This window comes from Lucilia cuprina, chromosome 4, assembly GCF_022045245.1.
Source record: "Lucilia cuprina isolate Lc7/37 chromosome 4, ASM2204524v1, whole genome shotgun sequence".
Lineage (NCBI taxonomy): Eukaryota > Metazoa > Arthropoda > Insecta > Diptera > Calliphoridae > Lucilia > Lucilia cuprina.
Genome location: NC_060952.1, coordinates 25,146,578 through 25,218,666, shown reverse-complemented (window position 1 = coordinate 25,218,666; position 72,089 = coordinate 25,146,578). Strand labels below are relative to the sequence as shown.

Sequence of the window (72,089 nt, the reverse complement as noted above, 5' to 3'; positions counted from 1 at the left end):
GAGTGATATGTCTACCAAAAATTTGGAAGAAGGATAAACCGCAGCTCCTTGTTGTTATCCCTGTGAATATTGTGAGTCAAACTGATTCACCTTATATATAATAAATATAAAATAAATATAAAATTTAGTTTAGAGAAATAAATATAAAATTTAGTTTAGAGTAAATAGCGACAGACAGTAATAATTAATAGATTAATCCTATAAGTCATTCAATTCATAGTCATTAATCGGAAATTTACAAATCTGATAACAAATACAAAGTTTCTAATTATTTAACTCTGATAAACACAACATATTATTCTTGAATACATCTATCGACAAACCCTTAGAGCTAACTACTTAACTTTAATCATAATTAATTGCATTTTTAGAAACCCTTCACTTTTAATCGACAAATAATATCTTCTGTCAATTAAAAACAGTTCTTCACGATATTTTATTGCGTTTTACAAAAACTCTGTCACTTAAAGTGTGCGAAATAAATAGTGATGGAAAAAAATAACAACAACATGAAATAAATCAAATTAATTTTAATGATTTTGTAATTTAAACGTGCGATGTGATGAGCCACAACGCAATCTTTTTATCAATTGTAATAAACTTTATTTTTACGAATTCCAATTGAGTAGAGGTTTTCCAATGAAAAAATAAAAAAAAAAACCTTTTGAAAAGTGTGTTAAAGATGAGCATTAAGTAATAATGTTACTGGGTAGGCTGGTTCGCTGGCATCTTCTTTTTCAAAAACTTTAACTTTAAAGCAGAAAACCTGATGTTTGATTTAAAAAGTGTTTCGTTTTTCTTTTTTCACACAAACCAAAAATTATTTATGAGATTTTGTGTAAATTTACTTTTAGTTTTAAGAGGATTGGATGAATAGATGATTTTCCTGTAAAAATGTTTTTTTTATTTTTTGTATTTTTAATAATTGCAGCGTGACGGATTTCACATCACGAAATATGTATCTCAGTATTATACATTTTGTAAATATGTAGAAACATGACATTTTTAAATGACATGAAATTGTTGTTAACACAATAAAGTATTTTTTCGGGCGTTATAAAATATTAAAGGATTTAATAAGGATGTGAGAACGTGATTTGAATGCAGTAACTGACTATGTGAAAATTTTATAAAAAAAAAATATTTAGTTCAAATCACGCCTATAGATATTTTAATATATTACATTACATTATACTAAAGTAAATAACTATATGAATTATTTTTTGATAATCATATATGTATGTATATTAAGCTGCACACTGGGAGTTATTTAATCAAAAAATATTTATAACAACTAGTTGTAGGGCATTCTTTTCTACTTTTCATTATAATTTATTCTTGTTTTTTTTCATAATTATTTTAAATCTGTGCAATAAAATTAACCACATTTTATTTTCTATTGAATCCACTTAAATATAATAGTTCATAAAGCTTCTAGTTGCCATGACATTTCGTTTATAACAAAAAAATATATATTTATTTGACAGCATTTGTAGTTGTCGGAAATATTCAACTTTGACACATTAGTTTGACACAAGAAGTGACAATGTTTCAATAGAAACTGTAAGAAATGTCAACATCGTTAAAAGTTTGCCATAGCAACACCTTAAAAATCTTTTTTAACGATGATGAATAGATTGGGCTTAACTTTGATGGGTTTGAAAAACATATCTAACAAAAGGCTTCAATAAAGAAATACCATTATAATTTTAAACTAGTTGATATTAAATTAAAAAAAGTCTAGTTTGAAAAAAACTAATAACTTTATAGTTAAAGTTGTAATTTATTGTTAGAGCTGCTGTAGTGGGTTGTTGGGTACGTCAACCCTAGAGGGACAGAGAAACAAGTTATCGTAAGATGTTCAAAAAAATCAAGTTTTTCTTTAAATTTCCCTCTGTATATTGAAATTAAAATATATATTAAGTCACAAAATAAAATTGTATTTAAGATTTTTCGCATGCAATCATGTGTTTTTTTTTTAAGATTTGTGCATTTATTGCCTTTTTGTTTAGTGAATATGTTTAATATTCGTTTTACCCCTCCTTAAGTAGTAATGGGAATTTTATTATTTTACAACAACAAATAAAATCGTCTTGAATAACAAACTTTTGTAAGATATTTGCACGTTACGTTAAGGAGTCAATATAAAAAGTTATAGACAAGACTTGGAAATTTGCATTCCGTCCACCCTTGTCCAATCGAACGTTATTAGGCTTATGATAATACAACTTAAAGTTTTCAAACCTACATTAGGTTATTTTGTAATACCTGAGGTCTTAACTACAATCAACCTAAGCTAATTTGATAAGATCTAATATTAAAACATTTCGATCATTAATGGGTCTCGTATTAATGGGTTGTATTTGAGTATTTGCCGTTGTTTTCCAGCAGTTCGACGGGACAGTCCCGAACTGACCACTTAGCCTACCGTTTGTGGTGGCCCCTAGCCACCTGACTAACCAGGTGACCGACCATTTTAACATGGGCTTGTCCTACGAGGAAGTCAATCGTTACTCTACATCCTACAAAAAAACAGTAAAGAGACGATTGCCTCCGCTCTCGCTTACAAAGGGGGCACTAAAGTGACGACTGTCTTCATTTTTGATTACAAAGGGTACATCCGTGACGAATGACCCAAAACATACGAATTACGATCATCCAGGTGGTTAGCTATTAGTGGAAATTACTATATTTTTCGTATGCTTTCACTTTTTGTCGAACTGCTGGGTTAAGAGGCTGGAGACCTACCATAACTAAAGCCTTTTTTGACATCATATACACAAACACTATACTGTTCATTCGACAACAGAACCTAAATAAAAATGTATTTGGTAGACCGAAGTACGATCTCCACGACATGCACACTGATTGAACATACATATTTAATATCCAAAACAAAACTAAATCCTGTGCGCATTACATCATGTGGTACCGCATAGGTTAGGTTTTCTGGTTTTTAGAGTTGTTCTCTGGTTTTCACTTTGTTAAAAAGTATACATGATGTTGTCCCGTTAGAGTATTTCTTTGAATATTGACCTTCAAAATCTAAAACTAGGAAATACAATTTTTGACCCAGATCATTAATTTTGAGAAAGGATATCTTAGAATAAACTAAACATCACTACCCTTTTTTTCATTATACAAATAGGGCCAAACCAATCGTCCCGATTGTGAATGTTGAAAATCCATACAAAGTTCGCATTTGAAAAAATTAACTTTAAATATTCCAAATTTCGATATCGAAATAAAAGTTTATACCAGTGTAGAATATCATAATATAGTCGTCCTTGATCGACTATATTTTCTTAGTAGATAATAACTCCATAGCGTATTAATATTTCGACCCTTTAGGATTGTCTCTAACCATTTCTAGTTAACAATAAAAATAGTTTGTTTAATACATAATGTGGGAAGTGTTTTAGTTGTAGCATTTTGTTAAGGCTGATTTTCATCATGACGTTATATGATGATAATGCTACAAGTAGTTATACTCTGACTTAGAAAAAAAAGATGCCTCAAGAGGAGTTGGGATTAGTTTCTTCTACACTCTTGAAAGCAGCCCTGTATAACCATTTTTTCTTTCGTGTTATCAAGTCATCGTAAATGTAGTATTGCCATTCAATATTGTAATTGTCGTGTAGTGGAGTTGCTGGCGGAGTTTATTTTATTTCTTGTTTTGCCTTTAAGCTAACAAACAAGCAAACATACATACATATATTCAAATACATATTTATATTATATAGTATACATGTTAGTTTATTTAGTGAAAATTTCTATTTTTTAAATGCTATAGATTTTAGTTTTCAGGGGGAAAACCAAAAACGCAAACAAAAAAATCTTAAATGTAATAGCATTTTAACGCGCTAGGGTTAATGGGTTTTTAGGCTTCGTTTAAATTTTAACTTGTCTTCTATTTTTTTTAAACAAAAGTTTAATAAATTTTGTTTGTATACCAACTAAAAATGAAATAAAAAGATTAAAAAACTAGCAATATTTTGTAGTAAAAATCTATTCATATACGACAACTCCTTGTGAACTGACTGGCAATGTGTTTACGGAAGATATGTAAGACCTTGCGTGGGAATATCATCAATTGTTTAATTTGGGAAAATTTGTAGTTTTTTAAAGTTTTTGAGCCTGGTACTGAAGTACCAGTTAAAAAAAAAAATAATGAAGTTGTTAATGATGATCATCGTCATCATAGACGCTGTATTGGAGTTAGTGGTGTAGTTAATAGTTTATTTTACAGCTAAATATTGATTTATTAGCTAACGTTATGCCATTATCTAAACAAACCATCTTTTATTAAATTTTTCATTTTGTTCAAAACAATTTACCTCCATCAATATATAGGGAAATTTTGAAATTTTTGAAAGGGTTTCATTCAGTAGACAATTTTTTCCTTTTTATTTTTTGGTAAAAAGGATTTTTTTAAGATTTAATATATTTTGTAATTGAAGTTTAAATTTATTACTTTGATTCATATTGTTTGAATTGTTAGAAAATAAATCAATATATTTAATAAATGAAATCCAAATTTTGTAAGAAATTTTAAATTTAAAATAAATATTTATTTTAACAAAACAGAATTATGGAAGAATGGAAGATTTGAAAATGAGAGAAATGTTGTTAGTGTTAGTCTGTATACCGGATGTTGTGGGTTTGATTCCTTAGACACTAGTTAAGAAGGGCACAACAGGCACCATAGAGGCCAGGTGTATTTCTTCCAACTCACAATGATATTTATTTGATAGTATCAAACAATTTTAAAAATTAACTAATTCATTATCATGTACTTTATTTAGTGAAAATGAGCGGTATTTATTAAATAGCGTGGCTTGTTCTATTATCATGAAATTATTTTTATTTTATATTTTGAATAAATCATGTCCATGCGTAAGTATTTTCATGTTCATTTTATTTTTATATGAAAACAGACGAAATTGAAAATTGGGCGTGGCATATATTACAAAATAGTTAGAAATATTTAACTTTTAAACAGAGTTTTATTCAACAATATCCTCCACGAAATATAAAAATACGGCCCTTAACACTTAGATATTTAAAACATGTAAAAATATATAGTTATTCGGGGGTCGTTATGGGACAATCCTAATAAATATTGGCAGAAGTATTTACGGTCACATTTATATTAAAAAAAGTACAATTTGATCGTGATATGTACTTGTGTTTATTGATTTTTAAATAATTTTCAGAAAGAATTTTGTATGGGGTCAAATAAAGTACGATCATTAGAAAAATCACCAGCAATATTCACACTTGCACAAAACTTAGTGATAATTTTGATAGAGATACTAGAACATTTAACATAATTATGGACTCTTGTATGTAAGCTTTGTACTGTTGTATGTAAGCTTTTATTCATTTTTCAATATTCTTAGTCCTTGCTTCAAAAGAAGCGATTGTGTCATCATATTGTCTTGAAAATTACTACATGTAATTTGATTACAAGGTTTACATGTACGGATAGACCGACGCATATAGCTAAATATTTAAGGTGGGTATATTCATCAACACAAACCCAATACACTCTCCCCTTATTACCATATAGTGGTGTTCTAAAAATTTTGAGGGTTTAAAGCCGTGGGCAAGACAACTAAATTTTGCCAAATCAAGAGGAGGTATCGGAGGTTTTAAAATTCGCTATAGTCTAAAAACATATTTTAAGAAAAATAATAAGAAAAAATAAAAGAAAAAACATACAGCTTTCACTCACTTTTTCATCCATGATTATTCCCACTTAAGTAGAAAAAAAAAACAATAAAAAATTTCATAATCTTCAAAATATCAATGTATTTATATCTTACAAATCAAAAAAATCTGCGTAAATTAAATAAATAAATAGAAAAACCACAAATATTCACAATCTAAAAAGTGGCGACTGAATGAAATAAGTGAAAAAAAAATTATTTTGAAAATATAATTTTTTCAAGAAGCTCAATTAAATTCCAAAGTGGCTGCAATAACAATAATACCGACAATGATGAGGATGATGATGGTGATGCAATACCACAACATATAAAATAAGAAACAAAAGTGGCACACCGACCAGCTGAATCCACAAAACATTAGTTTAGAAACATGTGTGCACCAATGCATGGATAATTTCTTGAAACGATGAAGCTCACCATCACTAGCTAGTAAATTAACTTAAAAAAATACACATACAAACTAATGCTAAGCATCTGAGGAATAATAATCCTGTCTCTGCTTACAGCCAAATAATTTCTATTTTTGGTTATAAATGCGTTTGTATTTTATAGTTCTTTTTTCTAATCAGCCATACACACGTGCAAAAGCTTGAAAACCACAATTTCCAAAAAAAGAAGAAAAAAATCCTAAAACTATTAAATCTAATATGTGGGTAGCAGTAGTCATGCTGTATGAACGTATGTACATATTTTGATGTTGCATTTAACAATCACATGTAATCAAATGTTTGGTCAATGAAAACAAAATTTTAGAAAATTACTTAATAAATAACATTTAATATTAATGCATTTAATAATAATTATTATGTAATAAAGTATAAGATTTTAGTTGCGGTTATAATAAATACCCTATACCTTTATATTATTTTGTGCTAATGTCTGTAACCAAACGATATTCTAATAACCCCAGCAAAAACTTTAATTGTCATGCTAAAATTTACTTAGACACTAGTATTTGATGTCATTATTTTAACATAGTGATGTAATTGGAGGCAAGTTATACCACTATCACTTACAAATAGGGAGTTAAAGAAGTACTTGCAATTTAGCTTACAAATAAGTTGTTAAGTGAGTTATTTTGTTTTTCAACAATATCAATAGATTGTTTAAAAAAATATACTTAAAAAAACTTATTTTGTAAGCAAACATTATTAGAAAAATTTATTTTTCATGTACATTTTTACAAATATCCCAGCAAAAACTTTCATTAAAAGGTAAGTGATTAAAATACTAGATCTACTTACACAATACCATTTAAAGTCATTATGTTCTTATCACAATCGAAAACGTAAATTGCTTCTATATTTCCACGGATAATTTGACTAATTAATTAAAAAGTATTTATAAAAACACATTATAAATAAGACGTTACAGCACTACTTCTGTGTAATCAGGAAGATACGTAGTAGTAATTGAAAAGTATGTTATTAGGTAATTGGTTACAATTTGAAGTAATTACTAATTTTTTGATGGGACGTTAACAGTGATAACAGAAAATAAAAGGTATTTTATAAAAAGGTGGGCGTAACAATTGGCATGATATCCATTCAAAAGCTAATATAGTCCATAATTATTTCTAAAGATAAATCCACTATTTTTAAATATCACTTAAATTTAACTCAATTTATTTTCAAAAGTTTTTAATAAATATTTAAATCTTGTGGTTAAATTTATAATATTAAATTTAATTAAAAAATCCCAACAATTAACTTTTTAACTGAAAATCAAAAACATAAATTTCAACATATCAAATAAACCAATTAATTTACAAAAAATATATTTAATTCCTTTTAAAGGGTTAAACAGCAATTCACAAAAAATACAATTACTCAACCACAAAATAAAACACAAACAAATTTTAATTTACTAATTCAATGTATGCACCCAACTGTACGAATATTACAGTAGAGATGGGATGATGAAGTCTTGCGTTGATGATGAGACTTTTTCTTGCTTAAGCTGCAACATTCCAGCTGCTCATCCTTAGCAGCCTGACATTATAACAATAATAAAAATAAACATTAAAAAAAGAAGAAATCTTTCTTGTTTAACTTTTTATGGCACGTTTTTATGCTTTGTTTTTTTTTTTAATTAAAAAAAAAATACTAGCTGCTGCTTGTCTTCTCTTAGTTGTCATGTAATTTTTATTATTTATGTTTTTTATTTATTAAATTTTCTATTCATGATATTTTCTGTGTTTTCTTATTGCAAATTTGTATTTATAAGATTTCTTCTATTTCATTTTTAGCAACATCTCCTGCTTTATGATTAAGTGAATGTTGATTTTTTTGTTGGCTAGCTGCTTGACTTACTAACAGACATGTTGTACAACTGCCTGCTTATCTGTTAGACTTTGTATGATTCGGCTCATTTTGTTGTCATACTATACACATAGTTTTGTGTAATATTTACTTTCTGGAGATATGCAGACTATATGCGTTTTTTTGTAGCTTTTTTTAATTTAATTAAATTAATTATGTTGTAATCAGATATAATAATTGTTGAAATGTTTCAACTTGTTTATGTCAATATAGACCTATCCTCATAAAAGTTAGTAAAGATTTTTAATCTCATACAAAACTTGTTTATATCGAATTTTATTATTGTACTCGCATTTCTGAATCAGTTGAAGTTATTTTATGAAGGGCAAATTATATATAAAAACTTGGAATGGATCTCAGTTCACTAATATCGTTTGAAAATTCTTCACTATAATTTGTAAAAAAATAAATTCAATTTGACTCATATAAAACTTATCTATGTCGAATTTCGTCGTTATACTCGCATTTTTTTTAAAAAGTTATGACTGTTAATACTGTTTTTTGGGAGGGGTATTGCCCATTTTCAATACCAAACAAACCTTGACTATAAGAAATATTTGTGGAAAACTTCAATTCTCTAGCCCTTTCCGTTCGGACTCTATCGTGCTTTCAACAGACAAACAGACGGACAGACATTGCTAGATCGTCTTAGAATTTAATAAGGAACATTTAATTGAGAATACACCAAACCAATAATAATCTAAAGGATAGTTATATTAAAAAAACTTCCTTTTGAAACGTTATACGAAAATCTTAAATTGAGAATATAACTAAAATTCCTTAAATTTAAAAAAAAATTTAATCACTTTAATTTTCCGTCTGTGTAATTAAACGGCATTGAAAAAGCAACAAAAAATTCCTTAACATATTAAAAATTCATTACACCCACCATTTATTTGCAAAAAAAAAAAATTCAACAAGTTCGTGTCTTAACTCTTTCATTTTTATCATGTTTATGTCACAGGCAAAGTTAATTCAATTTGCATAAATCATGTTTGTGTCTTAAATCTTTTGTAGTATTTCGTAAATTTTAATTTTAGCCAAATTAAACACTTATTGTTAAACACTTTGTAATAAATAAAAAATTTCAATAATTTTTTTCATAACCTTAGGCTTAATGCACAGCAACAAAAAAAAACTTCACAAAAATCTATAGAACACAAAAAAATAATGTTTGTACACAATAAAATTTATTTCTCAAATAAATTGCAATATTAATAAAATTTATTTTCTTAAATTCTTTTACAGATTCATCATGATTTACAAACGACACCGTCGTTATGACAAACAGGTTAGTAAAATCTTAAAAATATATGTTATAAGTAGTAAATTTATCTAGAAAAAACACTCCTTAAAAAATTTAAAATGTTGATGTTACCCAACAAACTAGTAAAACAAAGAAAAAAACTATTGGAAAATCTTTTAATTAAAACATAAAATAACAACAGCAGAAAAGACAAAAAAATACCTTAAAGGAAAAAATGAAGAAGACTCTAAGAAACGGGTAGTATGATTTTAAAAACCATTTAAATAACATAAAAATTCACAAAGGAAAAAAGTTAAATGACCCTTGTGATCTTTAACTGACTGTCAAGCTAGAGGCAAGCAGTTAACAGCTTTGAAAAAACACATTTTCCAAATATCGAAGTTATGTTGTTAACGTGACATCAGACATTAGACACAATAAAGACGCAAATTAATGTTACATAAACGTAATGCACTACTAAGTATTTGATACTTTTATACGATTTAATGTAAACGTATACAAATCTATTCATAAATATATACTTAAATACTCTTAGTTATATTGCATTAAAATTGCGCATAAATTTTAATATACTTTTACAATTAAGTAAAAAAATCCCAAGTTTTCTAGTTAAATCTGCAAGAGGATCTAAACACAAATACCGACTGCATCCTGGTTTCATGCAAAGATGAGTGAAAACTCGATTAAGAAGGTTATTTAAAATTACTTTAAATGATATTTAACGAATTAGAAAAAAACTAGCTTTAAAGGTTAACCAGTGCCACTGTGATACAATCCATAAAATAATTGTTGTAAAAGAAAATTATTGTTATTTCTAACTCTAAACATAAAACTTAGCACCAGAGCCAGTCACTTCAAAATACAGTATCTAAAAAAATGTTTAACAAATAATTTATTAATATATTTTGTGTTGTGTATTGTTGTTTACTTACTAACATAACTGCACTTTAAACTAACAATTTCTAGACTTGTAGAGAATCTTTAGATTCTTTATGACTAAACATTAATAATTTATTACTTTGCAAATTTGTTGAGTATAATATGAAAATGTGTAATACAAATGAAAGGCTTTACTTTATGATGAGACGATACACCCGAGAAAAAATGACAGTGGTAAATGATGAACTTAATGGAGAAAAACTGCTTTGTTAGTTTTTCATTTCGTGAACCTGTGTCCTTTTTAAAGGACTTTAAAGTTTTAAGAAGTACATTTTAAAAAAATTATTTTAAAATACTTCTACTGATCAAACAATGCTAAATTTGATGTCAAGCTAACAAAAAGAGTTGTAAAATATTTTGTGTTGTTCTTAGTTTAATCTGTCAGAATCAAAAGATGTATAAAAAATCTTTCAATATTTTTTTGAATGAATAATATTAAAAACTTTATTAGATTTTTAAGGATAAGAAGATAAAAGACATTTTTGAAAGATTTTCATCCCAACGATATAAAATATAAAAATAATACAAAAAGGAAGAATCACGAAATGAAAAACTGAAAACGTAGAAAGTTATGCTTATAGACCTATAATTGTAAAGACTACTTCTGTTATAGCCTTCTCAATGGTTCTCTCCTAATTCGTCAATCTCCTATCAGTCTAACATCTATTCTGATTGCACATGATTTTTTCTGATTCTGATGCATATGCATTCCTTTTCCGACACTTCAATATTTACATGTTTACTATGATATTCATTACTAATCATCACTTTTTATTTCCTTGAGTGTAAACTTTTAATCAGATAAACATTTTTGTCTTCTGATGATGTTAAGAAAACTAGTAAAAAATAACTCAGAAAATTTGTTGTATTGTACTCAAAAAAAAAATAAAAATAAATAAAAAATGCAACAAAAATAATGTTTTGCAATCATTGCCACCACCATCATCAGCATCAGCGGCTGCACCACCGCCTCTTTAGAAATAAAAATTCTCATCGAAATGATTGTTGCAGTTTCGCTCATTAGCATTTATTATTGTAATAATGCTCGAGCATTACATGTGAATTACCAAATATTTTTATATGAACTACGAGTAGATACAGTAGATACAAGTAATAGATTGTTGTTGTTAATGCTTTTTTGTCTTTTGTTTTTTATTATAAACAATTCACATTTAATTCACACACACACATGTATAAATATGTACATACTTATATTTACACTTAAACAAAGTGTTACGAAAAGTCGTTTTTTCTGAATGCATTTTTTTCTTAGTTTTCTTTATTCACCCGTACAAGTATTTTGATGCTATTGTATTTATTTTGTTTTATTGCACTAACATACAAGTAGACATCATATAATTTTTTTTATTATACCCCCTCCACCAACATCAGTGGTGATAGAGGTAATATATAACTTTGTCATTCTTTTTAGTATTTAAATAAAAAAAAAATATACTTTATACTATAACATGTATTAAGGAACGAGTAATGCGTAAAAAAGTGTGTCCATCTAAAGGTAGAGTTACGTTCAAGTGCAGGACGCATGTATATACATATAACTCATTACTGCAAGACTGACATAATCCAAATTATGCGTTTTTGGAAATAAGGGCTACAAAACATGAGTCATATTAAATTCATTCATATTGACTTATCAAAGCTAAATTTATCAAATATGTTTATTATTTTCGGTGTGAAATTGATTTCTCGTTCTAAATGTAAAAAAACTCATGTTTTTTAGTATTTTAAGTCGATCCATGAATTACCTTACCATGAGAACCTACCTAATGTCCACTAGAATATTGATCTTAATCGATCAGGGCAAATGATTCTAAGCCGATGGGTATAATTTAAACAGGCTGTATCAAATTTGAAATAAATTTTCTAAAGACCTCAGATCTTTGATATGTCAGTTATCAATAATTCTATCTAAAATGCTTTCGAGAAGTTTTAAATCAACAAAATTGGTTCATAAAAAACGGAAATATGAGCAAGCTCTAAAAAAATTGAAAAGACAAAAATTGAAAAGACAAGCTCTAAAAAATTTGAAAAATTAATATTTTTATATGAAGACGCATGAAAACAACGACAACGTTCAGATTGTGGTGGCTTGTAAGTACGTTATGTTTGCTTCCTAATAACTCAGTAAAAAAAGAACTTCTAAAGAAGCGAAAAATAAGTAGAATTTACTTTATGTAAGTACTGAAAAGGACTTGAAGAATTTATGGTTTTAACACAGGCTTGTCATGGGAGGGATGTCTTTTTTATTTGATTCCAAATTCACTACATCTGAAATCATTTTCAGGAAGTAATTTTTATGTTATTTTTTTGAAACTTATTAGGAAGTAAAATTGTAGTTTTATATAAGTAATAAAATTAATGTAACTCAAATAATATTAACATAAATCAATAAGTTACACGCATTTATCAATTAAATTCAAAATAAAATTGGTTTAATTCAAAAAATTTCAGTACACAAAAAAATACCTTCAATTAAAAAAAATGTATTATTTTCGCTTCTTTAGAGTCAATAAACATCACTTCCACAGAATGTAAAAAAATTCAGTTTTTTTAAGTGGTGATAAATGTTATTCTTTTGGAAGTACTTCGTTTTATTTTTCCTGTTAAGAAACACTTACCCGCTGGAAATAACAACAACGTTTAGATTTGTTTTTGTTGTTTTAAATTTATTTCTTTGTATTTATGAAAGTAATGCGAATTTTTTGGAAAAAATAAGGAAACAAATTTTAAATTTTAAACTATGATGAAGGGTATATAAGATTCGGCACAGCTGAATGCAGCACTCTTACATATTTAATGTGCATTTATTACGTGTAACTTGAAGCGTAGAATGCAAAAAAAAAATATGAAAAGGATATAATACTTTGAAGTGAGGACGCGTAGTGTAGACCTCTAACTTAAGATACTTATATACATTTATGCTCATAAAACTTTTTTAATTTCAAGAACCAATTTTAGAATTAGTCTAATTGAAATATGACTAAGAATGTTTACATTTAAGGAAATATAAAATAATTTGCATATGACATTATAAATTATTTAAAATATACTATTTATGACCTATAAAAAACAAAATAGAATACTCTATTAAACAAATATGCACACTATTGTTAGAGGTTGCCAAAGAAAAACAAAAGACTTTAGACACAAACAGCCAATATAAATATATACAAAAAGGGAAGAAATATTTCTAAAATGCAGGTGTGCTTACAAAATAAATCACTACAAGTTTTGCTGTACATTTAAAAGACAAACAAATGAAACTTTTAAATAACTAAATAAATATAAAATTATTTAAATTAAAGAAATATTGACAATACTACAAAGTAATAATTTTGTAGGTTGTAACAAACATATGCATATAGTATTTTGTAATATCCAAATTTTTAAAAATTTTTTTAAACAGAAGGTGAAATATATTATGAGAAAAAGGTATCTTATATCTATAATATATACCAGAATAAATCATTTAATTAGGTATTTTTTTAACTTGTATATAGAAACTATAGAAATCCTTCAGAAAATAAAAAAAAAACAAATCAATTGAAAATTATTTGGAGGCACTACCGCCAACACAACTAACAAAATAAAAAAAAACAAAACAAATCTAAAATATATAAAAATCTTTGTTTCTTTTTCTAAACTAATGATGAGTTTGAGGTTTTTTTTTCCAATAAACATGGCTGTGGTTTTAGTATTCATTGTTTTTTATTTTTTTAACTAAATGTCAGTTGTAGCTTTTAGTTCCATACAAAATCAATTTGATTTTGTGGATGTTGAGAAACTTTTATTAAAATAACTAAAGAAAAAAACTCAAATATTATATGTAATTTATAATTGATTTTAAGAAATCATTAAACAATATGTCTACATACAATTAAATAAAATTAAGTGAACAACAAACAAGCTAACAACAAAAATTGTACAAATGAACAAACAACAAGCGAAGCAATAAAAGAAAAATTAATAAGTTATGTAAACCTTGACATACGAATACAGAATTGATGATGATGAAGTTCATCATTTAAAAGCATTAGAAGAAATCTTTAAATCACACAGTAAACAGTAATGTTATTTAATATACACACATAAAAAACTTCTTTGTATGATATTAAGAAACAATTATAGATTGACACTTATTGGTGTTGTTTTTAGTTAGTTGAGTAGAGGGTGTATGAAGCACGATTATGTTAAGAAATCTATTGAATGTTGCTAAATAAAATAACTTATAATTAGTTAATTGTATACAAATATTATTAGACTTAATTGGTCAACTATTAATTGTATAGTTTTTATTTTTTTTCTAAATTACAATGAATGATCGATAGTATAAACATTAGAATTAAAAGTGAAGTGGGTGGTATAAGTTTAAAGTAAACAAAATAGCAAAGCAAATCATATGAAACAAAAGACTTAAGAAATATGCGTGATTTAACAAATTTTGTTTGGTTTTAAAAGGTTATATAAAAATGCATAATGGATAATTCTGGAAATATTTGTTAATGACACTAAAAGCTAATGGATCGATTATTACACAGACTCTTACTCTTACACTTTAGGTTCGTAATTTATACAATATAATTTTGCTATTTGCTCATATACTTAAGCCCATCTGTCTGCATGTATGTTTCTTGAAATAAATTTTCGTTTAATTCGTTTTGCCTCGAATGGTCAGCAACTATTATCTCTTGCTTAATTTTTTCACTCCCGTGTCAAAAATATTTATAAAATTAAATTCGTTCGCGATCAAATTGAATTCGATCGCTATCCGTAACCTGCTGGAAAATGAAATATTTAAATCGCTCAAATTAATTTTGTTCTCGAACGAATTTAATTCGAACTTTACCTGCAACCTGCGACTTCCTTCTTGAACTTCGAAACATAAAAGTGTGTTGGTCCCTGAGGTTATGTAGACTCTCATTCTATGAGGAACCAAGAGTACTATTTTGTTAATTTATGTTTGTATTAATATAGAATCTTTAAGTATTACTATTAAGTCCAATTTATTTGGTATTTATTAAAAAATAAAATCCCATAGTTTTATTTAACAAAATAAAACTAATTTTTCTTTTAACAAAAGAACTTTATTCTTAGTATAAATGAACTTTATTGAATTGTTTAAAATTGCACAACTAACTTTATTGTATCAGATCTAATAAATGTTACAGTAACATCTTCCAAACATGTTGACTACTAAATTTAATTTAAAATCGTGAATGACAAACCAAAATTTTTTTCCTCTTCTTCAAATAATAAAAAAGGGAAACAAATTTACATGACAAGTTTTATACTTTTGGCCTTAACCAGTCAAAAGATCGTGGATGATTTTCAAAAAAAAAAAAAATATTCATATACATATATAATAAAGGAATAACAAAAACTCATTATGGGTACGGTTGAATAAAATACAAACATAAAAACAAACACTAGAATGTCTAAATGTTTCATACACATAAAACTGTCAACATAAAATTTGATGGAATAAAATTTTATTTCTATTATTTTGGCTAAATTGAATTTATGTTTATAGAAATATTCTAAGATAAAATAAATCTACACAAACACAGAAAAATAACATTGTTTTAAAGATTTATAGGAAATTATTAAAAATAACAAAAATTTCCAAATAATAATAATTGGAAAATTTGTCAAAGTGTCAATTGTTTATATTTTGTAAATCAATTAATTAAAATAACTCTAATATTTTTATCAAATATTATAATTTTTTTGGCAACGTAATCAAGGTTAATTATGTTTAATGTATACAATTATTATTTATTATGATTTTGTATTGGTTTGTAAGTTTTATAAAATATATATGGTCTTTAAAAAAATAATAATGCGATTACTAAAAATATATTTAAGCTAAAAAGCACAATGACCTTTTAATGTTTAAGTGTATTTGATATAGTAAAAATAAAAATATGTCAAGTATTACTTATACCCTGTACAGCGTTACCAGAAAAAATTTTAAAGAATCTGTACTTTTAACCCATAATCGAAAAAATTGTCACTACGTTTTTCCCCATAGCAAATACTGTCTAATGACTAACCTATTTTGGCCTCCGGTAGGTAAGTGGTTAGTGTTCTAGTCCGATAGAGGACTAGGTATATTTCTTCTGATTTGATGTATACATGTATATTCTCCTTTAAAACTAACTAACCTATTATACATAATAGCATATTACCCTGTCAATGTGGTAGTACGTTGAATAATGAACTTGAAAGTTGATAAATTCAAATATAGATTAGTTTACTGACTGAAGAAGCCGGCTTAAAATGCCTTTGTTTTATATTGATATTAAAACAATACTAGGTGCTTCGCTACTCAATCAAAATACAAATCGTAATACGAAATCCAAAAAGCCTTAAGTTACAAAAAAAAATCATAATCGACTTTTAGATTGATTATGGTGCAGAGTATCAAAATACATGTTCCTGCTAAATTTTACACTCCTACAATTAAAATCAACGTCCCTATCAAAGAAATTCTAAAAGGTGATGTTCTAAAATTGCCTTAAAATTTTTTGGCATTAAATGAAACAGTTTTAGAATTTAAAAAAAATCCAATTTCCTAAAATCTTTTTGAAAACAAAGAAGACTTATGCCTTTCATGTTTCGGTCTATGTAAACAACAAAAACCTATTTAAATTTACATGAAAACTTACTTTTTTAATGTAACTTGGGCCCTTTTGGGTTTCAGAAAAAACAAATTCTCAAGGGCGTAAGTTTCATTTTTTTGCTTCTCCTGAAAAATTTGTGACATGGGGCTTTTTGGATTTCATATGAAAAAATAAAAAAATTCCAAAATGTAAAATATTATTCATGTTTAGATTCTATATGTCAAAAGGTATCACTTGAAAAATACAATTGGAAGGATGAAATAGTGGAATAAATTCTACGTTTTTGGAAAGTTGTAATAAAGTACCATTTTGCCCAATTTCGTCTAGGAATACACTTATTCAAAAATTAAGTCTACAAAATATTCCATGTTTAAATCTAAACAGATATAACTCATATGACTCAAAACTTCATTAATTTGTTCGGGAATTTAATCCTATAGTTTGTGGGAGTAAATAAATTACTTTTCATATTTTATAAAAAATCTCTCAATGATTTTGAATAAAATTAAATTACTCGTTCTTTCCCTTTTTTGACATTTTTTTTCCAACGAAAATAAATATTACAGAGAAATATTACATATCAAATATGAATACGTCAATAAATAAAAAAAGTTTTCTGAATGTGCTAAAAAAATATAGTTTTCTCCATTTTACAGGATTGAATTTTAAAAAAGTACGAAACGGGTGTCTCATACTTTTGAAAGATGTGTCCAAAAATATTTAAAAAAAATTTATTACGTTTATTGGTTAAAAAGTTATAAGGGCCCCAAGAAGGTGCCAAAATCACCTTTGTTAAACATTTTCACCCCTTAAAAGTGTGAATTTCGAAAAAGTACCAGACACGCATCTGCTCTTTTTAAGAGTAGATGTAGTTGCAATTAATACTTTTCTTGTATTACTAATATTGTGTAAGAGAATCAAGAAAACTTGTTTTAACCGTTTTTACCCCCAAATATACAAATATCCATAAATCCCTACTTAAATTTCATGATTCTAGGATTAGCCGTTTGGTCTGTGCGATGATGAATCAGTCAGTCAATAATGCTACACTTTTAAATATATATAGAAGATAAGTTTTAATCCATTTTTACCATTTTACCTCCATTAAAGTTTTTGGACCGAAAATTTGATCCTGCACAAACCTTAAAGTATACCAATCGGCTCAGAATTACCACTATATTCTGTCATCCATATGTGTGTCACGCAAGAATTTCATAAATTGTTAAACAATTTACGAAACTTAAAGGTTTTTTATAATAAAAAAAATTCCATAATATTCGTGTATATTCCATAATAACCCGTGGAGCACTTTTTTGAAGGAAACGTAGCGTATTTATGTACTAAATACGATATTTTTCCCTTAATTAGCTCCAAATTACGAAATTTTTGAGACCTATTTCAAAATATTCGAAGATATTTTATTTTTCATAAATGATACTGTAGTCAGGATTTTCAATCGTGTTCAGTACACTAATACGCATCGATTGAGAGATATTCCTACATTAAAATCTTAAAAAGGCTGTTCCTCGGGACACTCTGTTCCTCGGGAAACTCTACGGGACTTATGTATATATGTCAGCTAGTTTTGTATTAAAATTGCCACGCCTACCCAATCGACTCTGATCACTTTGTAACACACAAATTTGTATTTTTCTAAGTGCTTTAAAACAACAGTTTTGACTTTTAACATTCAAAGATTGTTATTAAGAAATTATTGTTTTAAATGAGCTTATTCAATGAAATATTATTGAAACATAAGGCAAAACATTATTGGAAAATTATATATATATTTTTTTAATTTTAATTAAAAAGTACGAAAATAACACTCTATAAATTTTCTGTGGGGATATTAACATTTCGAATATCTTTTGCCAAACTATTTTATTTTTATCAATGAAAAACAAACTATTATTTTTCATGTTTCCTCTGTCATTTGTATGAATCATAATTTTTTGATAGACATTTTAATTAAAATCATTAATAATTTTCATAATAAATTATAAAACAAAATAATAATAATTTCTCATACGAATGCACACGCAACAATTTAAAAAATTTAATAAGACAAATAAACACATTTTCGTTGTACCTTTAGAAGAAATAAACTAAAATAAACATCTTAAGAAGTATCTAAATATATATCTTTAATAAAAAGTGAATTGAAGGTCATATTTTATTTAAACAAATACATAAATCATTATTATTTCCACTACATCATATAGATTTTTATGTTTATGGCGTTTCATTTTCAATTTTGTACTGAAGTTGAATGTGGTGTGAAACAAACATTTAAAACATCATCACGTTTACAGAAACCATTAACAGTTCGAGCAATAATGTATTTATATTTATATTTTTGTTTTGTTTTTTTTTTTACCAGATTTTAAATTGTTTTATATCTCCTTACCTCTATAAAAACAAAAAGATGTTCTCGTAATCATAAAGTCATTAATACTTACTTTAAAACAAACAAAAAATACTAACAAAATTTGTTATAACTTGTTAAAATCATATTTTAAATATTATTGTTGCAAATATATATTTTAAAAACCATCAATGAATGAGTAAAGTTAAAGTTGTTTTGCGAGTATTTCTTTTAAGTTCTCAGCATGTTTTCATTATCTGTAGGTTTTTATTCTTTATTAAACTTTTTGTTGGCACAAAATAATATTTTCCTTAAAAAAAATTAAATGTATCACAAGACCTTGGTGGAGTTTCACAGGTGAATGCTTAAGCACATTTACAGGTGTTACAATTCCATACAATTGAGAATGTTTTAGCAGATTCTAGTCGAATTTGTTTTGATTACATGAAGTGATTGCATTTACGTACATATATATTGTTTGTTTTTATGGTATTTTCAGAAAATGTATAATTTCTTAAATCTAGTTCAATTATTTTTTTAACAATTTTATGTTTTAAGGCGATACAATTAGATTTAATATATATTATTATTATTAAATTGGCTTATTAAACTGTAACTACATATTTATTTTTTTAAATCCTGTTTCTTTGTAAAAGATTTTAAAAATATTAAAGGAGCATATTTAAAAAAATTCCTTTTTAAAACTTTGAAGTCCTTTAAAAAAGATGCAGGATTGAAATGAAAAACAGTTTTTCTACATTAAATTTATATTTTCAGACGTATGTACATTAGATTTTTGTTTTGTTTTGAAACAAAAAATCCAATCTGGGGTATCATTTGGAAGGGGGTTTAAAGCCACGCCCAGTGATGTATTAATCATAAATAACCGTCTGTCATATTCCAAAATATTAAAATTGTTACATTTTTATACCCTACACCACTATAGTGGGGAGGGTATTATACGTTTGTGCTGATGTTTGTAACACACAAAAATATTGGTCTTATACTAGAGTATTCAAACGATTATTCGTCGTTCGGTTAATCGATTAATTTTTGACGATTAATAGTTCGAATAAATGAAAATTGTCAAATTTCAAATAACGAATAAACCGAATAATTTCTATCAATTAACCGATTAAGAAAAACTCACAATTTAGCAGTAAAATTACTATGTATCTCCTACAAAATTTAATATTTGTTATAATAAATTTTCTTCCTTAAGGAATTTTTTGATAAATTTTTTATAATAAAGAAAATTTATTTGATGATTTTTGAAAAGAAATCATGGAAATAATTATATCGCTTTTATTTTTACAACCAGTTTTTTTGGGAACATTGTTGTGTTCTTAAGTATTTCTAATAAGTTTTCAGTAACAGTTATAGTTGAACTAGTGTTCAATGGAACGTATGAATTCTAGAACTCGTTGAAAATCTTAAAAACAGTAATTTTTTTATATAGAAAAGCATTTCACACAAACAAGAATAATTTATAGTATTTGATAAAAAACTAAACAAAGAATAGAAGTGAAAATAATATCTCTGTTTATAAACCGTGCAAAAGTTATTTTCAAACATGAAAAAATCTATGCGTACAGGAAACTGTGGACCATTAGTATTAACTCTGTGTACTCAGTTTTTCATAATCAGCTCTTATGGAATTCCAAATTTATATTTAAAAGTTGGTATTAATTAATTTCAAATAAAGCTAAGTTCCTCTGCTTCGAAATAATATAATTTATTTCAAATCATCAAGATCATCAAGAAAGAATGGGAAATCTTAAAGAAAATTTGTTACAAAAAAGTAGTTAAAAGTGTTTGAGTCGAAAATTAAACCTTTTTAAATTTAATTTCATTTTCGTTTTTTCTCTCTTCTTTTCATTTGATACCAATATTAGCATTATAAAATACATATAAATATTTAAAATATTCGTTTTTAGTCCTTTAAACTTTCAAATCCTTTTATAAGGACATAACAATTGAAGTACGCAATTATACTTATATAATTTCCACATGTTTATCAACTTTTCCATGTGTGAATGCTTTTTTCAAAATTGTTACAGGGTGTATATGAAGAAAATTATTGTTAAGAGTTTCCATTTATTCGAATAACCGAATAATTTTTAATTATCCGATTATTAACCGGCTAACGTAAAACCTCAAATAATTATTTGTCAAACAAACCGAATAAGACAAAAACCTGAATAATTGAATACCCTATCCTATACTCACCGATCGATCCGACGTGTCGATTAAGACACGTCCGTCTGTTCGAATTTTCGACAGTTTTTTTTTAGTTTTAATAACTTCGAATTAACTTAAACTTAATTTCGAATATTCGTATTGTTATATTGTCATCAGATTGTTGTATTGTCATCAGATGTACTTATGACTGCTAAATTTCAGCCAATTTGGGCTACGGGAACTCGTTTTAAAAGCCTGTGTTTGAATCTTCGAAAAATTTTCCTGAATTCTAATTAAATTAAATTTCCTGAATTCTTATTAATTAATGAATTCTGATTAAATTTGTATATAAACAACCTACAATTGCATGCTTAAATAACTCTCTAATTGAAAAAAATTGAGTAGCGCTGAATCCGAATCTGATTTCAGATTTTCTCCATCACATTTATGATTTGAGAGTGAGTGTGTCTAAAATTGGAGAAAGCGTCCTTTACATTTTTAACAACTTTATTAGTAAAATGTTGTATGCAATTGAAAGTCCATTCTATTAGCATTAAAATCTTACATAACTTCTTTCTTCTTCGAGATGTCCTCACCTAAATCTTGAAAACTCATGGATTTCTCATAGGAAAATATGTTAAACATTAGAATATATTTAGAATATAAAGTTGTCTTCGAGCAGTTATAACGTGTAGTTAGTTAGTTTGTTTGTTTGTTAGTTAGTTAGTTTGTTAGTTTGAAAGGAGGATGTATACACATCAAATCCGAAGAAATACACCTAGGCCTCTATCAAGCCTGTTGTGCGCTCCTTAACCAGTGCCACAGGTGGGAATCGAACCCATCACCTCCGGTCTACCAGACTAGAACACTAACCTACCAGAGGCCACGTGTAACGTGTAAAAAGGCCCAAAATTTATTTTTTTTTTTTAAACTTCAGGACTCTATATCTGAAATTGCAGACTAAATTAGGATTTATCAGAACTAAGTCCTTTAGAAAAGTATACATATTTTGGTTTCTGGGTAAGAACTTTCGGTCTGTGTAATTAAAATTAGGTTATAATATCTAAAGGTAGGCCCTTAAATAACGCTTCAATTAAGAAAATATAAAAAAGAGTTTTATTTTTCTATATGAAAAATCTTAAATTGCCTCTTGTAATTACTTATATTTTCCATTCAAAATTTAATCCAATAAAAATTATATATTCACTGATATTTTACATCATCTATAATCGACTGTAGATTCTTAAATAATTAATCACTCTTATTTTTCATCAAAAATCACTTTAAACACTAAACTTTTTAAATAGTCATTGATATTTTTGGTTATATTATATTTTGTAAATTACATTTTATTAGTTAAGTATTTTTAATAATAATTATTTTTTTTAATTTCTTTGCTTTAGAAGTCTTAATTTTTATTCAAATCAATTGGCTGTCAAATATTCAATTGGCGGTATATTTTATGTCATGATATTTCAACATTGTAATTGAAAAAAAAAGATCCGCATGAACCTGACCTATGAAAAAATAATTATTCCCACGCTTAACGTTTTTTCACTAGTTGTTGATGTTTTCTATATTCAAGAAGATGCGCTATTGTATCTATAATTTTACTCTATACATTGACAGTTGTTGTTAATATTTTTTTACATATTTTAGTTGTTGTATTAAAATAACCTTGACGGCAACATTTTGTATACATAATTTTAATTTTTATTGCACATTTTATAAAAAAATTAAATTTAATTGTTAGGTGGGAGTTAAGTAGGGTACATGTAAATACCCTTGCACAAACTGCATTGACCCCAAATTTCTCTAAAATTGCTAATTAAACAAAATTTGTGTTAATATCTTAAGTACCTATACGTTTAAAGTTATTATTTCTATAGTATATTAAAATTAATTATTTAATAATTGTTTTTTTTCTTTTTTTTTTGCTAAATTATCAAATTTAAGTTAAAGTTGCCTTAATAAGAAAAATTAATGGTCTGAAACAAGAGTTTATTTTAATGTCATCGTAAAGCTTATAATAACATTCACATAAGTCTTAAGGGCAAACCAGAGATTACAGTGGAACGAATTGATTAATGAGTGGAATTTTGCAATTAACACATAGAATGACTCGACTAAAAAAAATGTTATGGTTTATTTGATTCAATTAGATAAAAATATGTTGAAAAAAATTTATAATTTGCTGTAAATTTAACCGTGGTTTTGTTTTGGAATTAAGACGATTTTAGCGTTTTCATATAGACCTTATGACAACCCTTAAAGCGACATAATGTAATTTTTTAAAATGTCATAATGTCCATGGACATTTTGACATTTTTAAAACAGGAATGTATTGGAAAATTTGTTAAGAATTTAAGAAATTTGGTGTATGTTGCATTTTGGATTTGTTTTAAAAAGTGGCCTTTGACCGGACGAAGGAATTTCAAACTCTGGGGAATTCCGAATATCGGCTAAAATAAGTCTTAATATTGCAATGCTCTTGGACATTGTGTCACTTTTGAAATCGCCATTATGTCCATGGACATTATGACTCAATTTAGTGTGTCATAAGATCTATGGACATTATGACACACCACTAAAATTTCCACCAAAAATTGTTCTCAGTTATTCTTCTTTTTTATACCCAAATACATTTATTTAAAACATTGCGGCAGTATAAATTTAATTTTTATAAATTCACAGGCATGTACTGGTACATATGCTTTGTATAGCCTACACCACTATAGTGGGGGGAATTATGCGTTTGTGCAGATGTTTGTAACACCCAAAAATATTGGTGGTAATTTCGTGTAGATATATTAATTTATATACGAGGTATATTTTTGAAATGGTAACCATGTGTTATCAAAGTGACAATGCTATGTTCTCAAGCAGAACGTTACGTTATTGAAAGACAACAATGCGCTGTCAAAATGACAATAATCCATTGTCGAAATGACGCAAAGCATTATGAAAATGACAACAATGAGTTGTCAAAATTACAACGATGTTTGTGAAAATTATAATTGGGTGTTAATTTTATGCGTAATAAGCTCAAGTATTGTATTAATTTCTGTACTGTTTTAAACGAGTTTCTCTTTATGCTTTATATTTTAAAAATATTTCAAAGTTTTTACATACTACTCACTGATGTAGCATATCCTATGGTCGGCCTTACTCTAATATACATTTATACTTATTTCTTTTGGTTTTATGAGATTTTATATCGTCATCATTGAATATGATTGATTACCTTTTGTTCATATTTTGTTTGTTTTTTGTTCCTTTAGTTTTGTTTAACACAACATCTTGATACGCATTTTAGTATTGGGCGTTTAATTATGATTGCGACTATGTACAAGATTGTTATAATTATAATTAGTTTTATTCAAAGCAAACATGATTAGCTCTACCTAAGTTATAGATATAGTCATAATATTAGTTAAACTAATTACATACTTATGTCTGCCGTAATCATTTTGTATTTTGCATAATATATATATATTAATTCAAGACTATAGACAAAGATTATTTTGGTTTTAGCAATTTTAAAATTTTTAGGTTTAAAGAACGTGAGAATATGGAAAAAATACAATAACTAAAAATATATAAGTGGTTCCTAAGATATTGAAATTTTATTATTGAGCGGAAGTAGTTACATATTTTGGGTATTGCTATTATCAAGACATATTAGAGATTTAGTTTTTTAATGAAATTGAAAGTTTGTTTCATTAGTAATTGAAATACATGCAGTTTTCCGGCAATATTATGTTTAAACTTTAATAAACAATTAATATTTTGCTAAAAAAAAACTTTATGATGATTAATATTGCCGTCTGAAATGACAGCTTAATGAAGAAAAATTAAGACCACGAACTATTCACATATGCATGAAGCATTTCGAAAAAATCAGTAGCAGTTTTAAACGTATAATTAATTTTATAGTTTATTAAAAAAAAATAGTTACAAAAAGTTATAAATATTCAATGAAAGAAACACACATTTTAACTAATACCATATTATCTTATGTTTTTGGTTATTTTAAAGATGAGTTTAAGCAAATACTTTCAAATTTTCTATTAATGACAATATCTAATATAATATAGAATTAAGTTGTCTTTAATTTTTCCTTAACTTCACGTTGTTTTTTCAGAAGTTTTACCATCATAGAAAATGAAGTTATAACCGGTACCATTATGGGTAAAAATAATGGTATATAAATGGCATATTTTTGTTCATCGGGAAAATATAGTTGTGCCAAGAGGCTGGCATCAAAGAAAGCTTGTTCAGAGTTTAAAAATGCTTTTTGTGCCAACGCAGAAGCTTTCATAAGTTCATTATTTGCTAGAGCTTCTTTAGCCTTAAGTACCAGTTCATAGGCAGAGTTAATAGCTTTGCCAACTTCATCGTTGATAACAATATAGCTGATATTGTCTGAAAAAGAAATAAAACATTATTATTTATGCTTAAAAAAGTTATTTAAAATATTGGTTACCCAAAAGTTTTATAAGACTTTGTAGAGTATTTGTAGTGGTTGTTATATGTGTAATGGCACTGCGTCTCAAATAGGCTTCATATTCCCAGCGACGTGGTGCTAATTGTTCCACAGCTACTGTCTTAACTCCCTCGGTCGTAACCTGTATTAAAATTAAAATAAATCAATAGATTTCATTCTTATTTTCAATACACATATTTATTTATATTTGCAAATAGAAAAATAGTTTTTCTACAAGCTAAACTTACCTCCACACTTATATCCAATAACTTTTGCAACTGATACAACATTATCTGCATAACATCATTTGTCTGTACAAAAAAGGATACCTTTTCGTGAGGCTTTTCATTATATTCCTTACATGTCTCCATGGAAGGATTAGCAATTATAATTCCACCCCATTTGGGCGATATAAAAGCATTTATATTATCCAAACTAGCTTTTTGATTTTGTTTATTATAAATATAAACCGGAGCAATATCGCAGGGTGTTATATAGACTACCAAATTGATGGGTGTCTTATCGGTAATACCAGCACCTAAATTCTTTTCTATAGCTGTAATAATATGAGGCAAGGATGATTCAGATAGGGCATAATGTCGTGATAAAGGTGATTGATCGCGTATTTGTCGTAGATCAGCTTCGAAAGCTAATTGATATTTCCATTGAGTTTTAAGAGTATAATTAGAAACATGTGAAACTTGATCCAAATATGGTTTCAAATAGGCTATACAAATGAAATTATTGTTTTATATTATTTCGAAATTTCTTTTTATTTTCATACTCACTCTCTACTGCCATTTGTACATGCCATTTGGCATCCATAATATCAGGTCTTGGGTTTAAAATCGATACAATAACATCATATTCGGCCTGAGGAGCTTCAGTTTTTAAAGCATCTCTTTGATCTTTAGCTAAAATCTGCTTTATACGATGTGTTTGAAGGATGTAGGAATTTAAGACTTGTTTAATTCTATTGGAACCTAAACGAAGTTAATTACAATAACACAAGATTAGTTTATAAGTATTTTAAATTTTTAATAAATATTAACTATTTAGGGTCTTATTCATAAACGTTTATCAATGGTTTATAAATCAAATTTTCATACAAAATTTCTTCTATAAACCTTTTATAAATGTTTATGAATAAATCAGTTAAAATTTAAATTTTAATTTGATGTATCCTTATCATATCTCTTTAATTTATATTCACAACAAAAACTTTCAATTTGATCAAATATTATACATACATATCGAGGGACTATATTCAATAGTCTCTATCTGTCATTTTCATGAAAAATGATATAAATATCCAGAAAACTATCCCACACCAATGACATAAATTTCAAGTGAAAACTTGTGTTATTTTAGATAGAGACTATTGAATATAGTCCCTCGATATGTATATCATTACATATTATTTATTGTTCTAAGAAAATTATTAAGTAATTTTCTTAGAACAATAAATTTCCGTTTAAAATACTTACTTGTATCACTACGTATTAAAGCAGTTCTTTCATTCGTTATTAATATTTCTTCTTGCAACTTGGGCCATTCAATAAATATAAAATCACCTTCATTTATTTGATAATCTTTTAAAATTAAACCTTCTAAACCGGCTGGTGTTTTAACTGTAGAAGCCTTTTCAAAATACGGTATTTGTTTAAAATCCAAAAGCCATATTTCTAAAAACAATTAAAAGTTTATTTGAAAATGCCTTATGATTTTAATCGTAAATTTTGCTTTTAAATACCTTCATTTGTATAAGCCTCTTTTAATTCCTTAATCAGCAGCGCAGATCTTTCAGTTTTAAAAGTAAATATGCCAATATTTATTTTAGTCTTCAACGGTTCATTGTTCATGTTCATTATATCCGTTGATGGTAAATTAACTCTGTTAAAAGTATATTTTTAAAAAATATATTTTAGAGTTTTAAATGAGTAGTTTACCTATAAACTTCAGTTGTTTTCCACCACATGGGGACTCCAATTATAATTACCACAGTCATAAAAGCTATAGTTGCATATAAACGATATTTATCTGTAACAATTTGTATTAATTATTTTTTTATTTGCAGGTAATTGTTAACAAAATTTTAATGCAATTGTAGGTATGTAATAATAATACAAGTTTATTATCCATTAATTCCAAAAATATTTAATATTTTATTATTGTATCAATTCCCCCATAGAAATGGTTTCATTATGTCATTTAAACTCCCTTTAAATAAATAAAAAAAAACTTATGGAACATACCAATATTATTTATTCAAAAAAGAATGCTTTATATTTTCATTTTACAATATTTATTTATATACTCTTAATTGTTCATCTTAACAAATGTGTTAATACGAAAATAAAATATAGAAAATAACCAAACTAACGATTAAATAGAAATTCAATGTGATACGTCCAATTGAAATGAAACATCATTGTGCATCCGTTTGAAATATAAACTTCTCTTTGAGAAGAAATAAAATTAAATTATTCCTTATAACTGCAAGAAATAACAAAAACGGGTCCGTTATCCAATGGGGTATTGCGGGAAACATATTTCGTAAATTTAGTTGTGCCCTCACAGCGATAAACAATATTGAGAGCATTGTCCACCGGTGTTATAGTCAGCAAAACAGATCCATCATCGTCGTCAAAACCCTCGCCCTCTAGTGAATCGGTATCACTTTGACTAGAGTGGTTCTGCGAGGGATGGGCTTGATCTGTGTCCGGTGACAAATACGTTATTACAGCTGCACCTTCAGAAGCATTCAAATAATAGATTAAATCTAGTGTATTATCTTCACATATGGCACCGTCTCCTAAAACGGTATAATCACCGTGAGACCATCTTTGTACTTCCAAACTAAAGGTAGGCTTAGAACAATTAGGCCCCGATAAGTCTAAATCAGTAAAGTCTCGTAGTAAAGAAAACATTTCTTTGTTGGAAAATGTTTGCAAAAGTTTTTCTATGGTTTTAGAGCAGGTGCTCAAGTCTAAAACTTCGTAATTTTGTGCATTGGCTGGACCTTGGCGAGACCATTTGAGTGTATTATCGTTAAGCAGCTGTTTTAGGGCTTCTTCAAATATCTCACGACGGAAAAATTCATATAAACATATTTCCGAATTATCCTCTATACGTTTTTGAATACTGCGCTTAGTGGTAGGCTTAAGGTAGACCTCATTTAAAAGGTGATTTATTGACTCGGAGATTGATTCTGTGGGTGGTTTGAACTGTAGTTTATTGAAGGGCCTCAGAGCATCTGCAACTAAGTCTTCATTCGAAGCTCCATGAAACCAGCCATTAATGGTTAAGCGGGGATAATCAAATGTTGTCACTTCACCCACCTGATGGAAAGACTTGGAGCCAACTTTAAAGAACGCAAATTGATTATTTTTGGGTGAAATTTTTCTTTTCACAGGAAACTGAGGCAGGGATTTTTCATCGCTGGAGAATATTTCTAGACATCCTCCCTGTTCGTCAGACCACACTTCATTGTTTTCCCACGGTGTTAGATAATAAATGAAAGCAATTTGTCGGTCTTTTAGTAAATCATCATGTACCAGCAAGTAATCGCCACAGGTGTACATTGAACAAGAGGCAGAAACATAGTCCAGTTTCAAATTAGTAACCTTTTCCAACCAGGGTCTTACTGAACGCCTTAACATTTGTAAGAAATTTGCCAAGAATTTACATTCAATCATATTGGATAGATCGGTACTCTGATAGAATTCATACAAGTCCATTTGTTTACGCGACCAATGAACTTTTTCCACCATTTCTTTTACCAATAACTTGCAGCTTTCTTTGTTTTCCAATAGCTCGGGTAAGAGACAAATTTGAAATGGATCCGTATAGACGGTTGCTTGTGTGACAGGATCTAGGTAATCTTCTTTAGATTCTTTAAACCATTCATGCTGTAAACTCTTAGCAAAATCATCCTGAGAATACGGTTGTCTTAAGGTCAAGTCTATAGTTTGAGGTTCTTGAGAATTCTGTAGTTTAACAATTTTAGTTTTTGGTTCATCTTCACATGATTCCATTGTCGACGTTGGGTGGCTTAAGTGGCCATTTATATTGCCAATGTCTGCAAAGAGAACAATAATGAATTTTGTTTTATTAAAACAAATAATTGTTGAAAATGCATACCTTAACACTTTATAACAAAAACACTAAAAAGGAGGATTGCTTACTTCTTGTTTTATTGACACAGACACTTTCGGAAAAGATTTTTATTGAAGAAATCACAAATAGTAATTATTTTCGACTTTTTTATAAGTAAACCTTAAGAATATGTTATCAAAATTGGTGTGATACACTTTTTTCTCACTTTGGAGCACCCCATTTTTTCTATAATCTTATCACGTTCATTTTCAAACACTTGTTATTGGTCTAAAAAAATTTTATTACAACTTACCTTCTTTGGCATCTTCTTTGCTAAGTTCTTGTCTTTCTTCTATGTTTGATGAATTCATTGTTTTTTTCTACTTTTTCACAATTATTTTTTAAATATTTTTTTATTTTTGTATTGTTTTATTGGTTTTTTCATTCATTCACAAATAATGTGCAATGTAGTGTGTTTTTCGTCTTTTTTTTATTTGCATAAAAAAAGCCGAAAATGACATTTGTTAAAAAGTGCTGCCAAGTTGTGTTTGGCTGTTTAAAGTGTAGTGTTGCATTAAAATTTTAAATAATAAACTTCCGTTGGTATTTGTTCTAGTTTGGTATTCCTATGATAAGAAAAACGATATGAGTTATAACAATAATTTAATTATTTATTCGTGTAAAATGCAATATTTTGTATATTTGATGTTACACATTACAGGAAGTGCAATTCAATTTAGATAAAATTTATTTTTTTTTTCGAAATCCACATTGATCCCCAAAAAACGTTTACGTCAAATTTTTTAACTATTTTAGTTAAACTGAAATAATTTTTCAATAATTCAATAAATGTGTTATATAATAAAAGTTATTATTTAATTTTGTATTAATATTTACTCTGCATAGAAAGATTCTTTTATTCTTTGAGAAATGCTATTTTTGAACGAACTGAATTTTTTGGCGGGAATACTTTTATTTTAGAGTCCTTAAATGTGAGAAACATTTTAGTTGTATACAGATTTAAAATATATTAAAATCTACTAATTTAATTATGTTTAATTTTTAAATTTAAATTTTTAAAAAATAAGGTTTTAATAAGGTTTTTTGGAAGTTAAGTAATTTGCCTATGTAAAATTTTATAAATTTTAAGAAGAAACTTTATCTGAACAATTATTTACAGCAAAATAAAACTATTTGTTTGTTGTATTTTTTAAAGAATATCTTATATTTTAATTTTCTACCATAAAATGTAAAATTGTTATATTAATCAACGAGATTTTTGATAAAATGTGAACGTATTGTTAATTTTTTGGGTCAATAAAGTATTTTGCTTTTTTTAGGTTTTTTGTTCATTTTTTTAATATTTCTGCATTATTTTATAAAATTTAATATTTTTATTACTCCTATATATTAGAATAACATTTTTTAGATATTTTAGTAGTGGAACGACTAAATTTGGACATTTCATAACCGATTTATTATCTTATATACCTATCAGAATTCGTCAATATTTGACTTAACATGAAATCCAATTCATTCATTAAATTTCGAAAATAATAAACAATTTTGAATTGGATACATGATATATTAGATAATCAATGGATTTGGACCTAGAACAACTGTTTTGTGAGGTATAAATCTATATATTATAACAAAAATAATCAGGGTTTTTGTTCATTTTGTATTGATAAACAAAAACTACATTACGAAAATTCCATCTATTTGGGGAGTATTGTGTAAATTTTATTTAGAATTGTATAATATTGATTCTTATTCAATAAATCTAACACCATATACCACTATAGAACTATTAAATGCTAAAATCTTGATTTTCAACCTCATATTTTAAATTCTTTATTTTATGAATAAAATACAGTAGGCGTATTTGGAACTGGATAGTTATGACGGTATGATAACCACCTCTATTTTTAAATATCTAAATTAGGTATTTTTCCTGTACTACACGACAGTTCCTTTTACATTGGTTCCAAGCAACCAATGTAAAAGGAACTGTTTAGAGGTCTAAATTTAAACATAGTGTACCTCCTAGTTTGTATATAGATTTTGAAAAAGATAATTGAGGAGTCCAATAGTTTTCCTTGGATACAAGTCGTCTACCCTTTGGCAGTTAAAGATTTTGAAAGAGCACTCAGAGCGTTTTTTCTAATAATTCTTTGGATCATTTTATCTATTACTCTATTTTATATTTTTTAATGTTATTGATTAAACATTTCATAAAATTATATTTTATTGATTTATACTTGTTCTAGAAATCTAAATTAATTTTTTATATCGAAATTGCCTCATTATTATCCTTTAAACATTTTATGGCAAATAACATCGCATTTTCACCCAATGAGGATATGATTTTTGCAAATCGCAATTGAAAAAATACTTAAAACTCTTCCTTTTAACAATAAAACAATAAATTCCAAAAATAATTAAAAAATAATTTGAAACCCCCAATGAAATTAACTTAATTAAATTAATATGCAAAATACTTTATTGACATGCAAATTCTGATGAATAATAATAAAATGCAACAACAAATGCACCAAAATTTGTATTTTAATATTTTTTTTAATTTTTCCCATTTTACACAATCTCTATTTTTAATTGGAAAACATAAATTTACTTTTTACCTGTTTTTTTTCGAATTTTATTTATGAACAAAAAACAAAATTCTCTTAAAAAAAGGTAGACAAAAAAAACTTAGTCGATTCACTGTACGTCCAAACTTATATTTTATTAAAACATTAATCAGAAAATTCAATGAATATTTTAAAATATCTGAGATTTTTTATTAAAATATGTTGACCTAAAGACAGAGAATAAATTAAACATTAACCCTTTACGACCTTAAGAAATTGGAACCAAATTTGAGCATAAAAAACATATTATTGTTTAGAATTGTATACATAAATATTTCATTTTATTAAAAAAATGTTATTTGGTACATTGATTGCAATAAGGCACTAAAATTTAAAATTAAAAAAAACATTTTGTTTAAGTGGGATAATTAAAAAAAACAATACAATAACAATACAAATGAAATATATACAGTTCTTTTTGCATATAATGTGATGTCTCTGCATAATTAAAAGGGATTTTATAAAACTCTTTAATTTTTTTGTGACTTTTTTTAGCACATACGAACATTTTGCAATTTTATCTTGAGACGTTTAAATAAGAAACTGCATATTTTTCAAATAAATGGCATCAAGACTAGTAATAATATTAAATAAAAAGTTATAATAAATATGGGAATTTTTAGGGTTATAATAAATATCATAATTGTATTAGGACACTTTTTTAGCCAATTTTTGTTGGTTAGTTATAGACGTTAATATTTTAAATATTATCCACTACATCAACATAGCTTAAACGTTTTTCTCCATTCATTTCTTGAGATGTGGAACATTGTGTTTGTGTTCGTAGAGAATCTTCCTGACTAATCAGGGATAATTGATATGCAACTTCAAATGCTTGACCTAATGTTAAAATTATTTCTGTAGCCAAATTCTGAAACGGAATAGTTAAATAAATAAAATTTTTCGTATAATATTTTAGACTAGTGGTTTTAACTAACCAAATCATCCACCATAAAGACATGACAATAGTGTATATTATTCTCTCGAGTTATATAAGCAAAATAACGCAAATCATCAGTGTCCTGACTAACACAATTGATATTTTCTATATCGTGGACACAAATTGTACTCTAGAAAAAAATATGAAACATTTTTCAATTGTATAAGCAAAGAAATAATGTTTTATAAAATTACCTTATTTTCGATTTCGATAAATCGTACTCCAGCATGTGACATTGCTATGCCCACTTCTAAACGGGTCTGTTGATTTGTTGCTTTTAAAATACGAGTCGAACTAGTTATATCCTTAATTAATACATTTTCTTCGTTATCTTCCTGAGGTGCAGGGGTTTCTTCTCGTTTCAATTTTTGTATAGATTTTCTCGTGGATGCTGTTCCATGTAGTTCCCTAATTACTGTGGAACCCAAATACTGAAAAAATCATATATTAAAATTTAAATAGAATCGAATTCCCTTTAACTGGTATATTTTATTATGATACTTACAAATACATTATAAATAACATAGCCATAAATCAAAGTATTGGCTGAGTGGCACCAGTTGGGATTTGTATTTTGTTCCTGCGTATTAGAACCCAGTAACAAGTCGGCAGGTTTTCGCATTGTTAATGTTTTTTTGCGTAAAGTATTCGTTAGAGCATTTTGTTCACTCAAATCTTCTAATTTCGTATCTGTTGCAGCTACTTCGTTGCCTATACTCTCAAAAATAGTATTGATTTCATCCCAAGCCTTGGTGGCATCGAATTCGTATTCATCCTCTGAAGTAGGTGTTTTAATGGTAACATTACGTTTTGCAGGTATTGGTTTAACCGATCTCACTAGACTCGGTGATCTTAAGCCACTAGGAATTTCATCAATCACTACAGAATTTCTTAAATCCAATGATGATGAGGTATTGGCCAGATTTAAAGAAGAGCCTTTAAATAGTCCTGCAAACGGCACATCACCAACAAATTCCTCCACACATTCTGATACCCGAGAACTGGTCAGGGAATCAAATTGTTCTTCTTGAGGTTCGGTGTGATCCTCCCATATAAAAGACTTCAGGCCGTCATAAAATTGTGAATCTTGTTGGTGTAAAAGTAAAGATTTTCTCTTCAAAGTCCTCTCCGCTGGCTTGACAAATTCGAATATAGTAGATTCGGCTTCAGAAGCTGATGGTGGTGGACAATCTGGTGTTGGCGAATGCTCGTGTGGAGTTTGTATATCATTGTTGTTATTACTATCGAAACTACCCGAACGTAACGAAATTCTGCTGCAACAATTATGATTTTAATATATTTCCATATAAAAAATTAATGAATGAATGAATAAAGTTTTTTAAAAGTGCTGGTGAATATGAAACTTACTCATTATTATGATGATCATGCTTACTGTGTGCATTGATTATATTAATATTTGCATAATCACCATATTCCATACATTTTCTAGGACTAGGTAATGGTTGTGACGTAACTACCGGTGTACGAGGAGTTCGCGGTGTAGAACATGCACTTGAATTTGGCATTGTCATTTCCACATACTCGTCTACACATCGATATAATGTAGACTTAAGAGGACTTTGATTTTGTACTATTTTTATAAAGAATCGCAAAAGGAAATATTTTTTTACAATGTACTAAAAATAAATTTATCTCAAATAGAATAGAAAATACATACATTCATTAATAGTGGAAAATTTTGGAAATTGTTTTTCAATGCCACCTAAACGTCTATGCAGTAAATTAGACTTATAAACAGATTTATATTCGGGAATTTGTTCGTGTTTTGTACTTAAATCATTATTAGATTTTGACCATTTTATGGGCTCCATGGGTGTATAACGTTCTGTAGAATTATTATATCGGTCTAAAGAGCTTTTTTTAAAAAAAATATATATTTAATTTTGGGCACTGTTTAAGTTTATAACTATGTATGTATATCTCTTACATTAATATGGACATGGACTAGTTTAAGCTTGTTAACCACAATTGGACACATACATATGTTAACATTTAAAATGGATAATTTTGCTCTTATTTCATTGCAATAACATTTTTATATGTAAAAAGCAAACATTTTAACCGATTTTTATGACTTTTGTGGGAAAAATTTATTATGAACATAAAATGGAATAGCACATATATAAGAATATCAAAAAATAAGGAAAGTTTTATAATAGGTTTAACATTTAGATGTGTTAAGTATTAAAACAGATTTATGTTTTTTTTGTATGAACTAAATATGATGATAAAATTTAAAAAAAAGATTCTAATATTTATCTTGATTACTTATTGAATGTGTTTATACAATTAGCCATTTGTTTGGTAATATTTCAAGACAAAGATACAAAACATATTTACGTACATATAAAAATTTAACATGCCTACACTGAAAAAAATCCATGCCTAATATATACGAAAAATATCGTTCGTTGTTTCGCACCACGAAATTCTTTCGTAATATATACGAAATTGTACGAAATATTTTAGTATAATGCAAAATATTTTTGAAAAAATTAATTTACATAAATTGAAAAAAGGGAATTTTGAATAAATATGGTAAAATTTACGAAATATTAGTTTATTCAAAGAATTCATTCCCTAATTCTTTATTTGAAATTGAGTTATATTTTAAAGAATTAACAATTCTTCAAACTCATTCCCTTTGATTTAATTCCTAGAATTAATTCTTAAAGCTTTCGATGTAGTTGAATTAATTCTCTAATGAATTAATTCCTATAGAATGTTAAATTCCTTCTGAATGATATAAATTTTGTTTGCATTCAATCTGTTACAAATTGAATTAGAATTAATTTCAACAATTCCTATTGATTTTTAAATTTCCTCTGAATGATATAAATTTTGTTTGAATTCAATCTATTACAAATTGAATTTAAAATTTTTTCAACAATTCAATTTGAAATAGATTAAATGAAAGTTTTGTTTTATAATTCAAAAGCATTGTTTATATTAAAAATTGAATTAAATTTTTTTTCTTTCATTCAATTTGTAATAGAAGGAATTAAACAAATATGAATGATCATTCCATTGAATTCATTCCTATAAAGAATGAATTCTCTTAGGAATTAATTCAATAGAATATAAAACCTAGGAATTCAGCTTTAGAATTTAAATTCAAAGAATGATTTTAAAGAATGATTTTAAAGAATGATACATTCAAAAATTTAAAGCCGAATTAAAAATATAAGGGAATTAATTCCAAATAGAATTCATTCTTTCCAAGCTTTGATTCAAACATTTTTGTTCGTTTTAAAATAAATTTTCTAATTTTAGTTCAAAATTATTCTCCACACGAATTTTCAATGAAAATAATTCGTGAATAATATTAACTTTTTCTTAAATTTTATGAAAATGTTGTAGTTTTATTTTATCATAATATAATTTATATCATTATGTTTAATTTCGATAAAATTTAAGAAAAAAAATATTGCGAAAGGTTTTCGTACTTTCGTAAAAATAGAAAATGGTTTTATTAAATAATATTTAGTATTATACACGAAATTTTTGTAAATATTACGAAAATAGAAGTTACGAAATTTTTTTTCGTAAAATTGAGCATGGATTATTTTTAGTGTATAGGTTTAATACACTGAGCTGAATTGAATGCCACATTAAATTTTTGTAAATATTTATTTGGACAAGTTTGTATAATACGATTTTGCTTATGATTTAGGTCTTTATTTAGGCCATATAAGTTCAGAAAAAATATTGGAACAAATCTTGAACTTCAAATTCTTGAATTATTCATTAAGAAAAATAATGCTAATAAAGGGTTAAATTTGGAAAAAAAATTAATAAAGAGTTTTAGTTATTTTTTATATACAAAAATTGATTGGTATTCTTAATCAAGGTTTTCGTGTCAGAAAAATATTAATCTCAAATAGTAAACAATCTTTAATCTTGGTGAATAGATGGCAGGTTTATATGATTGCATTTTTATCTGAGTTGATAGTTAAGTTCCAAAAAAGTGCAAGCACCCAAAGTTCAATACTAAAATTCAAATATTTTAAAAGCTCTACTAAGGAAATATACTAATTTAAAACATTTTTTTTTTAATTTCGACGTATGTATAAGAAATTACATTTTGAAAGTTCGTTTTCATTTTAGTTTTAACCAGGATGTACTTATTACATCATGGTTTTAACATTCTTTAAAAATACAAAAAATCCCAAGATCAATATTTATTAAAATGTCATTGATGATATAATTTATATTTAAACTGACTATAATCAGGTCAATTATACATCAGCAAATAATAAACAATATTTTACGACTATAATTCAATAAACATAAACACACACACATACACAGAATTACAAAAAAAAAATAAAATGCAAAATAGTTTATAGTGTTTGTGATAATAAACTTAAATGTTTTGTATTTAAATTAAATAATACATGATTTCATAAATAAATAATAGATGTAATATTAATATAGGCAAGTATAAATAAATGTTTATGATTGTTAGTTAGTATGTTTATAACAAATAATGAGATCACAACAAATTTTAATTTTATTTTACACAGGTTAAAATTATCACAGTATAAAAATTAATTCATGATTTAACAATGGAAATGAAATTCAATATAATTAATAATAAAAATGAAGAGTTTGCATTTTGTTTAAGGATGTTTATGAAAAATTCTCATGTGGTAACTATAGATGGATGCAGGATGTAGAGTGCACAATAAAAATTAATAAAGAAATAGGTACAACGAAAAAAACACATAATTTTTACTGAATACATCTAGATAAAATCTTACTTTATGGTTAGCGATCGTTGGTGTTGATGTTCAAAATCGGGAATTTGATTAACATCCATTTCCTTACTTGTTGGAGCTGACATTGTTGCATGATTATCATTGACATCCTTTATAGGCCTGAAATGATTTTTATTTATCATGCTACTATTTATTTGCCAAAAATCTAAAAATATACACAAATAAAAAAATAATTCTTATAAAATATTTTCCTTTTATTAGTTTCTAAAAAACTTACCATTTATGATTGTAAGAATTTCATAGGTGACATTTGTGGGATAGTCTTTAAGTATATCCAATGCGGTTTTGCCATTTCCATCTACAGCATAAAGATCAATGCCAGCACTTAGTAGGGTACACACTACATTCTTTTTACCGCACAGGGCCGCTTCATGCAAAGCAGAACCTGTATGTGTCAAAATATTAACATCCACACCGGCTGCCAGCAATGTTTTAACAACTTCATTGTGACCATTTCGTGCTGCTAAATGCAGACATGATTGAGTAAAAATATGTTTTGTGGGTGTTATTTTATATGGTGGGGAGCATCCATTTTCCACAGCTACAACTTCGTCGAATAGCCTATAAGGCTCAATTAATTCGGGATGTTTACTAATTAAAGTCTGCACAACTTCTAAACGTCCAAACTGTGCTGCTAAATCTAGAGGTGTTTGAAAGCTATTATTGCGTATTGTAGGATCAGCCCCACGTGCTAAAAGGGCTGATACAACTGCATTGTGACCATGCTGTGCCGCACAATGAAGGGCAGTTTCATTTTCTATAGTTTGTGCATTTAGATTTCCAGTGCCTCTTAGCATTAGCAGTAAATTGACAATGTGTTCATTACCAGCCCACGCAGCTAAATAGAGAGGTGAAGAACCCCTAATATCGGGAATTTCGTGGGATGCATGATGTACGAGCAGAACCTTAACAATTTCATAATGTCCATTTAGACAGGCATGATGTAGTGCGGTATATCCATTAACGTCTTGCCAATTGATGCTAGGACTACGTCTGAAACTGAAGACGATTAAAATTAAAATCTATTATCATATAATATTCAAACTGATCTTTAAATATATTTTAAATAATATATCTAATGAAAATTTTAATAAAATTAATATTTTTAATGTAGAGAGAATACATTTCCAAAAAAAAGTAATGTTTTTTATATATTCACCAAATCGATTTTATAAACCAAAGTGAAGTGAACTGATATTTTAAAACACATTCTGTAATTCCTTATTTTGATTTAAACTCCTAAAAACTAAATTAAGTTTGAATTGTATACATGATATATTAGATAATCAATGGATTTGGACCTAGAAAAAATGTTTTGTGTGGTATAAATCTATATATTACAACAAAAATAATCTGGGTTTTTCGTCATTTTGTATTGATAAACAAAAACTACATTACGGAAACCCCATTATACTGGGGAGTACTGTGTAAATTTTATTTAGAATTGTAGAATATTGATTCTTATTCAATAAATCTAACACTTAGTACCATTCTAGCCATTCTGAGTATGGGGACATCACCATATACCACTATAGAACTATTACATGATAAAATCCTGATTTTCAACCACATATTTTAAATGCTTTATTTTATGAATAATATACAGTAAGCATATTAGAATCTGGATAGTTATTCTTGATTTGGGTTCTTAATATTTATAAATGTATGTATTAGCTAAACATTTTTGCTTTTGTTGACCTTAGGGTATGATAACCACCTCTATTTTAAAATATCTAAATTAGGTATTTTTCCTGTACTACACGACAGTATACTTTACATTGGTTCCAAGCATCCTAAGGTCTGTTTAGAGGTCTAACTAATTAACATAATTTGAAAAAAACCCAACGAAATTAACCCAAATTCTCAATATGCAAAATACTTTATTGACATGCAAATTCTGATGAAGAATAATAAAATGCAACAACAAATGCACCAAAATTTGTATTTTAATATTTTTCTTGGTTTTCCCATTTTACGCAACCTCTATTATTAATTTGAAAACATAAATTTACTTTTTACATGTTTTTTCCAATTTTATTTATGAATAAAAATCTAAATTCTCTTAAAAAAAAGGTAGGCAAAAAACTTAGTTGATTCACCGTACATACATTGTTTAATGGAAATGTTTGTCATTTATCCGTTCTTACTTTCTTCGTATTGCTTTTTTAACGGTCTATAGTTTGCTTCAATTAGAAAAAATTAGGCTAATGCAATTTATATTTTATTAGAGGGTGGGGTTTTAACCCATAATATTAGAAAAAGCCCCAACTTTGTTTTACATTCAAAATGTATACATGGATACAAATATGTTAAAAATACTAATATTAATCTACTAACATACCTTGACAGTGGCCCTCCTTTGTGTTGAAGAATTTTGTTTACTACCGTTGTATTCCCATTTCTAGCAGCCTCCAGAAGATCTTGACATTTACCCATTATTATCACTAGTATTGTTTTTTTGCTGTTGAATTATGTGCTCTATCGAATTCAATTAAAATTCTTTTAAGTCAGCACTTAATAAATTGGATCATCCGCATTCTTGTTTTAATGTTAAGTGAAATACTACTACCAAGTCAGCTGTTTTCTGATGGCCCTCTCCAAGTCACAACCAATACACAAGAAACTAAATTTTTAATAAGAATCAAATTAGGAAAAATGATAAAATTCTTTACTGTATCGTATACATTCTTAAACATTAAATTTACTGATTATCCAGATTTTTGTTTACACAACCTACACAAATTCAAGGTCTTTCTCTCCAGTTTATACTATTGTATGGCATCAATGTCAAAATTTCTATTTATTATTAAAAGATTAACGTCACTACTACAAAACAATTTGGAAAAATTACATTCATTATTCACTACACATTATATTGTAATTAATAAAAGCAATATATTTTTTAATTTTTTACGTTTAGATTTGTATACAAATAAAATATTATTTACTATTTTCTTTTAATTATAAACACGTTGTTGTTTCTTTTAATTTTCTTTATTAATTAATGTTAATTTATTTTTGTGCTTTTATTAACTAAATAAAGTGCTACCTTTAATAAGATATATATAGCAAACATCTTTTGTTTATGTTATGAAATTATACCAAACACTTCCTAAAAAGTGCTGCCAAATTGTTTTGACAAGCTTGGTTTGTGTTCTGCCATTTTTAAAATTAACGACATAATAAAATTGTACAACAAACCAGCGGGACGCGTTTATATCGAAAATTTGTTGAAGGATTAATATTTGTTTTTGTCTTTGTGTTATATTAAAAATTCATTGGAAAAATGGAGTCTATGGATCATAGGGGTAATATAAAAATATAATTTGAAAATATATTTTTTTACAAAAAGTGTTCATTTTTAGAACTAAAAAAGTCAACAAGACGTTCAAAGAAAGTTAAAAATTTAGAAGAAGAAGTAGAGTTAATTTTTTCTCAAGATGAAACTGATGAGGATGCCAAGGAAAATCTTGAGGAAATATTACCTAAAACTCCTTCCCGTCGTGATGGACGTAAGAATGCAGCAACAACTCCCAAAGCAACATCACAAGCAGTACTTCAAGAAAATCTCCAAACACCTCGTCGAAGTTGCAGGAAGAGTATTAGACCCACACAGGAATACGATGATATTGTAAATAAATCTTTGCGATCCTGCACACGATCGGCTAAAAAACATTTGTTGGTTACTGCAGAGGAAGAAATGGAGGAAAATTTTGAAAATAAAGACGAAGAAAAAATGCAGCCAAAATGGACCCCCGCAAAGGTGGGCAGAGTCTCCCAAAAGCGTAGCCGTAAGTCTCGTCGTAACGACAAGGGTAAAAAGACGGCTAAAGAAATTGATGAGCAAGAAAAAGAAGAAACAAGGGAGTACAAAAATATAATGGAAAAAGTACGGGATCATGAGGAGGAAAAAACAAAATGTGAAAAAGATCTGGAGGATGTAAAACATTCCGAATTGGTTTTAGTTGAATATACAAAGGAAGAAAAAGAAATGGATAAAGCAAATAAAGATATTGAAAATGTAACAGCTAATCAAAGGGAGAAACAAGATAATGAAAAATCATTCAAAGGGGATGAGGAAGAAATTGGTGATATAGATATGGATGTATCAGAAGAAATTCAGGATGAAGATGAGAAAAAAACAAAATGTAAGAAATATATCGAGGAAGTAAATGTTACCGAACTTATTTCAGTTGAGGACGCAAAGGAGATAGAGGAACAAATACATTCAAATAAAGATCTGGAAGAGGAGAAAATTGAGAAAATAGTTGAAACTCAAATTCCACAAAAAGTGAATAATGAAGTTGATAATTATTTAGAAAATCGTGAGGACTCAATACTATTAGTGCAAGATGACAGTGAGGAGTGTAAAGAATTTGAACAAAAAGCAGAAGATGACATATGTATTGTATTTGAAAATAATATAAGCAACTGCGAAATTAAAGAGCAAATGGAAGAAAAGGAAAAAGACTCCTTTGGTAGCTACTTGAAACAAAAGCAGATAAACATATCAGATCTGGGTTTAAATCTTTTAAAAGATGAAGAGGAAGAAAGAGAAACTACAGAAATAGATGATGAAATAAAACAAACCGAAGAACTCGAAGATATGCCTTCTCTTATAATGTGTGATGATGACGAAGATAATGGTGAAGATGACGGAAAATCTAGTATTAAATTAAATGAGACTTTTGAAGCTACTGATGCTACAGAAGGAACAGTTATAAATATAAAAAATACGGAAAGTGATGATTCTAAAAAAGAAATTGAGAAGATTATTGAAAATTCTGAAAACCCCAATGAAGAAATAATGGAAACTTTACAAATGTCCGATGATGATGATGGTGAAACACCTAGAAAACCTCCTCGTGTTCAAAAACATACCCCACTACCACAAAAAGTACTTAAGGATTCTGCTGTAAAAATAAACCCGAAAGATATTGTTTTACGCGGTATACGTAAACGCTCACTCTCGGTTTGCATCAATGGTGATGCGCAGAAATGCCAGAAATTATTGGCAGGTCCTCTGGCTAAAGCTAAACAAGATCGCATGGTTAGCTTTTACAGTCCGGCTAATCAGCAAACTATTATCGAAGATCTAGACAAAATGATAGCTAAAAGTTTAAAGAAACAAAAGTTACAAGAAAACAAAGATATCTCAAATAAATGTAAGTGGAGTTATATAGACATTTTACAGAGAATTTCAATTAAATTATATATTTTTTAGTTGTTACAACAAGACGTAAACGATCCATATCACTGGATGAATCCACCATGTCTTCTTCATACATTTCAAAATTACCACGACCTGGTATGTGTTTTTTCTTTTGATATTTATCTAGTTTTAAATTTGTATTTACGAAACAATTATGTTTATGTTTGTTCTAGTTATGAACCAAAATTTGTCAGGTAAAACTCAAACATTCACTTCTACTTCAAAACCATTATCACGCACAAAATTACCCAATTTTGCTGCTATACATGAGAAACAATTTAAAAAAATGGAAAGTTTGGTGGATCATGTTAGTCGTAAACAAGAACGCTCTAAAAATTTAATAAATTCAGCAACAAAATTAAGACCAGGTAAGAAAATTTATGTTTTATAGTTTTATTTTAAATGTTAAAAGATATCGTTCATATTATGTGAAAAGGGTGGATCCCATATAATACCTCTTCATAAAGCGGTAGTTTTGTAAGAACTATTTATTCAATATCCTCTTAAAATAAATTAAATAATTCTGTATTCAAGAAATACCAAACAGAATTTATTCTTTTAAAAAATACTGAATATGACGTAGAATGCATTAACTACTATTATTACATAATAATATAATTTAACCAAACAAATTTTATAAATTGTCGCTTTTTATATAAAGTTTCAGCTCAGAAAAACATCTCCATAGTAAAAAATAGCCAGAATATCACAAATGAAAAACCAAAGGCTCTTAAGAAAATTGATTTGGGAGCTAACACCAACACACAACTAAAAAAATCTCAATTTAATGCCACTGCAACTACAGATCTAAATAAAACCCAAGATGTTTTGCCTGTTATTAATTTACCTGACCCAAGATTAGCTAACAATAGTAAATTGATAAAATCTGGAACAATTTCGCGCCGTCCACCACAACAACAGCCAATTCGAAATTATCTAAAACCAACACAAACAACAAATATTGAAAAAGCGGGACCAACGAAGCCTACATTTAATCTTTCAACATCGTTAATAGCAAAATCAACATTTTCATCGAATTTAGCTCAAAAGCCAAAAGTGGGACCAACGAAACCCACATTTAATCTCTCAACATCGCTAATGATGAAGCCAGCTACATCTTCAACGAGTTTCGCTGAAAAAGCTAATACTTCTCACATGAGTAACGAGGATAAAATGGCTTCACGTTTACAACGTCACATGGATTTGTTTAAAGGTCGTGTTCCGTCGGCGAGAGCAGGAGTAGCGTCACGTCGAAATGAGACTATATTGAAAGGTGTTCGATCAAATCGTCGTTTTGAATTACAAATGCAACATCGTAAAAATTTGGACTAATAAGTTTATTTTATGTTTTATTTTATTTAATTAAGTTATTTTTTGTTGGCTTTAATTTAATTTGTTCTCTTTATATTATATGTATGCATTTTCGATTAATATTTTTGGTCCATTCACAAATTAAGTGTGTATTTTGTAAATTCGATATATGTTTGTGAATGTTTTAAATATGTTTTAAACAGTAAAAACTATACAAAATAATTTTAGTACATAAATTATATTTGTTTAGTATGAAATTTTTATTGCTTGAAAATTTTACTTTGGCTTGAAATATATACATATTTCATTTGCAAAGTTTTAAGACATATTTTCGTTTAGTGTAATATATTTTTTATAAATTCGTGAATGTAATAATATTAATTTGTATGTCTTATTTGTATGTAATAAACCCCCCAATTAAAACATTAAAACAAAAATACAAATATTGTTTTATTTAAAAGATGCAGTGGATTTGCTGTTTCTTTTACCGAAGTTTTATATTAAAACATTAAAATTAATTTGTGCAATTCACAATCGGTGTCATATCGTTGTAGCATTGTATGTCATAAAAATGTTTCAAATAAATTTTTTTGAAACAAAAACATTAAAAACAAGTAAGACATTATAGTCGGGCGAATACCTAAGTTTTGATGGGGGCTTTTCATAGGGGCATGGGTCATATGAGGACCTATTATTATGGAATTCGTCAGGGTCATCAAGTCTTGTATAGAACTTGGTTTTTGCAGCTTTTTGTCAAGATATGAGTATATTAAACAGAATTATGAACTTAAAAGCCCTATTCGGGTTCAGTTGTATGGGGGCTAGGTTAAATAATGGACCGATGTAAACCATTTTCAATAGGCTTCGTCTACGGTACCATAAAAGATCATGTGTCAAATTTCATTCAATTACCTCCAAAATTGCGACCTTTATAATAATGGACCTATGTAAACTATTTCAACTGGCTTCGTCTACAGTACTATAAAAGATCATGTGCCAAATTTTATAGAATTATCTCTAAAATTGCGACCTGTAGTTTGATTACAAAGTTTAAAAGCCGTATTGGGGGTTCAGTTGTATGGGGGCTGAGTGAAATAATGGATTGATCATAACCATTTTCAATAGGCTTTGTCCCTGGGACAATAGAAGATCATGTACCAATTTCATTTCATATACCAATTTTTACTCTGAAAATGATTCTGAGTCGATTGGTATACTTTAAGGTGGGTACGATTAACCATTTTCAACAGGCTTCGTCCTTGGGCCAAATTAAACGTGTGTGCCACGTTTTATTTGCGACCTGTAACTTGCGCACAAGGTTTACATGGACAGCCAGCCAGACGTACGGACGGACATAGCTTAATCGGCTCAGAAAACGATTCTAAGTCGATTGGTATACTTACAACACCGTTTATGAATCGGCCAATTGTAAAACTCACATTCGGTGTTGTACGGTTGTATCGTAGTATGTCGTAATCTTTTTATTATTAATTTGTTTTTGTTTAAACAACATTTATTTGAAAAATTTGTATGACATTCAAAACTACAACTGTACGACAACGATTGTTAATTGGACAAATGTTCTGTATGTATATTCATATAAAATTGTAGTGAAAATGCAATAAAAGCAGACTTAACCGTTTTGAAAATTGAGCCAAATTAACTACAATTTCTAAACACTGGAGCTTAGAAAAGTTCAATTATTTAATGTACTTTATAGCGTCTAACTTTTATGTCCTCATTTGTTCAATGACATGCTTATGTTTTTGGTTTTGTCACCAAAGTTTAATGTACTTCAAATATGTTATTTGTAGTGACTTTTCTACATCTCTTTCCTCACTTTTAACAGGGTTTTTATTTGTAAGGAAATATTAGGCTTATAAAAGCGAAAAATATATAATCGCATTTTTAGATGTGATTAAGATGTCGTTTGTAAAGTATGACATCAAATATTTTTTGCTGCGTATTTTCAACAATGCATTTGACGACTATTGCTTAACATATTTACAATAAATAGATTTATTTGATATTTCTTTAAAAGTGGTACTGTTACACACATCACGATTTTAGTTTCAATTATAGTTTATTTTTTATACATACTTTGAGAATAACACAAGAAAGTACCTACATTAACTGATGCTTACATTTATGTAGTATGCGTGTCCCTGCAGTTCTTGTGACGGCCTAGAACTACTGAAAGTATACAATCACTAACGGCAATTTGTGATAACAATTTTACAAGGTTTTAGAAAAAAAACAATTTTATTTAGAAATATGTTATTTTTTTTAAATCTAGTCCAGTTCAAGAATATTTATCTCTAGAATCTAATTATTCTGGAATTCATTATATGTTAGGTTTCACAGTTTTACTGGAGTTTGGCTTTACTTAGGTACAATTGGTCCTTTTGCTGTAAAATAGTAGGGTAGAAGGGGGACCATAGCCACTTTTTTTGAGGCGGCCTCAAATTAAAACCACAATACATATTCTTAATTGTTTTCCTGGTTCGGATACTTAGATATATTGGCTTTAGTTTTATTCCTTTCAATATTACTTAAGTCATCCTCATTTACATATTTTTTTTAACTTTTCCGCACTGACCAAAAACGGCGATACCGCCCCATTCATGGGGTAAATGTGCCAAGGGGATGGGGCAGATTTGTCATTAGTAAAATAAAAGAAAAAATTACAAAAATAAAAACTTATTTTGCCGTTTTATACTTTAATTCATTAAACAAAGTATAATAAACCAGATATTTATTGTTTATTTCACAAAACTTAACAAAAAAATTAAAACAAATTATTACTGATTTTTTCTATATTTTAACCAAACTTTGTTCTACATCACAAGCATTACATATATTTGGCGAATGTGCCCACGGGCAGTTCTGGGGTTTAGTTTCAAGTTTTTTCGGGCTTCAAATTATATTATCGAAAATATTATTGTCTTATTGTTCACTATTATTGACCTTCTAATACTTACCAATATTTTTTTCTATAACAACAACAAAAAAAGTTAGCACAAAAAGTTCATACAGTGAAATATTTTCACAGCCCTTTTAAAAACAATTAATCATGTCTGCCTCTCATCATATGTAAAGTTAATGCTTCAAATTTTCAGGGATAATCGATAAACGAAAACAAAATTTGATAATGCGATAAAATCGATTACTCGGTTTTCAAGTTATTCGCATTGACAGATGTGCCCCTATGGCGAATGATCCCCCTTCTACCCTAAAAGAGAAAGATGGAAGAGAAGGTTTAAGGAAATAGTATGAGAAAATGTGTCTCTTGTCATTGTTAAAATGATAAGAGACAACGTAATACTAAGTTCACACCTAATTAGACAAATTTAGAAAACGTTCTAGTTGAATGTTTGACAGATCCGATAAAACAGAGAAATGTGATATTGAAAAAGAATTCGTCAGTAATGTATTTTGATCTACTATATAATTGGTCATATTGGTCCCAAAATTAATCTAACAAAATCATATTGTAGAAAATTTGTTTTATTTATTTTACTCTTAAATATTGGGTTCTGGAGGTTGTTCATATCATTGACGACATGAATGAAAATGCGTTTCATTATTGCATCCTAGAACTGTGTGTATTAGTTTTATTTAATTCATTCCCTTTATTTGCGTTTCTGACATTTCTATTGTTGAAATTCTACTGATGCTGTTGTTCTTATTTCCGGTTTCATCTTAATTTTTATTTTAGTTCTCAAAGACGTTGACAATATAGAAAAGAAAAATAACAAATTTGTTTGTTTGTTGTACGTGAAATTAAATTGTGTGCGTATAAATAAATAGTTTGATTTCATTCTTAAATTGCACTACTTTTTTGAAAAAAAGAGGTTCGTGAAATTTAATAAAATATTTAGATAACAAATTTTAATATAGATGTACATATTTACTTATACATTCTAATTTTTATATTATTTCATTAGAGTGCATAGAAAATATAATTTTGGCTGTAAAATATAAATATATGATATATAATTCAATTATTTTATGGTTACTGCTCTCGTCACCTACTGCCGAAGTGACAAGCTTTTTAATATAGGCTTGACCTACGAGAGAGTCAATCGCTACTGAGAAAGCTAATCCAAAGCAGCCAGTGCACGGAAACGAACATTTTTGCTTTAGTTTGTTTTTTTTAGTGTCCAGTCTATAGATTACCTGGATACTGTAAAGTGATGTCTATCATTCCAAAGGGTACAATCATAGGGTACCTTAAGCTGATGTAAACATTTTTCCAGTGCATTTTGCTGTTACAAAAAATCTCTTAAATTAATGTTTTCCCTAAAAGAGAACGACATTAGAAGAGCACAAACAAATAGAGCGGGAAATTTTAAAATATTTAACCTTTATCCACTTTAGTTTGCGCATGACTAAAAAAAACTCAAGGATATTTTTGCCGGCACGTGACTCCATTTGTTTACAATAAATAAATTTAAATTACAAGGTAAATGTAAATGCAACTGAAGTAAAATAGTTACTACAGCTGCAGCATCGAAAGCAACTATTACAACTCTACTATACATTTACAAAAAAAAAGAAGCAAAAATACCAAAACATGTTTGATAAACACTGATAAGAAACCAAGCAATAAACCTTGGACTAGATATTTTAAATTCTCTGCAAACATAAAAAATAAACTAGATAACATGTTTTCAATTTAAGAAAAAAATAAATAAAAAATAATTAACATTTACAAAACTTACAACAAAAAGTAAAATTTCTAAAGGTAATAATACATGGTGAAACTTTTACATGCAAAATAAATGTACTTGTACATGTGAAATAGTAAAATTTTGCATATTCTATTTACAACTTCTCTTTACACACTGTTTTTACTAAATACATGCATAGCTACTTCTATGCTCCACTTGGTAAACCTCAACATATGGGATTTTATTTTCCGAAATGTACATACATACGTATTCCTGTTTACTTTTACGTACATACATATTTATGTACAATGTATTTGCTTTTAACCAACAAATAACACTAACATCTAAAAATAAATTCATGTAAAAATATAAAGCTGGTCAACCCCGATTAATTTATTCCCTACAACATAGGCTCTAATACATATGTATCTATGTATGTATGTGTGTACATATACATATGTAGGTCCATATTTAAAAAAAACATATGGTGTTTTAATAAGTTATATTTTAAAATAATGCAGATATAAATTGTTAATTTGTAAAACCATTTATGCCAAATTTTCATACCGATCAATTGACTTACAAAATGGTCAATTATGGACGGATATTTAAAACTGAAAATTGTTCTAATTGGTATAACAAACTTAGTTATATAAAAGTCATTTAGACTTTTATATAACTAAGTTCTTGTTGACATATTAGAACATTTAACATAATTATGGACCCAAAAGCCTTTTTCGGGGGTACCGTTGTATAGGGCTATGAGAAATTAATTTTTTTAATGATTTCAAGTAGTGTTTGCCAAAACTATCTTGAAAATTGCGACCAGTAACGTGCGTACAAGCTTTACAAGAACACACAGATGAACGGACAGACGAACATAGCTAAATCAACTCAAAAAGTGTTTCTCAGTGTATTGGTATGCTTGAAGGTGGGTGTAGGACTAATATCCCAGCTGTTCGACGGGACAGTCCCGAACTGACCACGAAACCTACCACTTGTGGTGGTCCCTAGCCACCTGACTACCCAGGTGACCAACCATTTTAACATGGGCTTGTCCTACGAGGAACTCAATCGTCACTCTACACCCTACAAAGCGACTTTAAAGAGACGATTGCTTCCGCTCTCGCTTACAAAGGGAACACTAAAGTGACGACTGTCTTCATTATCGTTTATAAAAAGTTTATTTGTGACGAAAGACCAAAAACATACGAACTGGAATCAGCCAGGTGGTAAGATATTAATGGAAAATTTAAAAATTTCAAGTGTCTACTCTCTAGAATACTATGGGACAATAATGTGACGATTGACCAGAAAGATATAAATTTGAGTCAACCAGAAGGTAGCATATAAGTAGAAAGTCATAATCATTTCTCCAAATGATGGGTAAAATAACTACATTCGGAAGTACAAAAAAAAAAAAAAAAACAACTTTTAAGAGTCTAATTTCTAAGTTACTTGAGGGCAGTAAAGAGACGACTTTCTCCGCTCCCGCTTACAAATAGGACACTAAAGTGACCACTATCTTCATTCTCGATTACAAAGGTTACATTCGTGACGAATGACCCAAAACATAAGAATTAAGATCATCCAGGTGATTAACTATTAGTGGAAATTCCTGTCTTTTTCGTATGCATCGAATCTTTGTCGAACTGCTGGGATTTTTGGGTGTTACAAACATCAGCACAAACGCATAATACCCTCCTTACTATAGTGGTGTAGGATATAAAAACCAACAAAACCAGCCAACGACCCTGCAATCCATTTTGTTTATATAGAAACTGTTTTTTTTTTATGTTGTGTTATTGGGTTTTTTATGTTTTTGATGTTTTATGCCTTTTCTCCGCATAAAACAAGTGTGAATTGTTATTTTTACACTTGTGGCGTATAAAATTTCAAATATTTATTTATTTTTATTCTTGTTGTTAACTTATTTATTTTGAACATTATGAAAGAAAATCATCAAGGATTTATAGTAATAACAGGAAATAATAAACACAAGTATTAAATATTTATGCCGAACCGTGGATTAGGAAGTGAAACAAAAGTGTAAAGTTTAAAATATTTTTAAGATTTATTTGAAAATAAGTTAAATATTGTTGTAAATTTAATAAACTTTATTAATCACATACCTAACTATAGTGGGTTGGGTTCTTAGCAAAAACTTGATAATGACCTGTATTTCTTTAACATAAAGTACATAAAAACTGATTTATTAGTAAATACTTATTTCGAGATTTGCAATTTTATATACTATTTATTTGATAAGCGTAAAATGAGTTGAATATAGGGTGAATGTGTCCATATTTTGAAAGCCGAAATGGGAATTATGATAAAGAATGACAATTGTTACACATATTCCATATTCTTTGAATAATTTTAAGTTAAAAATGAAAAATATTCCTGAATGCATAGCCATCAAAATTTGACATAGTTAGAAACTCTGGTTCAGTAAATTACTTTAACGTTTAAAAAATTAACTTAAAATGTCAGGGAAACCGAAATATGTAAAAGCGTATTTTTTATGGCCTGTGGTATGGACTCACGGACAAGATGTTTACACGTTCCAGAACAATGTAAGAATTTAGGTATGGATTTGTTTGAGCATATTTTACTTTTAAGAGCATAATTTTATTTTAATAGCATAATTAATGCTGAAAATAATGCATGCTTATTTATGAAAGATTTCGTGCATTGTATGAAAGCTTCGTAATATTTATGCAAATAGTTTTATTCATTGTAAAATAATTTTTGTTAAGAAATTACTATTCATACGATTTTTCTCTTTTATGTAAGTTAATTACTTTTTTTTTAATTTTAAAAAAATGTTTTAGTTTTATCTAATTATAATGTAGTTAATATGTATGTTTAATTTCTCTTAAATTTTGTAAAATTAAAAAAGCGCCCGATTAAACTGTAATAAGCTTGGATTATTTTCAATGTACTTATCTGAAGAATTCGTTCCAACATAAAAAAGAAGACTAAACTTCGGTACAGATAAGTGTCTAATACTAAAAAAACATAGACAATATCTATGATTTTTTTACTTATGTATGTGCATGTGTATGTTGCTATGAATGCTTTAAATATGAGCACAAAAAACAAAACACTTATTTCAAAAGCTGTGATAAAACGTATAGTTACAATTCAGCTAAAGTACTGAGTTTTTATTATCCTGAAATAAAGTTGTAAAACCCTGCCAATCCGACATAAGATAAAAAATAATCCAATTTTTTCGCAATAGAACGTATTCGTAGTGAGTGTATGTATGTGTGAGTGAGAGTGAAATAGTTATTTTGTATATGAAAAGGTCGAATTAAATGAACATTATAAGAAATCAATTTAAATTAAATGAAAACGATTCATATTACTAAATAAATCAGTAATATGAATTTCTTTTTGTGAGTTTTAATCTTAGAAAATCTGTACATTGTCAGCTCAATTTAATTTTAATTGTATAGCATTTCTGCTTAGAAATGTAATCAAATACTAATTCCAATTTCCTTAAGGATAATCACAAATATTGATGCAATATAAAATCCGTCTTACTTATACTTAGTATAGAGTACTTATAAAAAACTATTTCTGTTATTGTAGCGTATCAAGTTTTTTTGCAGTAACAGCAGATTTTTTTGGCTTAAATCCTGTATAGACGCACTCACATATGCATAAAATAATATAGACAGCTGATAAGATTGTTGTAGGAAGTGATGAGTATAGAAAGACAGAGATGTGGACTAAAAGTATTTTTATACCTGATTGTAAAGGCACCCTCGAGTTGAGGTTTTGATAAATTTGTATAATTTTACAACTAAGTTGAGCTCCCATATTAATGCTTGTCTTGAAAAGCACATTAACTCATCACTAAACTGTGGAAACTTTTGCTTTCCGAAATTCATTTTAAATTAAGAAAGTTTGTTATGTAGTTACTCATTACAATTCTAAGAATTCAATTAATGCATCAATCTCTTTTTCATATTAGGCAGCATCTGAATCGACGTGAGCTCGTCAACTCTATTTAACTGTTACAGAGCTCTGAACTTAGTGAGGAAAAACTTCTTTCTCTAATATCATCTCTTTACTTAACTACCACACAAAATAGTTGGTTATTATATCCAAGATTTTTTTCCTTTTTGTACTAATTTCATTCTAAGCACCTGATTTTAAAAACAATGCTTGCTTTAACTTGGTATTGCAAGCAATTGAACGTATTTTGATTGTAATATATTTTTTCCTAATACATTTTATTCAAATCCGCCCAAGAATTCCAATGTGCATTTCAAAAGGCTGCAACCAATTTAAATTTGACAATATTTATGGTGGAAAATTTTCTTAACATATAACAAATACTTATAAATTTAATTTTGTTGCAAATTATTTTAATTATATTGAAATAATAATTAACTGTTGTACATACATTTTTATGTACACGTTAAGACAATAATATCTTTTCATTTTGGGTTGGCCACCATCTGTAATAATCTAAGTTGTATATAAAGCTTATTTTATATGAAAAATCGTTAGAGTATAACGTTTCAATGCAATCGATACGTTTTTATTTTCTTATTTCCTGCGAATATTCTATATAAGCCTTTTTTTGTTAATGGAATCAAGAAAAAATCAAATAAAAAATTCACCACATGCCATTCTTTTAAAAGCATTCCATACGATGTTGATGATTGTAGTGACGGTATAGTGGTAAATTCAATAAACAGGGTGTTGTATTAGGAGTTTCGTTTTTTTTTTAAGATTGTTGTCATCTGTCAATAAATCGCTTGAATAAATGGGTATTGGCATGAAATCTCTATAATTCGTTATATGCAAATAAATTTTCTTTAAAATTTTAGTCATTTCCTTTTAAATATTCAATATTGTGCCACTCTCTAGTAACTTGTATTAGTATTCTATAAAAATTTTTATCTATATATATAAATATTTATTGATTTTATAGAGTTAAATTTCATTCAAATATTTATACGTTTTTAAAAGTAGGACAAAAGTATGAGGTAAAATATTGTTATATTTAAATTATTTAGACAGCCAATTACTTAGTGTCGATAATATTTTTATTTGCACTAATGTTTGGTAGCGCATAAAAGTATCCTACAGTTCGACAAATAGTTAATACATTCATAAATATACGGCATTTTTCCTGATGTTTAACTACCTGGTTCACTATAATTGAGATTTTAACTACAGATTCACTATATTTGAGATTTTACACGATCGCACTTTACGTACGTAAAGTCTAATGAAAAAAGTAAAATGAAATTCCATCCGTATAACAAACAAGTAGGAAAGTATAGTCGGACAAGGCTGACCATATAATACCCTACACAATTAGGTTGTTATATTATTTTAAAAATTTTTATTTTTTCATAAAGAAAGTTTTATGTTGAATTTCCAATTTAAGCAATTTATTGATTAAAATCAAAATTTTCTAAATGAGGCTTTGTATAGGAGTATAGGTCAAACATTGGCCGATTATCATTAATTTTGGTAAAAGGATATATTTAACACTTAGTTTAATAGTTACAAGTCAATTTTAGACGTTTAAAACATTTTTTGAGGGGGGTTTGTATGGGGGCTAGGGTCAAATATGGACCGATCATTACGAAAATTTGCAGTGTCATTTATACTTATATAAAACTTATTTGTACAAATTTTTAGAGAGATAATAGTATATTTGACGTAATTATGGCATAGAAAGCCCAAATCGGGAGGTGCGGTTGTATAGGGGCTAGGTGAAATAATGGACTGATTTCAATCATTTTCAATAGGCTTTGACCCTGTGCCAAAAAACATGCTTGGTTCAAATTTCATCAAATTATCTTGAAAATTGCGGCCTGTACCTTGCGCACAAGGTTTACATGGACAGCCAGCCGGACAGACGGACGGATGGACATGTTTCAATCGACTCAAAAAATGAATCTGAATGAAACATCAGCACAAACGTATAATACCCTCCCCACTATAGTGGTGTAGGGTATATAAAAAGAATAAAAGTCGTATGATTTATATTTTTTGTGTTTAGACGATTGGTATAAAACAATAACAAAGTAAGATGGAAACAGCTGTTTCACTTTTTTGTATGTGTTTACATAAAAATACATTCCTGATCTAATACGACTTGCTTGTTTTTTGAATCATTTCAAAAAATGAAGAGGACCATACGATTGTTAAATTTTCATTCCGTATTCTCTTTTAACCTGTGATGGTTTAGACATTTAGACGTTCCTATTCGTACTCTTATACACAAAATTTTGACAGATCATATTACTTGTGTGATCGTGTAAAGCCGGCTTAAAATGCATCCAATGCCATAATTATAATTTTTCATATATTGCATAACTTGGACTCAACCATTTATGGGTTAATATACATGAAATTTGGAATTTGCCTATTCTGTGTACCTTCCGATTCCTTTACGATAAAGTGCCAAATTCATTATTTATTGACAAAATTCAAGCTTAAAGCTCTTTAGCCGTCGCGACAACTGTTAACGTTATTTTACAAACCAAAGAACAATTCACAAATTCATTTTATGGAGCCCTCTAATATTTACATTATATAGGGAATATATATAGTCTAACTATACCTAGTTTCTTGTCATTTTATTTATTGTAATTTGCTATTTTGTAGCACCAAAAACACCTGTAAGCTGTTGCCATCAACTGGAAGTAATAACGAAGAAAGGTAAAAACAATATTGTTTTGAGCTTGTAAAATTAAAATACAAAACAACAAAATAAAGCGACAAAAATCTATAGCCTTAGATTTGTAAAATCAAATTCTGTAATCGAAAAAGAAACAACAACAAACAAATTTAAATTTCCGTTTTCAATTGCTGTTAACTAACACTCGTCTGCTTTTTCCTCTACATCGCTCTGCCAATTATTCCACATTCTCTGTTTTATATTCTAACGTTTTGTGAAAAATACAACAATAAATTCTTTCTATGATAACTACGATGACTGGGAATTTTTCGCTTAAAAACGGATGCTTATTTTTTTGCTGGAAAAATGATAACAATCGGAAATTATTTCAAATAGGGGGAAAAATTCACGGAAAACGAGACAACATCAACAAATATTTTTTTTTCTGTAAATCTTTTTTGTTTTTCATTCATGTTTTTCATAAAGTTGTTGCTTCTGTTGTAATTCATGAGGAAATCAGTTTTAAATGACTTTAATTTTGTTAAATACAATTAAATAGTAAATTTATAAAAACTTGCAAAAATACAATTTATCGTTTTTATATTAAATTTGTGTAAAAATAAGGTTGATGAGTTTATAAAGTTTTATTTTATTGAAAGTATATGTAATTAAATGAATTAATTGTTTTGAATTGGTATGAGTATCTAAAGTTATTCAATTAACATACACAATTTGTTTTTAAATCATTTATTAACTTTTATGTAATTTTTCAAATACAATTAATTTATCCATATTGTATTTTTTTATACTCAAAACTTCCTTTTTAATGGGTTGGGTTTTAGGTGTTTGTGTTTTTTGCTTGGAATAATTTTGTTAATTACTTAATATTTGTTACTTAAATCGTATAAATCGTATAAGTATAATAAAATATTTATATTTCAGAAGAAGTAAACAGAGAAAATTTTTGTGTTTGTATGCATTTAGATTTCCGTCATATGAAAAGCAGATATTCAATGTCACAAAAATATTAAAATCGACTTTATTATTTCTTATGATCATGGCAATGCAAATGCATGTTTTTAGTCAGTAACACAAAATAACTTTAAAGAATCAAAGAATTTGTTACAAAATGACATCGATTTGTTGTTGCATATTTTGTAATAAATGCATAAATTGCATATTTTGCTTTAAATGGCATATGTTTTGCATATTTTCAACATTGTTATATCATATGTTGCATATTTTTTAATTTTTTAAAACAAATTGTGTTGTTTTCTCTGTATTTCATATTTTTACCACATATTTGGTATTTGAGCTTTTTAAATAAATATCAACAAATTTCGATTTAACAACAAAATACCCTGCAGGAAGTGAAGCGATAATTGTCTTTATTCCACTAGTGCTATTACTAGAACAACAGACACTAGTACAAATTGGGTTAGATTTTATATGGAAAAATACTAGTACTAGGAGTAGTTGAATGGCGCCACTTGTAGACTGATTTTTGTTTGACATGTGTTGGATTTTTTTTTAAATTATAAAAATATAATTTTTAAACATTTTACATAAAAACAATATTTTCAAACATATCCCTTCAAATGAGAGAATAAATAGTGCATGCAAATTCAGGTCTGGTTGCAAGCAAATCCCTATATAAGTACGGCTATTAAATTTAAAAACTGCTTAATATTTAATATTTGTTTTATCGTTCGACGAATGTTTTTATAACAAAGTGGAGATATGTACATGAATGGAATGATATCAACGTTGTGAACGGATAGAACCAGAATTTCTTCAAGCTTTTATATTGGATTGTTAGTTAAATGTATTTATAACAGTTTTTATAGTATTTTTTGGTGTCTTTAGAAATAAAACCGTATAAAAAAACTAGTTGTGTAGTAATTTTTACTTGTAATTGTGCCGAAGGATTGCAAAAGAGCAAAAACACCATTGTTTCAGAATATTAGAACTAGTATCAAACTGGTTCTAAAGACCCCAATTGGATCTAAGTGTACCAGTATAAGTCTAGAACTAATGGTACTAGTAATTTTATTAGTAATTTTTTGCGGTTACAGGATGAATGAGGGGTATTGGGATCTTGCCAGTCCGTATAGCTAGAATGGTGTTATGTGTGGGTGTTTTACTCTATAAGAGTGTCGGATGAATGAGAAGTGTGCTGGGTTGAAAGAAAGGTATTTTCCTTCCTTGTTCAGGTAAAAACAGAGAAAATTTTGTTTATACCATTTTTATTATAGTGTGTTCATTGTAAGCACTTTGACATTCAGTTGTTATTGTAAATGCAACAAAATTCGTAACTGTATAGGGAACTGAATTTCTATGTTATGTATACTACTTAGTATTTCTAAATAAATTTGTTATTTTTATAAATTTTTTTTCATAAAATTACAAACTCTAGTGTTGTAATGGAATTGGTATTAATTTATATAAATGTAAATAAGTATTTGTATAAATGCAAATTTCAAAAGAATTATCATATATTTATTCCATTTATATTCTTAAAACGTTTCAGCTATTGATCTTAGCAAAAATTGTCCAAAGGATTTTAGATAGCTACTTCTACAATGCTTCGAAATCTCTTTGTAACCTAAACCGATATAGTGGAGAAGGTATTATAAATTTGTGCTGATGTTTGTAACACACAAAAATATTGGTCCTATACCCACCTTAAAGTATACCGATCGATTCAAAATCATTTTTTGAGTCGATTAAGACATGTCCGTCCGTCCGTCTGTCCGGCTTTCCTTGTAAACCTTGTGTGCAAGATACGAGCCGCAATTTTCAAGATAATTTGATGAAATTTGGACCTTGGAGCTTTTTTTTTGACACGGTGATGAACCCTATTGAAAATGGTTGAAATTGGTCCATTATTTCACCTAGCCCTCATACAACCGTACCTCCCGATTTGGGCCAATTATGCCATAATTACGTCAAACATACTATTATCTCTTTAAAAATTTTCACAAATAAGTTTTGTATAAGTATAAATGATACTGCAGATTTTCGGCCCTTTTTTGACCCTAGCCCCCATACAAACTCCCCTTCAAAAAATGTCTTAAATGTCTAAAATATACTTATATCGCAACGAAACTTAATTATACCCACCATCAAAAAAGATGGGGGTATATTGATTTTGTCATTCCGTCTGTAACACATCGAAATATTGCTCTAAGACCCCATAAAGTATATATATTCTGGGACCTCTAAGACGATCTAGCCATGTCCGTCCGTCTGTCTGCTGTTGGCACTATAGCGTCCATAAAATAACAGATATTGAGATGAAATTTTCCCAAAATATATTTAATTGATCAGAAATGTTTGGTATTGAAAATGGGCAAAATCGGTCAACGATTTCACATAGCCCCCATACAACTGTACCCCCGGAATATTGTATGAATAGCTTCAAATATTCACAAATTCGTTGTTTATGAAGCAAATGCCATAAAATTTCGCATAGGTCAGTTTTTTGACGTCTGAAAAATAATTCTGCATTATGGCGGACATAGGACCATAATTGGCCCTACCCCCCATATAAGGTCCCCTCCATAAAAATACTTTAACGCTCATTACTGCCTTAAAAATACGAGTATATCAATGAAATTTCATAGAAGTAAGTTTTTCACAAGCTAAAATCTCCTTACCAAATTTTATGTGGAACAGGCCTTAATTGACCCTAACCCCAACATAAGGTCCTTATCAGAAAATACTTTAAGGCCCATTACTGGCTTAAAAATACGAGTATAGTAATAAAATTCGACTCAATTAAGTTTCTTGCCAGTCAAAAACTCATAACTTAATTTTATGTGGATCGAGCCTTAATTGACCTACCCCCATATAATGTCCCCATCAAAAAAAAAAAAGAGTAAAGCAATAAAAAACGAGTAAAGCGATGAAGTTCGAAAAATACGAATACCGCAATGCAACTCGGCATAAAACAATTTTGATTTAAACTCTCACTACCATATTTTATGACTTTAATGCTCCTTAATGGCTTCAAAATACAAGTAGATCGATGAAATTTTAAACAAATAAGGAACTGAAATCTTTCTACAGACTTTTATGAGAATTGGTCCATATATGTATGTATAAATACCACTACTCGCTATAAAAATTAGCACTGTCAATAGTAAAACCCCCATCAATGACCTCTTTCAAATCTTACCCTGATGTTCTTATTGATATCGATATATAATAATAAAATATTCAAAATATTAAAGTTCATTTATATATCAGTGATTTGATGGTGGGTATAAAAGATTCGGCATAGCCGAATATAACACTCTTACTTGTTTTTATTTAAAAATATATATTTTATTTTATTTAATGTGGATCGTCCCATGTCTGACCTATACTCCTATATTAAGCCTCATCTAAAAAGTTTTGTTTTTTATCAATAAATTGCTTAAATACTTTGGAATTAAGGTAAAATTCAATATAAAACTTTCTTAATGAAAAATAAAAAATTTAATAATATACTTATGGTATAGGGTATTATATGGTCGGTCATGCTCGACTATACTTTCCTACTTGTTTTCAATATATATATATATATATTCGCTTAATGGGATATCTTCTAAATAATAATTAATTTTTTTTACCCAAGAAAAATATTTTTTTTTCAATATTTGGCAATTAATTTTCTTCTATTTTTCAAAATAGACATTTTAAGTCTTACACAAATTTTTCGATAAGTTGCAAACGAAATGATAAAATCAATATACCACAAAATGTATATACAAAAAATAATATATTCACGATATATTTATTAAATATTTGTTTTTAATTGAAAATTTATATATTTTCGTTAAAAAATCAGCTTATAAATTATAAATGTGTTAATGTGAAATGCACTTATTTACTTATTTGTATTTATAATTACAATTGAATATGGATATACAATTAATTACAATTAATACCACTTTACTAACATTGGTATATACATACATATGTATGTAAGATACATTAATGTATTAATATAAAAAATTAATATTTAAAATGGATATGTTTACTCGCACACACATGCACATATAAACACTAGTATATTAAATTTAATACGTATTTTTCGAATATTTTATAAACAAATCGCATTTAAATTCATTTTTTAATGTATTAAACATTGTAGTGTAGAATAGTAATTTAAACAATCTACAACATTTGACCTAAACGTATTCTCATTTTTTCGAAATGTCTTTTCTGTATAAGCCAAGAAAGAAAAACGGTGATATTATCAACTTTCCACAAGTATTTGACAAAGTTCTTATAGGAAACGGTTGTTGGCTAACTGAAGGTGATCCTAAGGACAAATGGTTTAAATTTAAAAATATTTTGTATAATATATATGGCTGGATTGTGTATGTGAATCTAAGTTTTATTATATTTTGTGAAATGGCCTATTTTCTTGTGAATATAAAGGATGTGCGTAAAGCTGTTGAGAGTTTTTGTCCGTCTATGATTGGTTTTTTTATTGTTGTACGAACACTACACTTTCGTTTAGTTACCGAAGATCTTAAAAGGCTTTTAAAATTGTTTGCCGAAAAAATTTGGATAGATCGGTAAGTAGTAATGAATATATATATTTTTTAATAGGTTTTGAATTTGGTAATTTTGAATTATTTAAACAATAGATCGATTAAACGTATTGAATACTTAGCCTAATTTTTGGAACATAATGCTGTTAGTTAGTTTAAAAGGAAGATGTATTTTAAAATGCACATACCTACAATCGGGACTGTTGTGCCCATTCTTTCCAGTGCATCATGTGGAAATCGAACCACCACCTCTGGTCTAACAGGCTAGAATACATAATGACTATTCTGCCGGAGTCCTACCCATAATATCGTTCTTTTATAAACTATTTAAAAATATTAAGTATTTATACTTTATTATATCAAAAATAATTTCTAACACCTATTTTGTTGCTAATCTTTAACGTAAACTAAGTAATTCATTTTTAATTGCATTATACCTAACACATCAATATAATGACATATTTATTTTGTCCGTCCGTTTGTAACAATAAAAAATATATTTTTTTTTTAAACTCGATATATGCCATATACATAAGTATATGAAATTCAAATCAAATTATTTAAAAATATGAGCTAAGCTAAATGGTTGGTAATAGTCTTAAAATTGTTTTGCAAGGTGTAATTATCTTGTTAATAAGTCCATATGATTCATAACAAAAATATGCATTTGCATATCTTGATTTCTCTGGTAATCGCTTATCTAAGTCCTTATTTGTAAGTAACAATACCATGTTAAAGTAATGATTCAAAATGCTAATGTATCATTAGAAGGTTTTTACTTCGTACTTCTTAATCTAATTTCGTTAGGCTCTCATATATCCGCAGTAGTGTAGGACATGGTCGCATGTATGTAATTACATTATTTTTCCATTACAATACAATTGCAAATTATATTCTAACCTAATGTATAATGTAATGGCGGTAGTGAAACTGTCTCTGGTGGTAGTCGAACACATAACCCCCAGACTAATAAGCTAACACACTACCAACTAGCCAACCAAGACACCCAATTTTTTAAATATTTTTTTTGCCACATTTGAACAATAGTTTTTTCGAAAATTTCCTACAGGGCACAAAGAAAAAGAATGCGTTATTAACATATACTATGTGAAAGAATTAGTGTAGAAAATTAATAATTTAAATTGATATGCTTACACACAAATTCAAACGACCAAAAATAATATGGTTGTTGTTTTCTTCAATCTTATATAAGGAAAATAACATTTAAAATCGTCTTCTTAATGTGTTAACAAAACAGTATACTACCGCTATTTAAACCGTGTAAAACCGGAAAATTTCAATAGATCCTCATGTCATTTTTCTATAAACCAAGAAACAAAAATGGTGACTTTATTGAGTTTCCACAAGTTTTTGTCAAAGTTCTTAAAGGGAACGGATGTTGGTTAACAGATGGTGATGCGAACGATAGGGAATTTCAATTGAAAAATTACTTATACAATGTTTACGGCTGGATTGTTTATGCAAATTTAACTTTTATAATCTTTTGTGAATTGGCTTATTTCGTTGCCAATATGATGGATGTAATAAAGGCTGTTGAGAGTTTTTGCACTTCAATGATTGGATTTTTCATTGTAATACGTACACTACATTTTCGTTTAATTATGAATGATGTGAAGGAGCTTTTGATTTTATTTACTCGAGAAATTTGGATAGATAGGTATGCTTAGTGTTATAATGACATCGAAACATAAATAGAAGAATTTTTAAAAATGTATATTAGAATGTTACGAGGACTTTTGTAGCCTCAAGGTGTAAAAAATGTCTGCCACCTTTTCTAATATGGAATTGAAAATTGTTTGAGAGAAAAAAGTGGTCCAAGGGAAACTCATATGAATTTCTCGTGTTCATGTAAAATAACACTAGAATAAAGACAGGGAAGGGAATCTCGGGAAATGCATTTTTCCTAACATAACGAGATAAAAATTGGCCCATAATTTAACCTAAAATTATTCATAAATATGTATGTATGTTTGTTCATATTTACAATAGTTTTATATACACAAAAAAAATAAGTTTCAATTATCAAAATAATTGTATCAAGGAAGTTTTGAACCTATAACCAAAATAATGATTTCAATTATCAAATAACGAATTAATCAGAACAATTAATGTCAATAATTGAGAAAAGATTTAACATTGATTAATTCATTAATTGTATAAATTAAATATTTAATAAATATAAAATAGATTTTTTATTAATTTATTAATTAAATGAATTAAACTGTTTCGTAAAGAATTTTTTTAAAAATCAATTAAGAAAGTAATTTAAAAAATCGAATTAATAATCAATTACACACAAGGTTAAAGGAATACTTTAACAAAGCGTTCACATTTATAAAAAATATCATTTTATTGAACATATAAAGTGTTTCATAAATTGTCAAGAAAAATGACTATTTTATTGACTATTTAAGATTTATAAATATTGCTAGCAAAAAAAATTAAAATAAAATAAAAAAAAAATAAAATAGAAAAGTAGGCCAGAAAAATGTTTTCAATCAATTACAAAATTAATTGAATCAAATAAAAACTTAATCAAAATTATTCACTTATATTTTAAACAACGAGATAATAAAGACAGATAAAAAATTGTTTAAACAAAGATTAAAGAAAGGGAAAACATGTTAATTGAATAAACTATCGATATTGTTTTCTGTGTACATATGAATATAAGATTGTTATTTGTTCATTCTTTTTAAATATTTAATTTTAATCTATAAACTATAAACTTTTACAGAGACAAATATCCACGTATTGTTAAACGCTGTCATCGCATTATGAGACCAGTTTTTGTCTACTTCGTTCTTATGTTTAACGTTTTAATATTATACAGCATCATACCGATTTTTGTATTCTTTACAACAAATCAATCCTTGGAATCCAAAGACAAAAGAATGCCATATTCAATGATATTTCCCTACGATGCTCAAACAGGTTATATATATTTTGTTACCTATATTGCTGCAATTTTAGCCGGTTATGTAGTAATATCTCATTTCTATGCTCTCGATGCACTTCTGCTTATGTTTGTCAGTTATTTGAGCGGACAATTTGAAATCTTACATGGTGAAATTGTTCGCCTAATACCAGAGTGTCATGCTGAGTGGTTGAAACGTTATGGTGTTGAGATTGGTGTTAGTATTGGCGGCAATAATGATGTTGGTTATGATGCTCAACCGGATGCTAGAATGCTTAAACTTTTACAGGATATGTATACTAAACGTTTGCATGAATTATCTGCTCGCCACAATGATTTAATTAGGTAAATAGAACGAGTTGTTTTGTTTTCTCCTCTTTGTTTTCTAAGAAATCAAGTTATTGTTGTTGTTGTTGTGTATGTTCTTTAAATGTTTAAATGTCAGAGAATGATGTGTTTGCACCTTTATCTTTTGAGGTTTTTTAAATAGACTATGATTTAATTAAAATCTTAATTTTATTTTTTCTTAAATTCTATTTTTAGCTTTAGTGTGCGACTCAATGAATCGATTTCATTTCCACTTCTGGTGAACGTTGTAAATTCAACATTTTTAATATGTTTCTGTGGTTTTCAGTTTCTTCTTGTAAGTAAATAAAAAGAAATATTCAGGAGTTGGAGGCTTGTGTATAAAAATAAACATTTAATATTAAGCACAGTTTATGGTTTATATTTACCATTATAAACATTTATTTTTAAAATTTGACCTTGTTTATATTTAGGTCATTTATTTTCTTTGCAAATAAGTCTTATTTAAAAACAAGGCACTAGTTATAAATGTGAATGTAAATTCGTTATATTTATTAACCACTAAGGTAAATATGTATATATGAGTCTATATAAATCGTCTTGGAAACTAATTTCCGATTAAGTCATGTTCAAAAATAATTTGTTATTTAAAATCGTCTTCCTAATGTCTTAACAAATCAGTATGGACCGAGAATTTTTGAAAAACAAAATATTTTTGTTCAATTTTAAAACCCTGAGCGTATGAGTAATTTTCTGAAGAGGATCTTACATGCGCCAATTATTAGCCGATACTCATAAAATTTTTTGCATAGATTTTGTTTTGTATATAACATGTTCATGTCAAATTTTATTGTTATACTTGTATTTTTAAATAAGAAAAACTCGTATGTTAATAACCAAAAAGCTTTCCTGAGTTAAACCTTTTATAGGATCTGGGCTCAGTTATAGATCAGTCCTCATTAAATTCGATATAAAGAATTATATTCCTATGTATAAGCTTTTTATGCTGATTTTCATGGCTACACTAGTAATTTTCTGAATCATCCTCATCAATTTTTTTTCAAAGAGGACCTTATATGTGGGGTACAGTCAATTATTGTCCTATAATAACCTTTTGTAGACTGATTTTGGTTCATATTAAACTTATTTACCTTGAATATGTACTTTCGCTTTTATGCCAGTAATTATCGTTAATGTTTTTTTATGAAGGCGGTTTATATTCCGCACATTTTTTGAAGGAGACCCTGTATGGTTGTTAGGGTCAATTATGAGCCGATCCTCACTAAATTTGGTACAGATTTAGGTGTGCCTAATTTCGTTACTATACATCTATTTTTAAGCTAGTAATGACCGTTATAGTAATTTTCAGAAGGATACCATATATAGGGGTCTGACCCTGAAAAATATTGGAGGTCCACTTGTATGGGGTCTATTCAAAAATGTGGTCCGATATTGCCCAGCATAAGAGAATATGAATGCAAAATTTCAACTGTCTAGTTCTTCCCGTGTGGTCCCTATCGTAATTTCATCAGACAGACGGACAAACATGGATAGATCTTCTTAGAATTTAATATTTACCAAGAAAATACTTTTGTGGGTCTATGATCAATATTTCGATATGTCACAAACGGAATAACAAAATATCCTTTGAAATGAAAAATTCTAAAACTGGAATTTTTTAAAATTATGGATTAAGGTCCACATTTTTTTTCTAATGTGAAAAAATATACTTTTATAATTAAGAAAAATGTATTGTAGTGTAACTATTTTTTGAGTTGTGGTCTCTGCTTTGGAATTTTAGTGTTCTCCGTAAATACGCTTTTAGTGTTAAATAAATTTTACAACTGTGACCTGTATGTTAGCTCAGAATATTTACATTTTAATAAAGCATTTTCATATTATTATTAAACTAACTAATTAAAATTATCCATTTTGTCTACATCCCTTAAACCGACAACAAACGAATAGAGTGGAACAACCTCATTGGGTGATTTTATGTTGTTCTCGTCATTCTTTTTTTCAGTGACATTGCAATTGTACGTGATTTGCTACAGTGGCACGATACTTATAAAATATGTAAGTAAAGTTTTATAAAGCTAATACATATTTAATTCTATTTTATTTTAGTTAAGTGTTCATTTTGAACATTTTACTATTTGCTTTTAAGTAATTTAAAACAAAAACTATATTTTTTCTTTCCCTCTTTGTATAAAAGACTAAAAGAAAGAAAAATTTATTTGTTTTCAGTCTACTAATACCGCCTTTTATTTGTACTTGTGTAATTGGGAGGGTGGTCAGTTGTCGAAAGATTCACCGTTACTACTTAAGCCCGAAGATATGGATGCGGCCTCTTTGAGTGCCAAGTTACCATTATGGAAGCACATTAAATATTATCCAGCTGGTAAGGATTTTTGCAATAAATTGCGTTTTATGATAATGCGCAGTCAACGTCCCGTCCAAATGGATGCCATGAAATTTACCATTCTATCATTGGAAAGTTTTAGTAAGGTAAATCATAATGAACTGCAATGGTTGCTTCTACTTTTGAATAAATTATGAAATGTTTTTTTATTTTACAGATTCTTAGTTCATCGATGTCTTATTTTGCTCTATTAAAAACTTTTTTGGATAAACAAAAGTAATGTGTTTGTATGTGCCGATTATCAATGAACGTTGTCTGGGCAATTTTTAGTCATTAAGTATGTATGTCATGTCACATATATTCACTGTATATTTATCAATAAAGTTTAAAAATTTTCTGTTTGCAATGTTAAGAAATTATTTATTTCTGTTAAAAGGACAATTCTAAGGTCCATTTTATATCGTTTTATCTTGTTGAAGAAATTTGGGAGTTTAAAAAAAAAACTTCTTAACGTTCAGTTTTAATCTTTGCACCATATTTTAAAACTATTGATACTTATACTTAAACTTCACTTTTAAAAATGCCAGTAGAGTGATATAATTCTATTCCATATGATACCTTACATAAGTTATGAATATTAAATGTGATTTACTTATTCTTTATAATAATTCATTGTTCCGATACATTTAAGCAATTTATGGGTGAAAATCTAATTTTCTGAAAAAGGCTTTTAATGGGGTCTAGGGGCAATTATGGACCAAGCCCGATAAAGTTTTGTGAATATATTTATATTTGTGTTAATAGGTTAATTTGGGACATTCAAGTAATTTTTTGAAGGGGACTTTTTTTGGGAGCTAGAGTCAAATGAGGGCCGATCTTTATGAAATTTGGCAAAGTCATCAAGGCTTGTATAAAACTTAGTTGTGCCGCTTTTTATCGATATACAGGTATATTTAACATAATTATGAGCTCAGAAGCCCTTGTCGGGGGATTCTGTTGTATGGGGGATAGGTGAAATAATGGACTGATTTTATTCATTTTCAATAGGCTTCGTTCTATTTGTACAGCTAGACAGCCGGCAAGATGGACGGACGGACATAGTTAAATCCACTCAGAAAACGATTCTAAGCCGCTTGGTATAGTTTAAGGTGGGTATAGGACGAATATTTTTGCATGTTACAAACAAGCTCAATATACCCTCCCCACTAAAATGGTGTAGGGTATAAAAATGAATAAGCTTTATCCCTACTACAGCCCCTCTCACAGCACTCATTTTTTTAACAAATTCGACAATATTATTTGTTATTTATCGTTCTATTGGTAACTGAAGAATTTATTATCTGACTGATCCAAACTTGCTTTTCCGAAAATCCCCTAATTTATATATTTTCTCAAATCACTACATACAAGGTAAAGAAGAGTAATATTCTTGTAAACTTCATGTTGTAACTCATTTGTTAGAAATGTTTGAAAAATGAAGAAAAAACAACAAACATTAAAACCACAAACAAAATGACACTTTTGTTTAAGTTTTTCTTGTTAATGTCAACAACAACAAGTAAGAGTGCTGCTGTATTCGGTTGTACCGAATCTTATATACCCACCATCAAATCAGGGGAATTTTTGAATCGTATATAAACATCAGGGTGATATTATTTTATCAAATAAATAGTAACATATATACACATTTCTATGTAAAAGGGTTTATATTAAAATTATGGTCCGATCCTCATTAAATTTGATAAAAAATTTTGATTTTAATAAAATTTTTTATTTTTATTTATACCTTTCATCTTAACATCTAATAAGGACCCAAATTACATGCAAGTACTTTTATGGTTCTTAGGCGAATATTGCTACGTGTTACAAACGAAATGATAAAATCAATATCACATATGTTCTGATGGAGAAAAAATACGTATGTGAAACCAGAAGTACATCTGTGATAGGTTTCCTTAACGAAGGATCATAACGTTTTGTTACATAGAAAATAGAAAACAACAATTTTTAATAGCATTTTATGTTCTTTATGGGCCGACCACTGATTTATCTAGATTTGTGTGCATGAATGGTATTCAGTTACAATAAACAATTTGAAAAGTGTATGTGGCTTTTTATGCTTAACAAACCATACAATACATTCACATAAAATTGAAACCAATATCATTGTATTTGATAAGAGACATACTGTTGTTCATTATACTCTATGTCCCCTAAAATAAGGGAGGTATTATGTAATTTTAGCTGAGGTTTGTAACATATAGTAATTGTCCCAATCAATTTTGAAAATATTTTTATGTAAATATAAATATTTTCTTTGATCTCTTTCACGTATGCGGTACACTGGTGTCCCTAGATTTTTTTTACATATTTCTAGATTTAGAGAGTTATTTTTGAGCTCACAGCTACAACAAATGGTTATTTCTAATGAACATACGTTATTTTTTAGAATTTGATGTCACTACATGTTAAAAAAGATAATATCCTGCGAAATCCTTCGAAAACAGTAGTATAGTTTTGTGCGTGAAAGGGTTAATAAACAAAACCTAGTGGTCCCCCATCCACTATAGTGGGAAGCATATTATGCGTTTGTGATGATATTTGTAACATACTCACTTGTGTAGGTCGGTCATATAGTCAGTCCTGCCCGACTATACATTCTATACTATACATTCATACTTCTTCATTTTATGTATTTATATATTTGAGTTAAAGTGGTCCCCAGGACAGCCAGACACACATTCAGAAAATTTCTATATTGTTTACAGATACTACTTACTTATATTGATCAAAAACAATTTACTGTTACGAGTACAGTTTTAAAAGTTTTTTTTTTATAAAAAAAAACTTATTTTAAAGAGAGAGTATTCGTAATTTCATCATAGTGTTTTAAAAAATGTATTAAAAACAAAATTTACTAAAAGTTGTTGAATTATTTTTAATTTATTCATTATTAAGTTTTATTTATTTTCATTAAATTTTATAAATTATTTTCGTGAAAGAACAACAACATTATTTTATCATTTCCTCTAAAAAACATTTTCCAAATCGCCTTCATAAAAAGTATGAAATACAAGTTTGTTTAAATATATATAAGTGGAAGTGTTTGGTATAAACAACCACTACATTTAACCACATACATATTACCAATAACTTTGTACTTTTAATACTTTCGTAATTATTTTAGATATTTTATTTTCTGGACTTTTGAGACATGGGTTTTGACATATTTTCTCTGCTGATGTAGCAGTTTAGTTGTTCATTTTATCTCTACTCTTTAATAGTTTTCTATTATTTGAGGGGTGAAAGTGTTTTTGAAAGACTGTAAAAGTACAATTTAATTTTGAGGGAAGTGCTAGAAAATATACAAAACAAACTTAAATAAATCATGCAAATTTATTTTGTATTTTATTTTTAAATTAAGAAGTTTTTATATCCTTATGGAATATTTTGTTCCTTTACCTTTATCATTGTCAAAGACTGTACAAATGTTTAATTTAAAATATGTTGGTGTCACAAAATATTTTTAAAATACTTGGTAGATGTTCTTAGGCATACTTAAGCCATTAATTTAATTGCATTTTTTTTTTTTTGGAAAAAAACATGACATTTTTATTGTCCTTTTTATGAAGTTACCTGAATATTTCATAAAATATTTGCCACTCAAGGGATATGATTTTCTTTTGAAGAATATATTTTATGATTTGGTTTTTTATATAAATGAAAAAATTTAAGTAATCTAAAGTTTTTACCCTTTTTTACTTAACTTTTTTATATATAATATGCTATGATAATACTACTTATCATTATTGTAGTTTTGGATGAATTAAATTTTATTAATATCCTTTTTTCGCTAACTTCTATTAAAGGTTTATTTTCTATTTTTAAATTATTTAAACATAATTTATTTATTGTATGAACAACAAACCCACTTTTTAGAATAGAAAACTAAAACAATACCTGTCGCATACCGGTATTTTTGAAAAAATACATTTTATATTTTCTGTCTGGGTTTCAGAAATAAACTCAAGTAATCATACATATATTTTCATTTCTTTTCGTCTCCATTTTTTATTTATATTATTGTTTATACCCTACACTACTATGGTGAAGCATAATAGGTTTATGTTCCTGTTTGTAACGCAAATAAATAAAGGTCTTGTGCCCACCTTTAAGTATTCTAATCGAATGATTCGATGTAATTAAATTACAGGTCGAAATTTGAAGAAAAAAATATGAAATTTGTTACATAAAATTGAATTTATTTATATTAATTATCTCTTTCTTTAAAACCTAAATGTAAAATTTTGATTAAATTTTTAAATGATTCAATTTATTTTTTAATGGGTTAAAAACATTTTCTGGCCTACTTTTCTATTTTAGTTTTTTTTTTAATATGTTATTTGGAATTTTTGTGCTAGGAATATTTATAATTCTTAAATAGTCAATAATATTTTAGGCATATAATGTTCAAGTTTTTTTCACAATTTATGAAACACTTTATATATTCAATTGTAACAATAAAGTGGTATTTTTTGTAAATACTGAACCCATTGTAAAAGGTCGAGTATTAATTTAACGTTGTGTGTAATCGATTAATAATTTAATTATTTTAATCAACTTCTTAATTTATTTTTAAAAATTCTCTACCAAACAGTTT

General features: G+C 27.7%; 4 protein-coding genes across 16 annotated transcripts; 2 read left to right on the top strand and 2 right to left on the bottom strand.

The window, feature by feature from the left end:
* Positions 1–25,359: 25,359 nt before the first annotated feature.
* LOC111674486 (prolyl 3-hydroxylase sudestada1) lies at positions 25,360–30,543 on the bottom strand. Of its 3 annotated transcripts, XM_023435107.2 has the most exons (8): positions 30,347–30,540; positions 27,885–27,975; positions 27,689–27,828; positions 27,423–27,620; positions 26,724–26,918; positions 26,184–26,662; positions 25,936–26,077; positions 25,360–25,874 (listed from the first exon to the last, which is right to left on the bottom strand). In XM_023435107.2, exons 1-8 carry the CDS (start codon positions 30,402–30,404, stop codon positions 25,549–25,551), a joined length of 1,629 nt encoding a protein of 542 aa, XP_023290875.2. In that variant the 5' UTR covers positions 30,405–30,540; the 3' UTR covers positions 25,360–25,548. The 3 variants fall into 3 exon arrangements, with proteins under 3 accessions (XP_023290875.2, XP_023290865.2, XP_023290882.2); XM_023435097.2 differs by lacking the exons at positions 25,360–25,874; positions 25,936–26,077; positions 26,184–26,662; ... (2 more) ...; positions 27,689–27,828; positions 27,885–27,975 and adding an exon at positions 28,178–30,016 and having other exon boundaries at positions 30,347–30,543; XM_023435114.2 differs by lacking the exons at positions 25,360–25,874; positions 25,936–26,077; positions 26,184–26,662; ... (3 more) ...; positions 27,885–27,975; positions 30,347–30,540 and adding exons at positions 28,178–30,016; positions 30,079–30,294.
* A 2,393-nt stretch (positions 30,544–32,936) lies between these two features.
* LOC111674669 (ankyrin repeat and SAM domain-containing protein 1A) lies at positions 32,937–41,416 on the bottom strand. 10 transcript variants are annotated; one of them, XM_023435326.2, is made up of 11 exons: positions 41,375–41,413; positions 41,164–41,252; positions 40,768–41,049; positions 38,644–39,425; positions 38,409–38,571; positions 35,303–35,499; positions 34,993–35,215; positions 34,130–34,898; positions 33,819–34,055; positions 33,623–33,754; positions 32,937–33,555 (listed from the first exon to the last, which is right to left on the bottom strand). In XM_023435326.2, exons 3-11 carry the CDS (start codon positions 40,860–40,862, stop codon positions 33,385–33,387), a joined length of 2,769 nt encoding a protein of 922 aa, XP_023291094.2. In that variant the 5' UTR covers positions 40,863–41,049; positions 41,164–41,252; positions 41,375–41,413; the 3' UTR covers positions 32,937–33,384. The 10 variants fall into 10 exon arrangements, with proteins under 10 accessions (XP_023291094.2, XP_046804677.1, XP_023291101.2 ...); XM_046948721.1 differs by having other exon boundaries at positions 41,160–41,252; positions 41,375–41,396; XM_023435333.2 differs by having other exon boundaries at positions 41,111–41,252; positions 41,375–41,394.
* A 161-nt stretch (positions 41,417–41,577) lies between these two features.
* Positions 41,578–45,386, top strand: LOC111674665 (titin homolog). Its single transcript, XM_023435323.2, has 5 exons — positions 41,578–41,734; positions 41,792–43,591; positions 43,651–43,734; positions 43,812–44,006; positions 44,300–45,386. The coding sequence occupies exons 1-5, from the start codon at positions 41,713–41,715 to the stop codon at positions 44,968–44,970; spliced, it is 2,772 nt and encodes a 923-aa protein (XP_023291091.2). The 5' UTR covers positions 41,578–41,712; the 3' UTR covers positions 44,971–45,386.
* A 1,691-nt stretch (positions 45,387–47,077) lies between these two features.
* Positions 47,078–67,830, top strand: LOC111674617 (odorant receptor 13a-like). 2 transcript variants are annotated; one of them, XM_046949558.1, is made up of 6 exons: positions 47,078–47,191; positions 64,582–65,106; positions 65,305–65,404; positions 67,036–67,143; positions 67,315–67,575; positions 67,647–67,830. In XM_046949558.1, the coding sequence occupies exons 2-6, from the start codon at positions 64,622–64,624 to the stop codon at positions 67,707–67,709; spliced, it is 1,017 nt and encodes a 338-aa protein (XP_046805514.1). In that variant the 5' UTR covers positions 47,078–47,191; positions 64,582–64,621; the 3' UTR covers positions 67,710–67,830. The 2 variants fall into 2 exon arrangements, with proteins under 2 accessions (XP_046805514.1, XP_046805513.1); XM_046949557.1 differs by lacking the exon at positions 47,078–47,191 and adding an exon at positions 61,428–61,847.
* Positions 67,831–72,089: the final 4,259 nt, after the last annotated feature.

What these genes read in the sequence shown, in the direction of transcription:
- LOC111674486 (XM_023435097.2), bottom strand. Translation starts at nt 30,404, where the DNA reads ATGAATTCATCAAACATAGAAGAAAGACAAGAACTTAGCAAAGAAGAT. An exon ending in CAAAGAAGATGCCAAAGAAG is followed by an intron (nt 30,017 to 30,346) that starts GTAAGTTGTAAT and finishes TTCTCTTTGCAG; the next exon opens with ACATTGGCAATATAAATGGC.
- LOC111674669 (XM_046948722.1), bottom strand. Translation starts at nt 40,862, where the DNA reads ATGGGTAAATGTCAAGATCTTCTGGAGGCTGCTAGAAATGGGAATACA. An exon ending in CATGATCATCATAATAATGA is followed by an intron (nt 34,899 to 34,992) that starts GTAAGTTTCATA and finishes TAATTGTTGCAG; the next exon opens with CAGAATTTCGTTACGTTCGG. An exon ending in ATGTTATTTATAATGTATTT is followed by an intron (nt 34,056 to 34,129) that starts GTAAGTATCATA and finishes TGATTTTTTCAG; the next exon opens with TATTTGGGTTCCACAGTAAT.
- LOC111674665 (XM_023435323.2), top strand. Translation starts at nt 41,713, where the DNA reads ATGGAGTCTATGGATCATAGGG. An exon ending in CAAAGATATCTCAAATAAAT is followed by an intron (nt 43,592 to 43,650) that starts GTAAGTGGAGTT and finishes TATATTTTTTAG; the next exon opens with TTGTTACAACAAGACGTAAA. An exon ending in AGCAACAAAATTAAGACCAG is followed by an intron (nt 44,007 to 44,299) that starts GTAAGAAAATTT and finishes TTTTATATAAAG; the next exon opens with TTTCAGCTCAGAAAAACATC.
- LOC111674617 (XM_046949557.1), top strand. Translation starts at nt 61,480, where the DNA reads ATGTCTTTTCTGTATAAGCCAAGAAAGAAAAACGGTGATATTATCAAC. An exon ending in GTGGTTTTCAGTTTCTTCTT is followed by an intron (nt 65,405 to 67,035) that starts GTAAGTAAATAA and finishes ACAAACGAATAG; the next exon opens with AGTGGAACAACCTCATTGGG. An exon ending in GCACGATACTTATAAAATAT is followed by an intron (nt 67,144 to 67,314) that starts GTAAGTAAAGTT and finishes ATTTGTTTTCAG; the next exon opens with TCTACTAATACCGCCTTTTA.